Here is a 72089-nt window from a genome sequence, read left to right as displayed (position 1 = left end):
ATTTCTGAACTTTTTTTGTTTCTGTCTCCAGAAATGTAGATATTATGAAGATAATGCTTCCGAGGATTTCAATTCTGGTGAACAAGAACCAGTGCCTTATTGTCTGTTGATGCATCTTCAAGAAATTGAAATTAATGGATTTTGGGGACTGAGTGATGAGCTGAAGCTGATAGAGTTTTTCTTGAGAAGTTCTGAAGTATTGCGTAAGATGGAAATTAATACTTCTAACTTAAACGAAAAGCAAGAGAGAGAATTTCTCGAGAAACTGCTAATGTTTCCAAGGGGCTCAATAACCTCTCAAATTTTACTCTCACGGAAGAAAATTTTTGCTCCGGCCGGATTTTGCGCAGAGATAATTGAGAGAGCTATTGCCCACTCGGCATCTGTAGAGTTCTTGATAACTCTTCTGCCATGTAAAAACCTTGTGGTCTATGATCTTTTGCTGTATCTGTTTACTTTTTCTATAATGAAAGAAAATGTACTAGTTTTTGTTAAACTTATTTCTGATGAAGACAGTTTTTAGTTTTAGTTTTCATAAACCTGTTTTAAAACCCTTCACACTGAAAGAACAAATGTTCATTAAAATTGAACACCAACCAACAAAATGGTTTAGAGAGGATTAGTGTCAATTCATCACCAGGGAGTTCAAGAGACCCCCATTGTTTGTTTGTTACAAACTTGTTGCTTATGAGACATTAGACAATGGCACAATATTTACTTTTTTGGCTTGGGCTTGTCCTCTTAGTTGCTTGAATTTATTTTTATTTTTTAAATAAATAAATAAAGGAGGAGGAAGAACAAACTTTTATAGTGCAACTAAAAGGCATGGAAATTCCTACTGTTCAATGGGTTGAGTGCTGTATCAAATGAGGAATCTTTTTCTGATCTAGCCTTCAATATTTTCATTTGATTTTTGAATGAAAATGAATATTTTTCCCCCAATCTTTATAGCTAGTGATGATATATAAACTATCGGGTAATATTTTTAAGACGTCTCATTCATGAGAATAATTATGTATTCTCCTCATTTAATCATTATATTTTTTGAGATCAATTATTTAATACATCTAAGTTAAAAAAAAAAAAAATTCATTCCTCTTATCATAAGGACCATGTAGAAGTGTTACTCTAAAGTAAATAACTTATTCCGTATATTAGTAAATATAAATTAATTCTTATAAAAATAGAGTTTAGATTATTTAGTTAAATAAAAAAAGGGTATAGATAAAAGGATAGACAAATGATGACGTGTGATATATTTTTTTATTGAGGAAATATTTGGCCTCAAATTCAAAATTTTAAATTATAGAGTAACATCACATATTGATCTATCTATTTATACCTATTAAACTCATATTTTCAGGGTATTAAAGATGGTCTTTTAATTATTTTTTTAAAACAAAATAACATTACTTTCGGTACATATTAATTGTCAATTTAAAAAAAAAAAAAAAAATTGTGAGTCAAAGTAATATAAATAGATATCTAATATAAAATATAAATAATATATAAATATATAAAAGAAATATGTCTAAAAATGAACTCAAAAACAAAATCCGGAAGGAACTCAAAAGTTTTCGAGACGTACAAAATAAGATGGGTGTGCCTTTTCGTTTCTCCACCCCTTGGACAGATGAGAGAGAAAAAGTGACTGTTTTTTCATTTCGGCACAACACATTTCCAGAGAAAGAAAGGGGCGATTAGGGTTTTGGTCATCACTTCAACACACTTGGATCGTTTGAGAGAGGAGGTGGAGGACTAGGGTTTCAGAGCTCCATTTTCATTGCTCTTCAAAACAGCCTCAGAGAGAGAGAGAGAGAGAGAGAGAGACACCTTCTTTGTGACGTGAAATTGAAATGAATTGGTGGTAAGAAAGACTAAATCATCTACTTTGTTATGTTCTTCAGTGTCTACTAGGATCTTTGTTTGTTAGAAATAAATGTTATTGTGTTTCCTATTGTCTCTATTTAATCATATTTCAATTCATCTACCAAGAAATTAAATTCATATGTATTCACAAGTTCAGTGTATGTATGCTTTTACTCTGTATAAAGTAATTCTTCTAATTTTTCTATAGATTCCGAATATGTTTTGTCATTTGGATTATATATGATCCATTGTAGTATCAGTTTTCTAATTTACCAAGTGGTTCCACATTCAAAACTATGGAACACGTAATGTTTGTCAAAAGTCCTGTGTGGGGCTATTTTCATACAAAGGCCAGTCACATGTAACTTCTATCTTCAGATGAATTAGGGTAGAAGAAAGAGCCCAAGTGATGGAAGCTCTCTGTACTGTTAATTATTTTCTTGGTACAAAATTCTCAATAATCTCATGTACTTGTTATCATTTTTTGTGTGTGTGTGTGATCACGAATGACACATACTTATTTTTTTCTTGTGATCTCAAACACTTGACCTTACAGCACTGTAGAGTTAGGAGGTACAAAATTCCCAATAATCTTATTTCTTATCCATTTTTGCATTACAGATACATGGCTTCAATGTCAAACCATGAGGGATCTTCAAAGAAAATGAGAAAAATTCTCAAGAAGGTGGATAGGATCAGCAGCTTGCCAGACTCACTACTTGTTCACATTCTTTCTTTCCTACCAACAATAGACGCAGTCGGAACCAGCATACTGTCGTCAAGATGGAAGCACCTCTGGGCTTGTGTTCCCACTCTAGACTTCGATGTCAACTTGCCGTTTGGAGAACCTTATTCAGATATGAACTTTGTTGATCGAGTACTTTTCAATCATGAATTGTCTTGCATTCAGAAATTCCGGTTGAACTGTATAGAAGAAAATGATTTATCAAGAGTATATACATGGATAAGTGTAGCCATAAATCGTGGGGTTCAAGAACTTGAAATCGTTATTAACCAAGGCGAATGGGATTTTAGATGCCCTTTAAGCCTCTTCACTTGCCCAACATTGGTAGTCTTAAAACTGGGATTTCTTGTAAGTTTAAGTACTGTTCCTCGCTCGGTCCATTTTAAAAGTCTTAAGGTCCTCCATGTTTCATTTAATTTTCCGGACAATGGATTGATGCAAAATCTTTTCTGGAATTGCCCTGTTCTTGAAGATCTTTTAATTGAAGGACTTGTTCACAGTTATGATGAACTAAGTTTCGATCTCTCAACGCGGGCGCCTCTGAAGCGTTGTAAGTTAGATTTGGGAAGTAATCAAGTAGACGCAACTTCTAAATATATTTCGAATGAAATTGTGATCAATTCACCGGGTCTTGAGTGTCTTACCCTCCATGAAGATTACTTGCCTTGTTATGTGCTAGAGAACCTAACCTCGTTGGTTAAAGCAGATGTTGATGTTGGACACTGCTGTATAAAAACCAAGTCAACCGAACAACATGCTGATCGTGTACTTGTGCTACTCAGGAAACTTTGTAGTGTCAAATATCTATCTCTAGGTGCTCGTACCATGGGGGTAAGCTTGCAATTCTTTTCTTGATAAATTCAATTTCGAATTCCTTTTTAATTAAGTTTGTTATTGCTGTTATTTTTAAAATTTGATCTAGTATATTTATAGCAATTCCATAACTTATGCTCATGTCTTATTAAGGCTCTCGACTATGCTGTTGACAATAAACTGCTTTTATTCACTAATCTGATTCGTTTGGAGCTGGTTGTTCACAATTGCTATGGCTGGAAACGTCTACTACACTTGCTCAATAGCATGCCTAACCTAGTACGTCTTGTTTTGGACAAATTTAAGGTGACTAAATTAACATATAAGAAAATTTTGAAGTATGCATTTAGTTTTTGATTCACAGTTTCTAAACTTTTGATTTCTGTCTCTAGAACTGCGAAGACAATGCTTCTGAGGATTTCAATTTTGTTGAACAAGAAGTGGTGCCTTGTTGTCTCTTGATGCATCTCCAAGAAATTGGATTTAATTTTTTTCAGGGTCTGAGTGATGAGCTGAAGCTGACAGAGTACTTTTTGAGAAATGCCAAAGTATTGCATACGATGAAAATTTATACTTTTGATTTAGAAGAAAAGCAAGAGAGAGAGTTTCATGAGAAAGTGCTAATGTTTCCAAGGGGTTCAATAACCTGTCAAGTTTTATTCGACAAAATTTTGGAACAGCCGAGATAATTATCCGAGGATGCATTGTGGAGCTCACACACGCGGGAGAGATCTATTGCCCGCTCGGCATCTATAGAATTGTTCTCCTTGATAAAATTTCCTGTCATGGAACCAAGTTGGCTCTTATTTTTTGGGGTGTATGTATACTGTCTGTATTGAGTAACTAATAGTTACATGTGTTCAATGTCTCTTCAACTGATTCAATTTTGTAGGTTTTGTTGAATTCGGATTCTCAACCATAATCTGTCCTCGACTCTTTGCCATTGAATATAGTCCCTATATAATCAATCATTGTTCAGCCTAAACCCGAGGCTTGTCAACTGAAGCATATTGTATTGTAAATTCTTGAGCCTGACAAGATCCATTTGGTTTTAGTAGGGTTTCCAATTAACATATCTGACTGAAAAGAGTTATAGTTGTAGTTGCAAAACAATGAGTAACTTGTTGAATTGTTGATGGTGGTGAGCTCATGATCAGTCCATTCTGTAGTCCATACCTGCAAGTGTATGTTTGTGCCCGGTTTTTAACTCTAAAAACAAGTTGTTAAGAATTCAGAGAACAGAAGAACGATAAAAGACCATTCTTTGAAAGTAGATCATCTTTTTATAACCGAATCTTTAGGAAATAGTTTTTAAAAAACTAAACCAAGGAGAGTTGTTTTGTACAATTTTCTGTTTTCAGTTTTTATTTGTTCCGGGTTACAGGCCAAGCAAGCTGTTTGATTTTGTGTATAATGACATTTAGAACTTCAATTTTATTATATTTTTTTATTTATTTAATTTTTTTTTTATGTTATGATAACTTCATGATCTATTCAAAATCCCACATAACAGAATTATCAAATAAACAAATGCAAGCAAGAGTTTTTTATTTTTATTTTTCTTTAATTGATAGGTAAATCTACTCGAAGCATACTCAAAGCAACTTTTTGATGATCTATGTTAAAGTATACGTTTTAGTACTTTTATATCTCATCTGGGATTATTTAAGGCAAACAAGTGATGCTTCAAAACCCTATATTCTGTGAAAGATAGAGGACTTTAATCGGTCAAGAATCTCAAGATACGCAAAAGAATATTGTAATATAAGTTAGAAAATTTGAAATTGAAATATAGTGTTTTATTTATAATGTTGGTGTAAGTGCATAGACGATTCTAAGTCAAAACTATATGTAACGTTAGAGAAGTTAATGTGTTTATATGTACACTAACTAATACGGTAAATAATTTTGTAGAAAAATTCCTTTAATTTTTTTTAGAAGTTTATTCTTTTAAAAATTTCACTTTTCCTATCAATTTTACCCATAATATATAAAATCTAAATTTTTTAAAAATTATAAATTAATAGAACTATATGTAAAAAGTAAGATAAAGTATAATTAAAATTTATAATGATTGATTATTTAAATCGATTTACTTAAATATTTAAAAATTAATTTTATTTGTAAGGACAATTATAATACATTTCATAATATCTAACAAAACAATTTACTTAAGCCTTAAAACAATTTATAAAAAAAATCTTTACAAAATTGTCCCAAAATATTTGACACCACAAGGTTTTTCGTATTTATTTTTTCTTTGATTAATGTGTTGGGGGGGGCACCTAAGTTTCGCGCCAAAATCGTACTGCATCATTTTCTCACTCTCTCATCTACTCTCTCTCCAATTAGCTGAGACATTTCTCATTCTCATCTCCTTTCTCTCTCTCTTCCATAGAAGAGAACAACGTTCGATCCCAGCCGTTAGAGCCCCTGACAACCACCGACTTCTCACCGGAAAGCCACCAATGCTCACTTTCTCCATCACTAGTAAGAGCTCTCACATTTTATAGGGAGATTTGTCCGATTTACAATTACTGGATTTTGAGTTTTCAATTTAGTGCTTAGGGTTTCAAGAATGAGTTGGGTCTATTTAGAGTTCCGTATGTAAACTCGATTTGTATGCTTCATAGATTAAAAAATCGTTTTGTATGTTTAGGGTTTCAAGAAATCATTAGGTACAGAATTAAAAGATAGTTACAAATGACTCAACATGATGCCTATTTTGGGCCTCTCTTTAATTTTCGTTCCTCATATTAGTTTTTTAAGTCATATTAAATGCTTAAAATGGGATATCAGCCATATATATCTCCACTCCACAATTGAAACCCTAAAACCAAATCCCCCTTTTGTTAAACTTATGGCTCAAAATTTTGCCAACTCAGCATATGTATTTTTCATCACCCATTATATCATCAATGCTTGGCAGCCAAGGAGTGTGTTGATACCCCTCGAATCCGAGACACGGGTTGATCAAGCCCAAGCCTAAACCCAAGGGAATATCAAACAATTAATATACCAAAGTTAAATATTAAATAATCCAACTCTCTCCAAAACCTCCAAAGTACAACTCGGGAAACCATGTAGTGGACCCCTAAACGAAATCCCAATTGAAATAAACAACTGGAAATAAAATCCAAATCTAAAACATAGAATGAAGTCCTACATTGTCGGTAGAGTGAATGACCGTCTCTGCCCAACCCGAACAAGCCCTTAGATTGGAACCGTCCGATACCTGAAAAATAAAAGAGTGGGTCAGACCTGCGAACAAGTTCTAATCCAACTGCACTCCATACAGTGACCTGATATGCAGATACATCCTAGATATCTCACAATATCTATCGAGTCCGTAAATATGTATATATATCCACACTAAGGGACATTCACCGAACTACAAAGGGGGCCTCAACCTGAATAAAAGGCAACATGCAAAAACGTACCCAAAGGTGGGCATGAATACCTAGACCTAACAGGGTACACCTCAACTTATCATAGCCAACTACGCATCCACTGCATATACGCACCCTAATCTACGAGCCTGAGACTCAAGCTCATCTCGTGATACCATAATCATATATTTAAAGTCCGTCCAAAACCAGAGTATGTCATTCAATTATTCATTGATCTGACATACGATTTATAATCCAGTTAGTCACTCAACTTATTCAGTTGATATGACTTAACTACAAACAACAATTAATCCATGTAGTCACTCAACTTACTTAGTTGATCTGATCTAAATATAAGTAAGATTCAATTTTTACAATCCATTCCCTTATTCCCATAGGGTAGGTTTTAGCGTTCTGAGCTAAACCATCCCTAGTATGCCACCATCCCATACCGGTACATACGATCTACAACATCCATGTAAATTACAGAACATAAATAACAGTTCAGCAATTTAAAGTCCAAAATCATAATCCAGTTTAAAACTATAATCCAGGTAATTGCAGAATAGTGTATAATATTTTAGCAATTAAAGTTCGAAACCATAATCCAGTTAATTGCAGAATAGTGTATAATATTTCAACAATTAAAATCCAAAACCATAATCCAGTTAAAAACCATAATCCAGTTAATTGCAGAATAGTGTAAAATATCTCAGCAATTAAATCCAATCCTTTATTCATGTAATTGCAAAAAAACTAATATTTCAGCAATTTAAAATCCAGAGCATGCTTAGGTTAAATCTGATAATTAAATGACCCTACTGTGCATTTAAAATAAGATTTAAACTCATGCTATAATCCGTTAAATCGCCAAATTAAACTAAGTGATTAATTTCCCTCCAACCGTTAATCAGCATGCAAAGTGGTTTTATTTCATACTGTTAATTCAATTAATATAATGGATAACTTATTCAATTAGAGGTCTTAATAACATCTAAAGTTAAATATTTAAACCCTCTGTGAAGTCCCAAAACCAACCGGAAAAATCCAAACGCTCAAACAATACAAAAAAAATAAATTCCAGAACGCGCAACAAGAGAGAGCCTGCTCTCTGGACTTGGGAGCAGGCTCCCTAATGCATAAAGCTGGCTCCATGCCTCTTGGAGCCGGCTCTAAAGGGGTGGGAGCCAGCTCCCACTTCCATGGAGCTGACTCTCTCCCTCTCTGAGAGCCTTCGGTCCAATTCTGCTCCGTTTCTGACCGTTTGTTTTGTCTCCGGCCTCTTCCTACCATTTTGTTTATTTCTAAAACTGATCTTAAGAGTCCTAAGTGTGTCTAGTATCATTCCAGACCATTATTTAAACCAGTTTGCATTATTAAAAACCTTAGAACACTTACCGATTTAACATACTTAAGAAAACAAACACTGAAACCCAAACTTGCAAGACTGTAACAGAGTTAATTCAATGCATACAGATGATCAAATTAGCATATAATAAACAAGCAAGATTCAGTTAACGATCAATTAAAACCCTAGAGACTATCTAGGTATGCACATGTAATGTCTTGTGTTTTCTTTATATATATATATATATATATACATGTAATTATGGTATGTATAGTGGTGAGAATTTAAAATAATAAAAAATAAAAAATAAAAAATAAAAGGAAAAGGAAAAAAAAGGTGGGACCCACGCCCATTTTAAATGCTCGTAAGACCACATTTGGTCTTAGTTTTCCATCTGCTCCCTCTCTCCCGTCTCTGTTTTCTTCTCTGTTCTTTTTTTCTTTTCTTTTTTTTTTCAAGCTTCCATTGTTGATTCCTCTCTCAATACTTACCGAATTTAAGTGCCGTTTGAGACAAAACGAAGCCCACGATGAGCTCTACGTGCTAGTGTAAGCAATTTCAGATTTGGTGCTTCCTAGGGAGTTCGAAATTAAAGACCCCTTTCAAGGATTTTGTTCAATTTAGAGGTAGGGGCTTTTAATCAACAATTTTCTTGCTCCTATGTGAATTACATCTTCTAAATTGTTGCAAGACATGTTTATTTGTGCTAGTTATAGTTTAGAAGTAGTTAGAACATGTGTATGTGATTATGTGAGAGCTTGTATTAAATGTTTTATGTGGAAAACTTGCCTATGTGATGATTTATATATGTTCGTTAGGCTACATGTATTATTGTATAAGAGCATGTTGAAATTTCTTGAGAAATTCTTGTGAAATTATGCCTTGCTTACTTAAATTGAGTTGGTTGTGGAATGATGAGTATATTCGTGGTACTGATGTACTCATGCACTTACATTGGGCATGAAATGGGAGAAATTGTTTTGGAACAAAAAGGGAAATTTTGGGAAAAGAGTTTTTACGAAATGGTTTTATGAAAACCCGGTCGCCGCGGGGATACCAAAGGGCCGGAGTGTTAATATAGCCTAGAGAGGACTAGAGAGTTGCCCTAGCGTGGTTGAGCTATCTGGGCCCCTCGATGATGCTGCGGGGTTACCAAAGGTCTAGGGACAGTAGTCAATCCTCCTCTCGTGCCGCTGCGGGGTCACCAAAAGGCAGGTTGTATTAACAGTTTGAAAGTGATGGTTTGAAATGTGAAAATGGGGAGCGACATCGGCATGCATTTGCATTCCATGGCATTGTATTGTTTGCACTTGAGTTTGGTTGAAATGTTGTATTATCCCGACATTGTATGATCCCTATTCCTATTGATCTATTCTTTGTATGGATTCACAAGGACACAAGATGCGTGTCTTAAGTACTACCTACTGAGCTTTATGCTCACCCTATTATTTAATAATTTTTTTTCAGGAAACAGGAAAGAAGTGGCAAATGACTTTCCACCACAGGCCTAATTTGGATTAGAAGACTTCTTTTTGCTATTTTTGTATTAAGTCCCATATTTTTTGTAAAATCTTAATTTGTTATATTTGGTATAGAGATTTTGTGAACTCTTGTTATTGTACTATATTTTGGGACTGTAATTATGATAATTTGGATTAAATGGTATGTAGATGTTCCACCATGAGATGAGTCATGCTGAGGTATAATGAACGGATGGATGGGATGTTGGAGTATGTTAATTGTATTTGTGTTGGGACATGTTAAAAATACATTTAAACAGGTTGTTGTAGGACGAATTTTAGCGAAGGTCATGCCGATTTTTTTTAAAAATTTTGGCATCAGCTAGGGTCATTACAGCACAGAACACAGGCCAACGGGAGAGAAAAAGAAAAGAACTTGCCTGTGATTTTAGTTATGAAATCTTGGCGTCGTCTTTAAGTTCCCGACAATTACTAAATACCGTCAAGCCTCTTACTCCTCTGGCTCTAATCCACAATCAACCTCCTTGGTCCTCTCTGTTTTTCTCCTTGGTAGCCCATACGGTGCCTCTGTTCTCTCAACCCTCTCTCTGTTATGTCTCTGCCTTCAATGTGCCGTGAATAGGGTTCTAAAACCCTAGGTAGACGCATGGTATATATTTATAGACAAGTACAATACCTAAGTCCAATTAAAACCCTAAACTGAAACTTAATCGGCCCATTCGTGAACTCCAATTTAAACTATAACCATTATATTAATTTAATAAACCTAATTTTACATTATACTACTACACTAATTTAATCTAATTAAAACAAGTAATTTTCAATAAAACAAATAAAAATACAAATAATCAATTAATAACCAATTAAACACATAGATACAATTAAATAAAACAAATAAAACAAGTAATCAATTAATAACCAATTAAACAAATAAATACAATAAATAAAGCAAGTAATCAATTAATTACAACAAACAGGCACGTAACCAAATAAACAACTAAAAATGCAGTAAAAATAATTATAAAATTGCCGAAACTATCCTTTTAAAATTAGGAGTATAACAGAGTGTGATCAACAAACTTTTCCTAGGCATGGTCAGCAAGTATATGTTCTTGATCAGCAAGTTTTTGGTGGCTCACTGTGGCTATAAATAGCCATGAAATCCATTCATCCGAGAGCATCCAACAAATTGAGTGAGTTTGCTTAGTAAAAAAAAAAAAAGAAGCAAAGTGTGTGAGATTTTGGATGTAATTTGGGTTTTGGGTGTGAGCCACTTAGTCGTGTATCTCTTTATTTCCATAGTAAAATATTGTTCTGTCTTCTCCCCATGGAAGTAGGCATAACCAAACCACGTAAATCCTTGTCTCGTTTGTGTGTGTGCCATTTTTTTTTCTTGTCATTTATTTTTCTCTTGTTCTCATAAACTACTACTCGATCCTTATTTCGTAACAAACTGGTATCAGAACTCGATACGTGTATTGTGTACAGATACTATTATCACATACGGTACTGTTCACACATACTATTCGGGTACTGTTCACAAATACAGTACTATTCACCGAGAAATTTTTTTGGGGAGTTTTTTTTTTTTTTTTTTGAGATGTCGACTAGATACGAGATTAAAAAATTTGATGGCAAGATTAGCTTCAATCTTTGGCGCATCAAGATGCAGGCCCTGCTGACTCAATAAGGTCTGAAAAAGGTGTTGACCAGAAATTATGTGTAATACCCCTAATTTCAAAATGATAGTCCTGGTATTTAATTTATTCTTTTAATTGAATTTTAAATTATTTAATTGTTTATTTGACATACTTGTTACTTGTTTAAATTGGTGTTTAAGTTTCATGACGGGTTTAAATGTCTTATTACTTGAATTGCTCGTATTATTTGTAATTAGTAAATTTATTATGAATTGTTGTATTTAATTCTTTATTTTTGCTTAAGTGGTTTAATTTAGTTGTTTTATTTGAATTAATTTAATTGAATATAATAGTTTAATTATTTTAATTTAATTGTTAATTATTTTGATTTAATTATATTTAATTAGGGTTTTGTTTTTACAAGTCACGTTTGTAGCCGACGTAGATTTTTAATTATCTCTGGGCCGATTAGGATTCAGCTTGGAGCTTGGAATTAATTTAGGGTTTGGTACAACTCTATAAATATATAGGTTACCTCTGTTTAGGGTTTTAGGAAAAGAAAAATAAACCTATACACGTCTGTGGAGGCAGAGGAGGAACAAAGGAATTTTTCAGTAGGAATTGCCGAGAACCTTCAAAGACGGCGTAGAGATTTTGAATAAAAGTCTCAAAGGCAAGTTCTGTCTTAACTCTCTCCCTTAGGCTTCGTGTTCTTTGCATACTTAAATAGTTTCAGGTTGAGTTACATGTTTAAAACAAAAAGAAAATATATGTTTTCATGTTTAGAAATTGGAAGCGTATCAGTATGTGTTTATACTTGTTAAACTGAGTACACTTGAAACTTTCTTGTAAATTTCTTTGTTTAAATCCATGCTAGTAGTATACCAAGGACATAAACAAGGGTGGAAATTTACTGGAAGTAAGGCATAAATTCTGGAAACCAAAATACTGAAGTGCCGAAGGTGTAAACGATGCTAAAATGCGATAACAGAGAAAAGAGGAGGGAGAGAGCCGGCTCTCCCTTGGAGGGAGCCGACTCTCCTTGTAAAGGAGGCGGCTCCAAGGCATTAGGAGCCGGCTCCAAGGCCAATGGAGGTAGCTCCATGGTTTTTGGAGCCTGCTCCATTTTGGTTTTTCCCAGTTTTTACGTTCTATTGATTTTTCTTTTGGTTTTCAGTGAGACAGGTTCTTGGGTATGGAATTTCTAAGTTTTCTAACAGAAACTAAATACTGTAATGGATGGTTTAACAGTGGTCTGGTGCGGGAATAAAGTTTGAAGGGTGTTGAGTCTGCTCCATGTTGTCTTCTTCACAGTTTTTACATTCTGTTCTTATTTTTCAGTTCAGTAAGGAAGCCTCTTGGTTAGTGAATTTTTAGTATTGTTTGAGGAGATTAATTACTGTAATGAGTGTTTAGAGACTGTCCAGAGGAAGATTAGAGTCTAGAGGAACAGAGTAATATAAATTTAGGCACCGAGTGTTAATCGTTAAAACTGTATGGATTTTGTATGTGCCTTGCAGACCTGTTTAGTTTTGGATACTGTATTTCTAAATTTTATTAGAAATTTCTGTGATAGTTAGTTCACTGTTAATTACATATATTTGAAAAAAAATACATGTTTTAAATCTATATTTTTGCTAAGGATTAATTGATGGTTGCATTGTAAAACCTAGTGCATCAATTTGTTGGACAGAAAATTATATATATGATACATTACTTACATTTATTTTGCATGCCATGGAACAGATTGATTCAATGTCTATTTGGGCTGGGTTAATTATATGGAAACTGGGAATAGAGTTATATTTGCAGACACAATTCTGTGTGATCAAGCTGTGATTTCTATATTGGTTTACTTAAGCATGTTGCTTACTCTACTCTAATATGCTTAGTTTGGAATGGTTGATATTGTTATTTAATTGTCAATGCCTTATGAACTGTTGGACGGATGGAATTGTATGCACCGGTATGGGACGGTGTCATACTAGGTTTGGATTAGCTCAAGTAGCTAAGTCCTACCTATTTTGGAATAAGGGTACGGGTTATTAAATAAAGTCCTCCTTATATATATATATAAGTCGGTACGGTTGAATACGCCGAATGACTTACTGGATTTCGTGTGGATGGATAGGAACGGAATTTAAATATATCTTTATGATACCGTGACATGAGCTTGAGTCTCAGAGTCAACGGTTAGGGTGCGTATACGCAGTTGGATGTGTAGCCTGGCTGTGAGGGTTGAGGTATACCCTGTTTAGGTTTAGGTACTTATGCCCACTCAGGTGCGTTTTGTGTGATGCCTTCTATTCAGGTTGAGACCCTCTCTATGGTCTAGCGAGAGTCTAGTAGTGTGGATATATTTATATATGGATTATTAGTTATTGTTGAACTATTTAGTATGTACATGCGTATCGAGTCTCTGCTTGAATTGTAGTAGGATAGAACTTGTTCGTGGGCCTGACCCACTCCTCTTTTTCAGGTGTACGTTAGTTCCAGGCTTGAGCTTGTTCGTGCTGAGCAGAGATGATCTTCCACTCTATCGATTATGTAGGATTTCTTTCCAAATAATAGATTTGGATTTTATCTTCAGCTTTACTTTCATTTCAGTTTGGGATTTTTTTATTAGGGGTCCACTGGAGATGGATTCCCGAGTTGTTTAACTTATGGAGTTTTGGATTATTGAATTTTAAGTATTTAAATTATTAAGGATTATCTTTTAGTTTTCTTTCAGCTCTTAAATTTTAATTCTTATTTCATTAGTAATCTGTGTTCTTTATAACATATTAATTGTTCGATATCCCTCGGGTTTGGGCCTGGGCCTGATCAACTCGTGTCTCGGATCCGAGGGGTATCACACTATGTCCAATGAAAATAAGGATGAGGGCGATGAAAAGGCACGCGGTGTGATTCTCCTGAATCTAGCCGATGAGGTACTGCATGAAGTTATTAATGAAGACACGGTAGCAAAGTTGTGGCTGAAATTGGAGAGTTTGTATATGACGAAATCTTTCACCAATAGACTTTACCTGAAACAGAGACTCTACACCCTTCGTATGAAGGAAGGTATGCCTCTTAAGGAATATGTTGATAATTTCAATTCTATTATTATGGATTTGAAAAATACTGATATTAAAATTGATGAAGAAGATCAAGCCCTTATTTTGTTGTGTTCTTTGCATCTTTCCTATGAGCATTTTGTTACTACATTGCTCTATGGAAAAGACACCATTAGTATGGAGGATTTTAAATCCTCATTGAACTCTCAAGAGTTGAGGAAAAAGGTGTCTGGAAATAATGGAGATGAACAGGCTGAGGGTCTGGTTGTGAGGGGAAGAAATGAGAAAAAGGGTTCTGGTAGTAGGGGCAAATCGAGATCTAAATCTAGGTTTCATAAAGATACTGAATGTTATTATTGTCACCAAAAAGGGCACATTAAATGGAATTGTCTAAAATTGAAAAATAAAAGGAAAGATAAAAAGGATAAAAAGGAGTCTAAGGATAAATCCACTAGTAATTCTTCTGATATTGCTGGGGTTGCTGAGGAAAATTCCTAGGATGTCGAAAATGTTCTTTTAGTTTCTGTCAGTGATTGTCACTCCAGTAGTGAATGGGTTCTTGATTTTGGTTGTTCCTATCATATGTGCCCTAATAGGGACTGGTTTTCTACTTACCGTTCTGTTGATGGTGGTATTGTCTTAATGGGGAACGATAATCCCTATAAGACTGTTGGTATAGGCACAATCCAAATTAAGATGCATGATGGTATTGACTTTAACTGATGTTCAGCATGTTCCAGATTTGAAAAAGAATTTGATTTCTCTCGGTACTCTTGACTCTAATGGTTACAAGTTTTCAGCTTAAAGTGGAGTTTGAGAGTTTTTAAAGGTGCTCTTACTATGCTTAAGGGAAAACAGAGAAAATGTCTCTATTTTTTGCACGACAGTACTGTGACAGGTGCTGCTTCAGTAACTTCTTCAATTAATCAAGATTCAGAAACTACTCATTCTTCAATTAATCAAAATTCAGAAACTACTCATCTATGGCATATGCATTTAGGGCATATGAGTGAGAGGGGTTTGACAGAATTGAGCAAACGAGGTTTGCTAGGTGGACAGAAGACAGGAAAGCTGGATTTTTGCTAGCTTTGTGTCTTTGGTAAGCAGAAAAGACTCAAGTTTAGTACAGCTATTCACAGGACCAAAGACACTGTTGATTACATTCATTCAAATCTTTGGGGTCCTTCCAGAGTTCCCTCTCTTGGTGGTTCTCGATATATGTTGACTTTCATTGATGACTTCTCTAGGAAAGTCTAGATCTATATCTTGAAGCAAAAATATGAAGTGTTTCTTAAATTTAAACAATGGAAGGCCATGATTGAAAAGCAGACCGGAAAGAAGATCAAGCATCTCAGAACAGATAACGATTTAGAATTTTGCTCAGGAGAGTTTGACGAGTTCTGTAGTAATGAAGGCATTGACAGACACCATATAGTTCGAAAAACTCCACAACAAAATGGTGTAGCAGAATGCATGAATAGAACACTTTTGGAAAGAGCTCGTTGTATGTTTTTCAATGCTGGGTTGTCTAAGGGATTTTGGGCTGAAGCAGTCAACACAGTTTGCTATTTGGTGAACAGGTCACCATCAACTACTATTGAGTGCAAAACACCTGAAGAGGTATGGTTTGGTACTCCTGCTGATTATTCTAATTTAAGAGTTTTTGGATGTCCTGCTTATGCTCATGTTAATGAAGGAAAACTTGAGCCTAGAGCCAAGAAATGTATTTTTATTGGCTATGCATCCGGTGTGAAGGGATACAGGTTGTGGTGTCCTGATCCTAAGTCACCTAAGTTTATTACCAGCAGAGATGTTACTTTTGATGAGTTTGCTTTACTTCACCCGAGAAAAGAGCCTTTTGTTACAGGTGAATCTCAGGGTGTTAAGCAGCAGGTGGAGCATGACTTTGAAGCTCTAGATAAACAAGTCAACACTCCAATTCAGCCCGATGTTGAAAAGGTGCAGGATGATCAAATACCAGATGAGCAATAGTGCAGTATTGCTACATGGAGACAGAAAAGGAAGATTAAACCTCTTAAGAGGTATGTTTATGTAATTTAGTTTCTTATGCTTTGTCTGTTGCAGAAAATATTGAAGATAAAGAGCCTTCCACCTACTCAGAAGCTGTTACAGGAAATGAATCTGCTAAGTGGATTGTTGCTATGACTGAGGAGATTGAATCTCTTCACAAGAATCAAATGATAGGGAAAAATAAACCTAGCCTACCTTGACCTAATGATAGAGGCAACTAAGTGTTGACCAGCCGCCAGACCTCTTTGACTTTCGAATGATGATATTTCCATTGGATAAGAATGATAATATTTCATTATCAAGGATAATGAAGTATGACGTGGTTCAACTGGGTAAGGATAACCTTGGCACAATTTGAGAAAGTCAAAGGAGTAAATTATATCCCCGACAAATCTAGTAATAAACAGATCTCCTCTGATCTCGCACAAGTGGATGATAAGGAAGACCTCAACCATCGATATTGGCTGAACCAATTGGATTACGATCGACAGCCATAAATAGGGCACCAAGCCATTAAAGAAGGTACGGGAAAAAACCCCTAAACATAAATTACATAATTATTATGTGATACGATTATAAGTACTAACTTGATCGTCGGAGGGTCCTCGGCTGGCACCCCACCAGTGCCATTCGAGGTGACGTCCCTTTGTTTTGTAGGTAAACGTCGTCCTTCCGAGTCGTGAGAATTTTCGCATCAACAGCTAGCGCCGTATGTGTGAAACGATTAGTTCTCTGAAGAAATACTAATCCTAACGCGACTTGGCTCGGACAGCAAGACGAAAGTTTTCAATTATGGAAACCATCCTAAAGTCATCAATTGACAACAAGTTTCCATGTTCTTATATATGGACGGATCTCTACATTATGATTACCCGTCCATCATATTGGGGGCAAAATGGTGGGTTGAGTGATGCTACCGAGTGTACGATGACAATAATCAAAATTTGGCACGTCGACCCAAGTAGTCCAATGTGGTGTTTTCCATCTAGCGATACTTGGTCCCCTCACTACTGAGGTTTGGTCATCTAAGACCAAACTCTATCTCACATCTGGCAGCAACCAACTACCAAGGCCTGATCATTGAAGACTAAGGCCTGGTCCTTTTACACCTACATAAATGAGTAGGTCTCTACCCATTAAGAAGATCACTTCCAACAATTGGGTCTCTACCTACTAGTAAAGCCTCCACTTACCAGATGACAGTCGTCACCTCTTTTCCCTTGCAGGAATTACCTATCAACTTCAGATTATGCAGAATTTTGAATTGATAATCCATTGCAGGTTAATTTTCAGTAATCATTTTTAACAAAATCCAATATTTTTAGACAACTGTAAATTGTTGCAGCACCAGGCACCCCGTCCTCTGTATAAATGTCTATAGAATGGATCATCACCAAAGATCCCACCATCGGGGGCAGAATAGTGGATCACACGATATCAATCGTTGATCTACATATGATGACAAGGTTTAGAAGATTGACGTACCAACCTTAGTACATTGAGCTAGTCGGGTTTCTAGCCTCTCTCCTTTAGTGACCCCTCGGGGGCACTAGTCGTCCAAGATTGGTGCCCAATCCTCCAAAACCAGAACCTGGTAAGTCTCTACACACCGGAAAGGACTCTAAGTCCAATGAAGTTTCTACAATCAATGAGTTCATCGTGTCCAAGGTGGTTGTTATACCCCTCGATTCTAAAGCCACGGGTAATCAAGTCCGAGCACAGATCCGAGGGATACCAAACAATTAATATGTAAACAAGTGAGAGTACAAAAGAATTAAAAATAAAATAATACGCTGAAAAGAATTCTAAATATAAAAATTCTCCAAAATAATAGATTAATATAATTTAAGCCTTCCAATCCGTACAACTCGGGAATCCATCTAGTGGACCCCTAATAATCCCAACCAAAAGTAAAAATACAGAGTAAAAACCCAACACTAAAATATGCAAGGAAATCCTATGTAGTCGAAAGAGTGAGTGACTGTATCTGCTCAGCAAGATCAAGCTCTAAGCCTGAAACTGACGATCACCCGAAAAATAAGAGTAGGTTAGACCCACTAGCAAGTTCCATCCTAGTACAATCCATACAGAAACCTGATATGCAGATACATCCTATATAGCTCAACAATAACTAGAGTAGTCCATATATGAATAAATACACACCATAAGACGCTCACTAGCCCATAGTTCTGTCTCAACCTGAGTAGAAGGTAACATGCAAAATGCATGTAACATAGTCATGTATGCCTAAACCTACCAAGGAAACATCTTTAGGTCCAGCTATCCATCTTAGGTGATATATTCACCCTAACCATGATCCTGAGACTCAAGCTCATATCACGGCACCATAAATATATATATAATATCCTTCCTAATGCAGAATAAAAACAATCATCCGGTATGTCAATCAACTGTTTTAGTTAACAGTACATGAAAATGTAGGATTTAACTGTTTTAGTTAATCCATTCCGTATGTATGAATAGGTAGGAATTAGCGTTTTGATCTAATTCATTCCTAATATGCCACCGTTCCATACCGGTGCATATAATGCATATGATCCATAAATAATGCACACTCATTTGAACATCAAATACATCCAGAGACAAACATAATAGAAGTCAGATATATGCAAAATTCCATTATGCATCCAGTATATGATTGCGATCGTATAACCTCCATTTAAATTGTTAGAGTAAAGTAAACAATTTAAATCATCCACATCCATATAATTGACAAAATAGAAATTATAATAATTTGTCAACTAACATCCATAATATGATATAATGATAATCAGAATTATAAACTGAGCATGTTATACTGGTATTACAAAAATACATTCCTATTAGTCCATTTAATTTGCCTTAACAACCATTAGCAATAAAACTTCCATATTTCGTGATAACATGCAAATTAGTATTTAAAATTTCATGAAGTCCATTACCATAGTATAAACCAATATTCCTAGGTCTTAAATATGTTATATATATCATTTCAAAACCCCTCCATTTAATTTGCTAACTTTACATCAAGCAACTTAAATTCTTCCAAGCCGTTAACAGCATGCAAATTTAATTTCAAATCTCATGATGTTTAAGTTCCTAGCATGAATTAATCATTCTTGGATATTATCATACTTAATTAAATCATTTAAAACCATCCAACCAAGTTTAAAACTACACTGGAGCCCTGAAATCTCAAAAACCGTCCAAGTTTAAAACTACACTGGAGCCCTGAAATCTCAAAAACCGTCAAAAGAATACACTTACTGTGTATTTACAAAAGGGGAGCTGGCTCCAATTTAAGGTGAAGCCGGCTCCACTCCCCTTGGAGCCACCTCTACAACAAGTGGAGCCGGCTCCACTTCAATGGAGCCACCTCCATTGAAGGGTGGAGCTGCCTCCACTTTTCTCAGCCTCCGTCTTCTCCGACGCCGATTGTTTCTGACTTTCTGATTGTCCTTATTAAGGTTCCTAACCCTCTGTTCTAGGTTACAGATAGTCCTAAAAATTTTTAAGAAGTACTTATGCATCAATTACATGAATCCAAACAAGTATACATTCAACGAAAATCAAGAATTAAACCGAACAGTTTAGGCAAGAAAACAAGAACACAATTTCCGTTAATCAAAACATAAAATAGTTAACAGTCTGATTTAACATGCATAAAACTTCCATTTTAAAGTTTAAATTAATTCCTAGAGATTATATAGCATGCACAGAACCCAGGTTTAAGGGAAGGAGTTAGAACAAAACTTGCCTTCGGTTTCAGTTTTGAAACCTTAAACCACCGTCTCTAAATTCCGGCGAATCCCAAGATTGTTCTCCACCTCTATTCACTGTTCTCCTCCTCTGTTGCCTCTTAGTTCCACCTACGAGCAACTCCCTTTCTTTAGTCCTTGAGCCTCTCTGCTTTCTCTCAAGTTTCTCTCTCTTTTCCTCCCACATCCCTCTCTGTTTCTCGCTGCCTCACCGTACGTGAATAAGGTTCTAAAACCCTTGGCAGACACACAACTTATGTATATATAGGCTTCTATAAAACCTAACCCTTATTTTAACCTAACTATAAGTCGGCTACTTCATCCGTAAAACCAAAATTAAAGACCTATTATTCCATTTAAACAAATAAAGAAAATAACCCACATAATTACACACTGCCATACAAGCATAATATTAATGAAAACCAAGAATTAAAACAAATAATCTCAATTAAATAAAACAAGTAATTAAAACAAATAACTTATTAAATAAAACAATTAACAAAGAATTTAATTAAATAAAAAAAATTAACAAATAGGCAACTAAGCACATAATTGAAGAAAAATGAATTTAAATTCCAACTATATTATTTAAATTCCAATTATATCATTTTGAGAATTAGGGGTATTACAGTGGTCCCATGAGGTTTTTAACCATCAAGCACCAATGATGGTCTTTTCAACCTGGAACCAAGCTTAGTCACATGCACTTTAAATTTGACGGGTCACTACCACCATAGCCACAAAACAAGGCAAGCATAAAGGATAAGTTCACGAAAGTGAAAAACTTTGACTCCCTTATTAAAGGGTAAGCATATAAAGTTTGGGCAAAACATCCATTTATTAAAGGGGCGAGTTGGGTGAAGCTCGTAAAATATAACCCTTTATTAAAAGGGCGGGCTGAGTGAATGCTGATTGAAGCTTGAACATATTACAAACCCCTTACCAAAGGAGTAAGAATGACTACTTCCCTTATTAAAGGGTTGAGACATCAATGGTCAAATAGATCTAAATACTACTCTAGAAAGAGAAAATAGTTCCAATACCAAAAGTTAGATCATAAGGGTACAACCCTTGATTATCATAAATCAAGACTTGGTTATCTGAAACCAAGGCATAGTCAACCAAGAGTAAGAATTGATTGCCCAAAGTCTACAAAGGCTCGGTCATCCAAGATCAGCGCCTGGTCACCCCAAGTCTGGTCATCAGAGACCAAGACCAGGGCTTAACTGACAAAAGTATGGTCATCAGAGATCAGGACTTAACCGGCAAAGGTCAGGTCAAAAAACGATTCTCCTCATAAGTTCCTTAGAAGTTCATCTTTAAAGGGACGTAGTTTATTAATCGAAAATTTATTTTAAATGGAAGGTAACTCCCTAACGTGTTATACCTATGTGGTAATTAATGCTTTACAAAAAAGCTAACTTAAAACCTAATTCCCTTACTAAAGGAACGAGCTGAGTGAAGCTCGTAAAACCTACTTCCCTTACTAAAGGAACGAGCTGAGTGAAACTCGTAAAATTTAATTCCCTTATTAAAGGAGTGACGAGTTGAGTGAAACTCGTACAATTTATTCCCTTACCAAAGCGAACATTACCCAAGGGAAGATGTAATACCCCTAATTTTAAAAAGGATAAAATTGAAATTTCAATTATTTTTATTTCATTTTTATGTGACTAGTTGCTTAGGTGTTTAATTGTTTTCTTTCATTATTTGATTTAATTGTGTAATTTAATTGGTTATTTGATTTAATTGTATTGGTTTATTTGGTAAGTTGATTTAAATGATGTAGTTTTAAGTCTTTGAATTACTATTTTAATTTAATTATTTGTTTTTATTTATTTATTTAAGATTAGGGTTTTATTGGGACGTCATATAGGTATCTGTTATATATGTATATAATTAGGGATTTTATCGGCCGACTCTAGTTTGATTAGGGTTTCTGTCTTAGCTTTAGTTTAATTAGGGTTTTCTAAGTGCCTATATATATACGTGTATGAGTTTTTACTGAGGGTTGGGAGAACCTTATTCACGGCACAGTAGAAATAAAACATAACAAAGAGAGAGTTGAGAGAACAGAGAAAATCATAAGAGCTACCAAGGAGAAGAATAGAGAGGATCAAGGGAGGGTTGTGATGGATTAAGTCAAACCCACAGGAGGCTTGAAAGAAGTTAACAGTTGCCAGAAACTTAGAGACGACGCCGAGATTTCATTACTGAAATCACAGGCAAGTTCTTCTCTTCCTCCTTCCCTCTGGCTTGTGTTCTGTGCACCTAGATAATCTCTAGGGTTTAATTAATTATTAAATTGGAACATACATGCTTACTCTATGCTATATTAATGATCTTTGCGTGTTAAAATCAATTCTGTTTAATGCTTGCAAGTCTTGTTTCAGTTTTCTGTTTTAAGCATGTTATGTTGTTAGCAATTTTAGTTTCTGTAATTATTTTTAACCTCTGTAAATAAATCATGGGGGTGATTATGGGGTGTTATAGGACTCTTAAGATCAGTAGTGAAGAGGAACAGAGGGGTTGGACTAGAACTGTTATTGTAAAATAGTTTCAGATTTGTTCCTAACGCATGTTAGTTCGGTAGCAAATTTAATCTCTGTAATTGATTCTAATGGTTGTTATCAAACCTTTGGGATGCTCCTGGGTGTTAATAAGATGCTTAAGATCTATTTTAAAAACCAACAGAGTGGTAGGAATTGATCAGAAAGGGCGCAGACGGACTGAAACAATGCAGAACGGGGACAGAGGCTCTCAAAGAAGGCGAGAGCCAGCTCCATGGATGTGGGAGCCGGCTCCCACACAAGTAGAGCCGGCTCCAAGGACTCCTAGAGCCAGCTCTAGGCTGAAAGAGCCTACTCCCAAAATTTGGAGCAGGCTCCATCTTTAATTGTGCATTCTGATATTTTTTTTTTAGTTTTCCACGTACTATGTGATACTGTTGGAGCATGGAGACTGTTCTGGTCATTCTGGAACTGTACAGAGTGATTAGAAATATGGTTTTAGGTATCATTAAGACTTAAAATTAATTAGAATTTAGTTCTAATCCCTTGGAACAAACAGTATAAAATTAATGAAATTATGTATACTGTTAATAGATGAAAGAGGGATTAATTGCTGAATAAATTTTCAGCAATATAATGGGATGTGGAATGTTTATAAAACCTATTTTAAATACATGGTAGGGTTCTCTGTATATTTATTTTGACCTATACATTCATTGGGATGCTAAGTGTCGAATTATTAAACTTTTTCTGCAATTACTTGGATTATCGTTGGATTTTAATTGCTAAAATATTAATAAGCAAATCTGAAATTATTTGGATGATAGTTCGAACTGTAAATTATCTTCTATATATTTATTTTGCTCTATACATACTTTGGGATGCTAATTTTTGAAATGGTAAATTCTTTCTACAAATATATGGATTAGTGTTGGATTTAAATTGCTAAAACAACAAAACCTTTTATGCAATTATTTGGATATTAGTTTGGACTGTAAATTATTCAGTTATGAATTAAATGTTGTAATTTACATGAATATGGAGGATTGTATGCACCGGTATAGAACGGTGACATACTGGGGATGGTTTAACTCAAAACGCATAAACTAAACCTAATGGATTAATGGAATGGATTGAAAGATATTGAATCCTAATTGTGACTAAGTCAGATCAACTGCAACTAAGTTGGATGACTTCCTGGATTAATGGATGGTAGTTAAGTCATATCAACTGAATAAGTTGAGTGACTAACTAGTTGGTTTATTGTATGTCAGTTTAATAAATATTTGAACTACATACCCTGGTTTTGGACGGACTTTATATATATGTTTATGGTACCACAAGATGAGCTTGAGTCTCAAACTCGTTGGTTAGGGTGCGTATATGTAGTGGATGCGTAGCTGGCTATAGTAGGTTGAGGTGTACCCTGTTAGGTCTAGGTACTCATGTCCACCTTTGGGTGCGTTTTCGCATGTTACCTTCTATTCAGGTTGAAACCCCTACTGTAGTCCAGTGAATGTCCCTTAGTGTGGATATATATATATATATATATATATATATATATATATATATATATATATATGGACTAAATAGCTATTGTTGAGATATCTAGGGTGTATCTGCGTATCGGGTCACTGTTTGGATTGTAGTTAGAGAAGAATTTGCATGTGGGCCTGACCCACTCTTATTTTTACAGGTGTTCGTTAGTTCCAGTCTTAGAGCTGGATCGTGCTGACCAGATACAATCATTTCACTCCACCGATGCTGTAGGACTTTGTTTCATGTTCTAGGCTTTGGTTTTATTTTCAGTCATTTGAGTTCAGTGGGATATTTTAGGGGTCCACTAGATGGATTCTCGAGTTGTATAATTTGGAGAACGATTTGTATTCGTGGAGGATCTATTGTAACAGAATAGTTTATTGATCAATGGAGTTATTTATTTTGAGGTTTCAATTATTGGATTATCATTTTTAGTTTTCATTTCAGCAAATTTTATTTATCTCATTTGTTTTAATTGTATTCTGTATTCAATTATTGCTAATTGGTTTGATATCCTCGGATAATCGGGCGTGGGCCTGGCCAACCCGCATCCAGAGATCCGGGGGTATCACAGAAGATTATCCAAGGGTATCAAAAATAGTACCCAATGGAAGATATATCAAGGGAAGAGTACCCAAGGGTACCAAAAATAGTACCCAAGGGAAGATTACTCAAGGGTACCAAAAATAATACCCAAGGGAAGATTATCCAATGGTACCAAAAATAGTACCTAAGGAAATATTATCCAAGGGAAAATTACCCAAGGGTACCAAAAATAGTACCCAAGGGAAGAGTACCCAAGGGTACCAAAAATAGTACCCAATGAAAGATTACCCAAGGGTACCACAAATAGTACCCAAGGGAAGATTACCCAATGGTACCAAAAATAGTACCTAAGGGAAGAGAATCCAAGGAAAAAGTATCAAAGGATACCAAAAATAGTACCCAAGGGAAGATTACCCAATAGAAGAGTACCTAGGGGTACCAAAAATAGTACCCAAGGGTATTAAAAATAGTACCAAAGGGAAGATTACCCAAGGGTACCAAAAATAGTACCCAAGGGTACCAAAAAGATAACCCAAAGGTAAAAAAAAAAAAAATACTATTCAAATGAACAGTACCCATGGGCATTATTCTCGAGGGAACCGTGCCCAGGGCAAAAAAAAAAAAAAATCGCATTTCCAAAGCTAGACGATCAAGCTTGGGAATAGGGGGCAACTGATAGGGAAAAATAAACCTAGCCTGCCTTGACCTAACGATAGAGGCAACTAAGTGTTGACCAGCCGCCAGACCTCTTCGATTTTCGAACGATGATATTTTCATTGGATAAGAATGATAATATTTCATTATAAAGGATAATGAAATATGACGTGGTTCAATAGGGTTAGGATAACCTTGGCACAATTTAAGGAAGTCAAAGGAGTAAATTATATCCCCAACAAATCTGGCAATAAACGGATCTCCTCTGATCTCGTACAAGCGGATGATAAGGGAGACCTCAACCATCGACATCAGCTGAACCAATTGGATTACGATCGACAGCCATAAATGGGGCATCAACCCATTAAAGAAGGTACGGGAAAAAAACCCCTAAATAAAAATTACACAATTATTATGTGATACGATTACAAGTACTAACTTGATCGTCGGAGGGTCCTCGACTGGCACCCTACCGGTGCCTTTCGAGGTGATGTCCATTTGTTTTGCAGGTAAACGCCGTCATTCCAAGTTGCGAGGATATTCGCATCAACATCAGACATGGGAGTTGGTGAAACCTCCTAAAGGCCAGAAGATTGTTGGTTGCAAATGTGTCTTCAAGAAAAAGAAAGGAACTCCAGGTATTAAAGATGCAAGATACAAAACACGTTTAGTGGTCAAGGGTTATAGTCAGCGAGAAGGTATGGATTTCAATGAAGTTTTCTCACCAGTTGTGAAACATACCTCTATCCGCGTGTTGCTTGCCATGGTTGCTCAATTTGACTTGGAGCTTGAGCAACTTGATGTCAAAATAGCTTTTCTATATGGTGAGCTTGAAAAAGAAATTTATATGCATCAGCCAGAGGGGTTCATTGTCCAGGGAAGGGAAGACCACGTTTATTTGTTGAAGAAATCCTTGTATGGGTTGAAACAATCTCCAAGGCAGTGGTACAAGAGGTTCGACACTTTTATGGTTGGATATGGCTATTCGAGAAGTAGCTATGACAGTTGTGTCTACTATTGGAAGCTCTCAGATGGTTCTTTTGTATACTTCTTGTTATATGTTGACGACATGCTTATTGCTGCAAAAGACATGTCAGAAATCAACTAGTTAAAATCTCATTGAATACTGAATTTGAGATGAAAGATCTAGGTGTAGCAAAGAAGATTTTGGGCATGGAATTCAGAGGGATCGTCAAGCTGGTAGATTGAGTTTGTCATAGAAGAGTTATATTGAGAAAGTGCTTGAGCGGTTCAACATGCAGAGTTCCAAGCCTGTGAGCACACCACTTGTTGCTCATTTTCGTCTTTCTGTAACTTTATCACCACAGTCGGAAGAGGAGAAGGAGCACATGTCATGTGTTCCTTATGCTAGTGCAGTTGGTAGCTTGATGTATGCAATGGTTTGCACTCGCCCTGATATTTCATATGCAGTCAGTGTAGTTAGCAGATATATAGATAATCAGGAAAAGGGCATTGGCTAGCCATGAAGTGGATTCTTCGGTATCTGAAAGGTACTGCAGATATTGGCTTAGTTTATCAGAAGAGCAGTGATGATTTTGGCAATGTTGTTGGTTTTGTGGACTCCGACTACGCCGGTGATCTAGACAGAAAAAGATCTCTGATAGGATATGTCTTTACTCTCTCAAGTTGTGCAGTTAGTTGGAAAGCAACTTTGCAATCTACAGTTGCTCTCTCTACTACAGAAGCAGAATATATGGCGGCCACTGAAGCAGTGAAAGAAGCCATTCGGTTGAAAAGTTGGTTAGTGTTTTGGGATTACAACAGAGCTCAACTGTTATTTATAGTGACAGTCAGAGTGCGATATATTTGACAAAAAATCAAATGTATCACAAGAAAACCAAACACATTGATGTCAGATATCATTTTATTCAGGATATCATATCAGAAGGAATTACTACATTGAAGAAAATTGGCACAGTTGAAAATCCGGCGGATATGATGACAAAGTCCATTCCGGCTCTCAAGTTCAAGCATTGCTTGGACTTGGTTGGTATTCTCAAATGTTGAAATTGCCCTTAGGGGTTTAGTGGAGAAGACAATTTGTTTTGCAGAGATACAGTGGCTCATTTGAATTTTCGCTAAGATGGAGATTTGTTAAACTTATGGCTCAAAATTCTGCCAACTCAGCAAGTGTATTTTTCATCACCCATTACATCATCAATGCTTAGCAGCCAAGGAGTGTGATCAACAAGCTTTTCCTAGGCGTGGTCAGCAAGTATATGTTCTTGATCAGCAAGTTTTTGGTGGCTCATTGTGGCTATAATTAGCCATGAAATCCATTCATTTGAGAGCATCCAACAAATTGAGTGAGTTTACTTAGTAAATAAAAGCAAAGTGTGTGAGATTTAGGGTGTAATTTGGGTTTTGGGTGAGAGCCACTTAGTCTCGTATCTCTTTATTTTCATAGTGAAATATTATTCTGTCTTCTTCCCGTGGACGTAGGCATAGCTGAACTACGTAAATCCTTGTCTCGTTTGTGTGTGTGCCATTTTATTTTCTTTTCATTTATTTCTCTCTTGTTCTCATAAACTCCTACTTGATCCTTATTTCGTAACACCTTTTGTATACCAGCCTTACATAAGCCTGCAATCGGAGAACCCTGGTTGGTCATTTCTATTGTTCTTCAGGAATGAAAACCCTAATTTTACCTAAGTGATTATTGTTTACTGCTAGTTTAATCTCTATCTCGAAAGTGGCTTAATCTTATATACCTAATTTTGTCCTCATGGAACTATACCTTTGATTGATTCAAATGCTAAAGTCTATGTCATGGTTGTGATGGAAGGAAATTTAGTAACTGATTTGAAATTAAGATGAATTAGCAAAAGAAAAAGCCCAAGTGTTGGAATTAACCAGGAAGGCCAACCATCTCCATGTAAGCCTTTTCCTTCTTTGAACTCTGTGTGTGTGTCTGTGTGCCTGTGTGTTTTTTACTTCAAACTTCCCATTTCCAAAGAATGTTTTAGTACTTTATATTGTTTTCTCTACTTGACTAGTACTAAATTCTCAATTTATAATTTCATATACTTGCTATTATTATTATTAATATTATTATTATTTTTTGGTGCTCACAAATAACTCCCACTCATATTGTCCAAGACTCATTCTTTTACTTTGAAAAGTTGAGGAGATACACTGACTACACCTTTTCGTATACTTAGCGTAATATAAATTTTAAACTATATCTAATTTTGCATTGCAGGACCATGGCTTCAATCTCAAACAATGAGGGATTTTCAAAGAAAGTACAACAAGCTCTCAACAAGGGAGATATAATCAGCAGCTTGCCAGATTCCCTTCTTGTTCACATTCTCTCTTTCCTTCCAACAAAATACGCAGTCGGAACCAGCATACTCTCATCAAGATGGAAGCACCTCTGGGCTTCTGTTCCCAATCTAGACTTCAATGACAACTTGAGATTTAAACCTAAATCTTATTCTGATATGAGTCCTTACAACTTCCTAAACTTTGTTGATCGAGTACTTCTCAATCATGATTTGTCATGTACTCAGAAGTTCCGTTTGAACTGTGATGAAGAAAATAAAGATTTATCCAAATTATCTACATTGATAAGCATAGCCATAGAACGTGGTGTTCAAGAACTTGATATCGTTATTCACCCATCTGTAGTCACTTATCTTGATTATAGTTTCCCTTTAAGCCTCTTTACTTGCCCAACATTGGTAGTCTTAAAACTAGGATATCTATTGTGTAACTTATGTTTCAGTGTTCCTTGCTTGGTCCATTTTAAAAGTCTCAAGGTCCTCCATGTTTCAATTAGTTTTCCGGACAATGACTTAATGCAATTCCTTTTCTGTAATTGCCCTGTTCTTGAGGACCAATTCTCGAGTATCTTACTCTCCAAGATGATTACTTGCCTTGCTATGTGCTAAAGAACCTAACCTCGTTGGTTAAAGCAGATGTTAATGTTGGAAACTGCTGTCCAAAAACTATGGAAGTCAAACAGCGTGCTAATCGGATATTTGTAATTCTCAGAGAAATTTGTAGTGTCAAATATCCATCTCTAGGCCCTTTTTAATTTGATAATAGTTATGACTTTTGAATTTCTTCTTCCTTGTAAGTTTGTTGGAACTGTAATTTTTTTAATTTAATTTAGTCCAATATATATTTGATTATTATGTTCATGTCATATTAAGGCTCTCGACTATGCTGATGACGGTAAATCGCTTAAAAGAAAAGAAACTGCTAATGTTCCCAAGGGGCTCAATAACCTGTCAAATTTTACTATCAGGGAAGAAAATTTTTGCTCCAGCCGGGATTTTGCGCAGACATAATTGAGAGAGCTATTGCCCACTCCGCATCTGTAGAGTTATTCTTGATAACTTTTCTGCCATGTAAAACATTGCGGGCTCTGATATTTTGCTGTATCTACTTTCTATGATGAAAGAAAATGCACTTGTTTTTGTTAAACTTATTTCTGATGAGACAGTTTTTAGTTTTAGTTTTCACAAACCTCCTTCACACAACAAGTGTTCATTAAAATTGAACACCAACTAACAAATGCTTTAGAGAGGATTAGTGTCAATTCATCACCAGGGACTTCAAGAGACCCCATTGTTTGTTACAAACTTGTTGCTTATGACAGTAGACAATGGCACAATATTTACTTTATTGGCTTGGGCTTGTCCTCTTAATTGCTTGAATTTATTTTTATTTAAGGAAGAAAAAAAAACACTTTAATACTGCAACTAGAAGGTATGGAAATTCCTACTGTTCAATGGGTTGAGTGCTGTATCAAATGAAGTATCTTTTTCCTTAATTGCTGATCTAGCCTTCACTATTTTCATTTGATTTTTTTTTTCCCCAATCTTTATAGCTAGTAATGATATATAAACTAACGAGTAATATTTTTAAGAGGTCTCTTTTGTGAGAATAATCATGAATTTTCCTTATTTAATCATTGAATTAAATAATTTTTTGAGATCAATTATTTAATGCATCTAAGTTTAAAAAAAAACTCATATTAAAAGGACTATTTAGAAGCATTACTCTAAACTAAATAACTTGTTCTGTATATTAGTAATTATAAATTAATTTTTATAAAAATAGAGTTTAGATTATTTCGTGAAATTAAAAAAGGAATGGATAAAAGGATAGTTAGACAAATGAAGATGGGTGATATATTTTTTTATCACTCAATGAAATTGAGGTAATATTTGGCCTCAAATTCAAAATTTTTAATTATTTAAAATTTTTATAATTAGGGTTGAGTTTGGGTTGAAGTACTAGCAACCCGAGCCAACCCGAACCTGAATTTTAATATTATTTTCATATATATTTTTATTTTTAAATACTTTATATATAATAGTTAAACTATGATTACTTTTTTCTTTTCAATTTTTTTTTGTTAAATCTTAACTTATTATATGTTAACATTTAGGAGAATTAAGTCCTTACTTGATTTGAATGAAAATAGAAAATTGTACAAAAAAACCCTGCTTAGTTCAGTTTTTTATTCTCTGAATTCTTAATAACTGTTTTCAGAATTATAAACCAAGCAAGTCAATTTTTAAAAATTTTGTTTGCAATTTATTAAAAATCTACAAAAAGTCTTTAAACTTTTTCTTGTTTAAGTGTAATTTAATTTAAATCTAATTCAAGATCATATTAAAAAATTTATGTAAGGATTAGCCATACGAATAACCTGAATTAACCTGAAATTTTTACTATAAATTTAAACCCAAGTTGCAAGCCCGAATTTAAAAGTAAAATGATGGGTTGGGCTTGGGTTGAGTAGTTAAGGTTGAAAATAGAGTTAAGATTAGACTTAAGTTTAACATTTTATATGATGAGTTGGGCTCAAATTATACCTCAAATCTGTCCGAACTGTAACCCAGTATATAAGTACGTAGAAAGAATATAACTAAAAATAAATTCAAAAACAAAATGTGAGAGGGGGTCAAAGTTTTCGAGACGTGGAACTAATATGAGAGGCGGTTGGGTGTGCCTTTTCGTTTCTCCACACTTGGGCAGATACAGAGAGGGAAAAAGTGATAGGTTTTTTCATTTCTGTACCACACATTTCCAGAGAAAGAAAGGGGCGATTAGGGTTTTGGTCATCTCTTCAACGCACTTGGATCGTTTGAGAGAGGAAGTGGATGACTAGGGATTCAGAGCTCCATTTTCATTGCTCTTCAAAACAGCTCAGAGAGAGAGAGAAAGAGACACCTTCTTTGTGACGTGAAATTGAAATTAATTGGTGGTAAGAAAGACTAAAACATCTCCTTTGTTATGTTCTTCAGTGCCTACTAGGAGCCTTGTTTGTTAGAAATAAATGTTATTGTGTTTCCTATTTTCTCTATCTAATCATATTTCAATTCATCTACCAAGAAATTAAATTTTTATGTATTCACAATTTCAGTGTAGGTAAGCTTTTACGTCTGTATAAAGTAATTTTTCTTCTAATTTTTCTATAGATTCCGAATATGTTTTGTCATTTGGATTATATATGATCCATTGTAGTATCAATTTCATAATTTACCAAGTGGTTCCACATTCAAAACTCTGGAACAAGTAGTGTTTGTCAAAAGTCCTGTGTGGGGCTATTTTCGTACAAAGGCCAGTCACATGTAACTTCTATCTTCAGATGAATTAGGGTAGAAGAAAGAGCCCAAGTGATTGAAGCTCTTTGTACTGTAAATTATTTTCTTGGTACAAAATTCTCAATAATCTCATGTACTTGTCATCATATTTTTTTTGTTTTTTTTTTTTTTTTTTTTTGGTGCTCGCGAATGACACATACTAATTTTTTTCTTGTGATCCCAAATACTTGACCTTACAGCACTGTAGAGTTAGGAGGTACAAAATTCCCAATAATCTCATTTCTTATCTATTTTTGCATTACAGATTCATGGCTTCAATGTCAAACCATGAGGGATCTTAAAAGAAAGTGAGAAAAATTCTCAAGAAGGTGGATAGGATCAGCAGCTTGCCAGACTCACTACTTGTTCACATTCTTTCTTTCCTACCAACAATAGACGCAGTCGGAACCAGCATACTGTCGTCAAGATGGAAGCACCTCTGGGCTTATGTTCCCACTCTAGACTTCGATGTCTACTTGCCGTTTGGAGAATGTTATTCAGATATGAACTTTGTTGATCGTGTACTTTTCAATCATGAATTGCCTTGCATTCAGAAGTTTCGTGTGAACTGTGTGGAAGAAAATGATTTATCAAGAATATATACATGGATTAGTGTAGCCATAAAACGTGGTGTTCAAGAACTTGAAATCTTTATTAAACAAGGCGAATGGGATTTTAGGTGCCCTTTAAGCCTCTTCACTTGCCCAACATTGGTAGTCTTGAAACTGGGATTTCATGTAAGTTTAAGTACTGTTCCTCGCTCGGTCCATTTTAAAAGTCTTAAGGTCCTCCATGTTTCATTTAATTTTCCGGACAATGGATTGACCCAAAATCTTTTCTGGAATTGCCCTGTTCTTGAAGATTTGTTTATTGAAGGATATGTTTACAATTATGATGAACTAACTTTCAATCTCTCAACGCGGGCACCTCTTTAGAGTTTTATGTTAGATTTGGAAGGTTATCATGCAGACGCAACTTCTAAATATAGTTCGAAAGAAATTGTGATCAATTCACCGGGTCTTGAGTGTCTTACTCTCCATGAAGATTACTTGCCTTGTTATGTGCTAGAGAACCTAACCTCGTTGGTTAAAGCAGATGTTGATGTTGGACACTGCTGTATAAAGACCAAGTCAACTGAACAACATGCTGATCGTGTACTTGTGCTACTCAGGAAAATTTGTAATATCAAATATCTATCTCTAGGTGCTCGCACCATGGGGGTAAGCTTGCAATTCTTTTCTTGATAATATTTAGTGTTCAATTTGTAATTCCTTTTTAATTAAGTTTGTTATTGCTGTTATTTTTAAAATTTGATCTAGTATATTTATAGCAATTCCATAACTTATGCTCATGTCTTATTAAGGCTATCGACCATGCTGTTGACAATAAACTGCTTTTATTCACTAATATGATTCGTTTGGAGCTGGTTGTTCACAATTGCTATGGCTGGAAACGTCTACTACACTTGCTCAATAGCATGCCTAACCTAGTACATCTTGTTTTGTACAAATTTAAGGTGACTAAATTAACATATAAGAAGATTTTGAAGTATGTATTTAGTTTTTGATTCACAGTTTCTAAACTTTTGATTTCTGTCTCTAGAACTGCGAAGACAATGTTTCTGAGGGTTTCAATTTTGTTGAACAAGAAGTGGTGCCTTGTTGTCTCTTGATGTATCTCCAAGAAATTGGATTTCATTCATTTCGGGGGCTGAGTGATGAGCTGAAGCTGATAGAGTACTTTTTGAAAAATGCCAAAGTATTGCATAGAATGAAAATTTCTACTGATGAGTTAGAAGAAAAGCAAGAGAGCGAGTTTCGCGAGAAAGTGCTAATGTTTCCAAGGAGTTCAATACTCTGTCAAATTTTACACCACAATATTATGCTGAAGCCGAGATAATTATCCCAGAATGCATTGTGGAGCTCACACGCGGGAGAGATCTATTGCCCACTCGGCATCTATAGAATTGTTCTCCTTGATAAAATTTTCTGTCATGTAACCAAGTTGGCTCTTATTTTTGGGTACCTGTATATTGAGTCAGTAATAGTTACATGTGTTCGATGTCTCTTCGACTGTTTCAATTTTGTAGGTTTTGTTCAATTCTAATTCTCAACCATAATCTGTCCTCGACTCTTTGCTATTGAATATATAGTCCTTGTATAATCATTGTTCAGCTTAAACCTGAGGCTTGTCAACTGAAGCATATTGTATTGTAAACTCTTGAGCCTGACAAGATCCATTTGGTTTTAGTAGGGTTTGCTTTAGATAATGTAATAATGTTTCCAATTAACATATCTGACCGAAAAAAGTTATGGTTGTAGTTCCAAAACATTGGAGGAACTTATTGAACTGTTGATGGTGGTGAGCTCGTGATTTCCATGATCAGTCCAGTTTATAGCGGCAAAATTAACTAAACGGGTTAATCGTGTCGACCCGTTTATGATGCGAACCCGTTTAAGGTCAACACAAATCCATTTAACTCGTGTTGGCAAGTTGTGTCAAACTTTGTCACCCCTAGCGGTAATGCGAAAACGGTAAAATTAAATCACAAATAGTAAAAATTTGAGTGAAAGCACGCGCGGAGCGAGAGTGCTCTCAAAGCGTGAGATCGATCGGCTAAGTCTGTAGTCTATACCTTCAAGTGCATGTATGTTCTTGCTTTTCTTGCTTTGAAATTGAAATATAGTGTTTTTTTATTTACAATGTTGCTGTAAGTGCAGAGAAGACTCAAGTAAAAACCAAACCTACCACAATAGAAAAGAACATTAAGAAAAGTTAATGTGTTTAAATATACACTAATTAATAGTGTAAATAAATTTGTACAAGAATTCCTTTTCTTTTTTTTTATAGAAGTTTGTTCTTTTAAAAATTTCACATTTCCTATCAATTTAACCCATAATATATAAAATCCAAATTTTTTTAAAATTATAAATTAATAGAACTATATATTAAAAGTAAGATAAAAGTATAATTAAAATTTATAATGATTGATTATTTAAATTGATTTACTGAAATATTTAAAAATTAATTTTATTTGTAAGGACAATTATAATACATGTCATAATACTAGTATCTAACAAAACAATTTACTTAAGCATTAAAACAACTTATAAAAAAAATCTTTAAAAAAATTGTCCTAAAAATATTGCCACCACAAGGTTTTTCTTATTTATTTTTTCTTTGTTAAATGTGTCCAGAGGGCGCCAAAGTTTCGGGGCTACAATCGTACGACATCGTTTTCTCACTGTCTCTCTTCAATTAGCAGAGACGTTTCTCACCCTCCTTTACTCTCTCCCTCTCTTCAATAGCAGAGAACAACGTTCGATCCCAGCCATTAGAGCCGCCGACAACCACCGACTTCTCGCCGGAAAGCCACCGTCGCTCACTCTCCATCACTGGTAAGAGCACTCACATTTTATATGGGAATTTGTCCGATTTACAGTTACTGGATTTTGAGGTTTCAATTTGGTGCTCAGGGTTTCAAGAATGAGTTGGGTTTATTTAGAGTTCCTATGTAAACTCGATTTGAATGCTTCATAGATTAAAAAATCTTTTTTTATGTTTAGGGTTTCAAGAAATCATTAGGTAGATAATTAAAAGATAGTTACAAATGACTCAACATGATGCCTATTTTGGGCCTCTCTTTAATTTTCATTCCTCAGATCAGTTTTTTTAGTCATATTAAATGGTTAAAAAGGGATATCAGCCATATATATCTCCACTCCACGATTGAAACCCTAAAACCCAAATCCCCCTTTTGTATACCAGCCTTACATAAGCCTGCAATCGGAGAACCCTAATTTTACATAAGTGATTATTGTTCACTGCTTGTTTAATCTCTATTACGGAAGTGGCTTAGTCTTATACCTAATTTTGTTCTCATGGGACTATACGTACGAATATTTGATTGATTCAAATGATATTTAGTCCATATCATAATTATGATGGAAGGAAATTCATTAACTGATTTGAAATGAACAGGTGAATTAGACAAAGAACGGCCCAAGTGTTAGAATCAAGCAGGAAGACCAACCATCTCCATGTAAGACTTTTCCTTCTTTGAGCTCTGTCTCTGTGTGCATTTTCAGTACTAAACACTCTATATAATTTCATATACTTGCAATTATTTTAATTTTTTGGTGCTCACAAATAACGCCCACTCATTTTTGTTTGGGACTCAATCTTTCACGATGAAAATTTGAGCAGTTACATTGACTACAATCACTTTGAATTATCTTGTGGAACAATCAAAAAATTGTTTTCACCTTCAATCGTAATTAACTTGCATAGAAAATTTTATGAAAACAATTTGGACAAATTAGATTTAGGGTTTTTACTTATATGGATTAATTGGGTTTGAGGTAACTAGATGAATTCAAAGCTTTTGATTTTGTGAGATTTTACGATTATTTTTAAGTACAAAACCCAAATATATATGTGTTAAAGAGTTTTTAGGGTAAATTGTGATTAGATGGTATGATAGCAATAATATGTTGATTGATTTTTTTATACCTTGACAAACAAACATGCACCTAATTTTGTCCTCATAGAAACTTGAAGTTCAGTGACTTTGAAAGGTAGATAAATAATTATCAGACAATAGCTTTGATTGATTCAAATGCTATTTTAGCCATATCATAATTATGATTGAAGTTTCCCTTTTTTTTTTTTTTTTTGCCCGGGAATACAAAGGAAGCTAAGCAGAAAAGGGAAAATTGGCCTTTAAGGCTTTAAGAAGCTAAGCCAGGCGGAGAATAAGTCCTAGATTAGTTCTGAAGACATGTCTTGCAGGTTTTGCAACCCATTGAGAGAGAAGATGGGTTGGTCTATTAGCAAACCTTGGAGCCCAAACAAGTTAGATATTGGGACAGGCCTTCAAAAGGAGTTTTACATCTTCAACAATTACATGGGAGAGTTTGCTTGTCGCCCATAAAAAAACAACGTTGAGGAGAAATTATTAAATGGTTCGGGACCATGTGATCCCGGTCTTTCACAAGCTGTCACACAATCAAATAATTTTCAACGTTGAGACAATCTAAAAATTTCTCAATGTTGAGACAATCTGTTTCAGCAGCAACATAATTATACCCCCACAGGACAAGTGATTCAGAGTGCTTGACCTTGTAAAAGGAAGGAGGTGACCCGAACGGCATAATCCTTATGATCTTAGAGAAATTTGAACCTTCCACTTTTATTTAAAATATGAGAAAAATACCACTAAACTAGTCTTTAGTATTCTGATTTTTCAACCCTAATTGTTTTGACATAAAGTATTTTTCAGAAAACATTTTTATAATTTTTTATACGTAGTTGTAATTTAAAATTGTCAAATTATTTTACCTGTAAAATAAATCCCTCTAAAACAACGAAAATGACTTGCATTTCAAAGTAGTGATTTCATTTATAATTATATCGATGTAGTGAGTTAAAATTATTATTATTATTATTATTATTATTATTATTATATATATATATAATGGTATATTATATTATTCTTTTATTTCATTTTTTGATATATCAATGTTATATCTTTGTTTTATTTTTTTGAGATTTTATTGTATCTAGCGGAAGAGCTACCTAGCACAGTCATGTCAATAGACAAATTTTCTTGGGCAGCCTTTCAAATTTTGTATCAACTTTGTACAATTATTTATTTTCAGTTATTTAAAAAATTAAACCAAGCAACATATTACCTTCTGTAGTTTTTAAGTTTTTTTTAATATGTCCCTTTTTTTTCTTATTTTCTTTTAAAGGAATGTTAAGACTTTTCTGTCTAATGATTTAGTGTGGTTTTACTATTGAGTATAAAGTATAAAATCAAAATAAATAGATATTAGAGGATATGAATATTAAAATAACAAAAAATAATTATTAGAAAAAAAAAAAAAAAAAAAAAAAAAAAAAAAAAAACCCCAACTTTGTTGGTGTCATTGATAAAAATATAAAGTATTTTCTTTTAAAAAGAAATTGGGTTTACACTAAAATCCTCTAATTGCTCGTTTTGTTTTTAAAAATTATTTTGAGCTCTTCAAACGGTGTTAATAAAAAGTATGAAATTATTAATTTACCCACATTAATATTTTAATATAAATTTGTATAAAACTGAAATTAAGAAAAGAAAAGCAAAAAAATTCCTTGCATCAATTGGACAGAGGGAGAAACTGGAGGATCGTTTTTTCATTTTGTTCAAACACATTTCAATTCAGAGGAGGAAGAAAGGGACGATTAGGGTTTTGGTTATCTGTTCAACACACTTGGATAGTTGGAGAGAGGAAGTGGAGGACTAGGGTTTCACTCTTCCATTTTCATCGCTCTTCAACACAGTGGCAGAGAGACGAGGAAATTATTTGATGGTAAGAAAGACTAACAAAACACCTTCTTTGTTATGTTCTTCGGTGCCTATTAGGAGCTTTGTTTGTTAGGAATTCATGTTATTGTGCATCCTTTCTTATGTAACTGTCATATGGCTATGCTATAGCATATACTTTATTCCATGTTGAGCCATCATGATTGATAGTTATTGTTACTCTGCTTTTCTTAGCTAAAATGCTCAATAGTTATATGTGTTCATTGTCTGTTCAACAGTTCCAGTTTTTTAGGTTCCCTCAGCTTCAGATTCTCAGCTATATTCTGTTCTTGACTACTAGTTATTGAATACAATCCCTCTAATGAATGAACATGGTCTAGGATTGATCAGCTTAAACCTATTAAAGTTTATAAGGCGTGTCAACTGAAGCATATTTTATTGTAAATTCATGGGCCTGTCAAGATCCATCTAGTTTTGTTGTTTCCAATCAACATATGACTCGATAAATGACCCCAACCCAGTCCAACCTAACCTATTGCCACTCCTTAGAGTTACATATTTGGTGTATTTTAGTCTTTTAATCCTCTTATAATACAGTACTTTTGTTAAATTTGTGTAGGCTGTATATATGTTTTTATACGTAATTAATATTGTCTGGGTGAATTTCTTGTAAAGAACGTAGGTGGAATGAGTGGTAAGAGACATGTAATTACATAATCACTTGATTTATTTATCATTAAGTACTGGTTTGAGTAATCAAGTAAGATTGATATTATCTGTTGCTTCAGTTCCAATCACGAGCATACTTTTTTAGTTTTAGTTCCAAAATATGGGGTAACTTTCTGAGTTGATGATGGTGGTGACTGGTGAGCTCGAGGCATTAAATGTTCAGTCCAATTTGTTGTCCACACATGCTAGTGTTTGTCTGTGCCCACTGCACAAGCCTTCCATAGCCTCTAAAGATTGTTAAGAGTGCTGTAACATTCTTGCTATGATGACAGCTTGCAAAAAGGTATGTTAGCAAAAGGTTGAAGACAATTGTTTCACAGGTTGAATGAGGATTGCCCACATCGAATGAGATAAGCCTCAGAGCATCCAATGATAAACAATCTTCACAAGACACGAACGACAATCAATTGTCATTTGGCATGCCAAATTTTGCTCAGAATGAGAGGGCGGATATTGACAAGGTTCAACTCCCACTCCGTGTACAGAATGATGGCGACGACAGAGAATAATGCCGGTACTGGTGTTGGGGACTCGCCGAGCAATCAGGGAAAGATTAAAATCATTCTTGATTGGGATTTTTAGGGACCATCCTTCTAAAGGGCTGGCAATGCATGCCAAATAGATTGGGTTTTTTAGGGACCATCGTCCTAGAGCTGGCAGTGCATGCCAAAACTGCAGCTAGAAAGGGACCTAACCAACCCTACAACATAACTCACTTTCCTACCATTTTTTGTTTGTTTTCCTCTCACAATCTGTTGCCATTTTCTTTCATTCTAATGTTTTCTATTCCATTTTGTTATCAGTCCAGCCAATCAAATTGATGGTTGTGGGCTTGCTGTAGAGGGAGGGACCAATAGAAGGTGGTCCAATTCCATAATTTTTTCATATACAACACATCCAACAGCAAATACTGACTAGTCATTCTCTGGGGTCTAGGTCTATTGGTACCCTCTTGTGCCTTGGACAATGATTTGTATGAGATGATTGAGAAAGCTATAATTGTACATTAAGTACCAGATGATGGCGGTGATATTGGACTTATGGTTTGTGAATATATATTTCTTCTAGGCTGACTTTTATGCTAGGGAAATAACAAAATCGATGACATGAGTCGGTCACAGGTGTCACAAAGACACGCTATGGGTTGTGAATATATATTTTCTTTTAGACCGACTTTTATGCTATGAAAATAACAAAATTGACGACATGACTAGTAAGGTCACGAGCGTCACACAAGCGTGGGGGCGTCATGCCTATGCGTGATCGAGTGTCGGTTACAATAGCAGTACTCTTTATGCTAAGATAATTCTGACCTCTCTCAGCAGAGATCTATGTTGTCCATGCCCTACCAAGTACCATACCAACCAGCAGGTAATTCCCAAACTTATTATATTTCAAGAAAACATGCAAATGCTAGGAAGGTTTTGCATGCTAAATGTTTACTAATGGAGAGCACGCCTGACGTGCATTAATAGAACATAGTTAGGAAGAGAGACCTTATAAGGGGAGTCCTTTTCCTCCGTCACACAACCAAATGTGTCATATGAGAAAAGCTTAAAAATGACAACATTATATTGAAGGTCGGGCATTTAAAGAGCTGATTAGTTTGTTACTCAGAAAACAGTTCTCTAATAATTAAAAAAATTAAAAACATGCCTTCTTTAACTGAGTTTTCAAAAAACAGAATTAAGCAGAAATTTTGTATAATTTTTTGGATTTTCAATTCTTTGGAAACAAAAAAATTGTTTACGAGTAACGAACTAAGTAGACCCTAATTGTTCTGAGTTTGGGAATATGAATCTTATAATTTATATATGTGACATGTTATTGATTTTAAATAATAAAAATTTTTCCCCTTTCTTGGCAATATGGTAATCTATGGGCATGTCAGTCTTCATGCCATGGTTCCATCAAGTCCCAAAACCAAATCTAAAATTTGATCCTCACAAAGCTGATGAATGGATCAGAAAGATTGGGACTTGGAAGACCTCTTTCTGTGGCATGTGGCTCTGCTTTTCGCCCTTTTTCACACTTTTTGCTTCGGTCTCATGATGCATGGGGCCCAAAGTTTTGTGATAACATTATGGACCACACAAGCACATAGTAAAAAGAAAGATTTGGATCATGTACCATATGAATTCACAAATAAATACCCCATTGTGAATTTAATTTTCCTAGTTCTTATATCTATTCTACAACCATAATTGTACCATGACATTTGTACTTGTGAACCATTTTCTGCCTATTTAATTTGTATTATGATATGCTTTATTGGTGGCTTATGTTTGATCAAGTCATTTAATGAAAGAATTTGTGTTCTCACTTTTCATTTTTATTATAAGCTTTGAATCTCTGATAGGCTTGCTAAAAGGTGCGCGCAATAACACCGTTCGAATTTAATACTAACCAAACACATTATAATAAAATATATGTGATGGCCTGTGATTCTCTCACTTAATTAAATAAATAGTAAAATCATTTTCCCTTTATTATAACAAACCAAATGGCAAATCCTTCCTTATGCATTATAACTAAAGGTAAATGTGTTACTTTTAAAAGTCTAAGTACATGATAAATGACCCCTCAAGTTAACATTGGCTAGTCAATGTTGTCCCATTAAACTTTTTGGATCATACAATAATTGAGCTTTTACATCTGATTTTCATAATTATGTGACATTTGATTGAGGCAGTTCCACTGCTAATTGAAAGTACTAGTTAACTAAATTGTTAAAAATAATCGTGATGCTTTAGTTTTAGAGAGTGCAAAAAAAAATAAAAATAAAAAAAATAAAAAAGAAAAGAAAAGAATGCATGTGGATCGGGATTGACTTAGTTGAAAAAAAATTGGATTATGTATCTCATAAAATATCAGGTCTTTTTTTTTTATAAAAATAAAAATAAAAATAAAAAAAAAACTTATCGAACAACAACTAAGTATGGAGGAGGAGAGAATGATTGCAGTGGCATGACGCATGACTCGTACTTCATTATCACGGCTCATACTGTAAAAGAGGACAGAAAGAGTGAGGTCTTCCTCATATGCATAAATCTTTTGAGAACTAAAAAAACTAGACTGACATGGTTCCACCACTTTAAGTTTAAGCATCATATATATATACATATATATATATAGCAATCATGTTCCAAGAGTAGGTAGAAGTAGCAAGTGTGTGTATGGGATGCACTCACGTGGTTGCTAATAATATATATATTTTTTTTTTTTTTTAACATACTAATAATATAATATGAGTATTATTACTAATTCCATGCGCCTAATCTTGTTCCTAAAATAAAAATGATGTTGATGCATTGGGAACATCTCAATGTCTACTTTAAGCTTTGAGCTACCTTTTCCTCTTTAAATTATTCATCATCTCATATAATTTCCTTATACAACTATCACCATCACCATCACCTTTTTCTCTCCCAAATATTATATTGTATAATATTAAAAAAAGAAAAGAAAAGAAAAGAAGAGAAAGCCATTAAATATATGGCTAAAAAATTTCTTTAATGAAAGTTGTTAGATGAGGTGGGAGAGATTGTTATTTTCAAATTTTAAAATCACTTGAAAAAAGAAAAGAAAAAAAAAAAAAAAATTATTCTGAGATCCAAGAATTAATAATAGCTGAGTTTACTCTATTAAATTTGAAGTACAGATCACGCATTCTAGGAGGTTACCAATTTAAATATAAACAAGAAGCAATTTATTGATTAAGTTTGAATAGTTTCATTTGAGTACGCTTTCACTGTCGCAATAATTTCTTAATTTTTAAAAGCCTTTTTGTGAACTTACCAGTGGTATGGATCTTTTTAGGATAATATTTAAGTTGTTAGTGAGAATTTATAGTGCCAAAAAGAGAGAATCAGTGATGCTAAACATGAAATTACTTCATTTCACCTTAGTTTTGATTTCTTGACATTGTTCCTTCACCTTTTTCTCTCTTTATGTTGAAGATTAATTAAAAAAGTTATCACTTTCCAAATAAATAAAAGAACTAAATAACAAAAATAAATATAGTATGGTACCTAATATTAGATTTGCTACCTTCTCAATTTTTATTTTTCAGAGTTTTGGAAATTTAAAAAAAAAAGAAAAAGTCAATCTCATACTTGGTATGAGGAAAGAGTAGAGGAAGATAAAATTTCCAAAAATTTCCCCTCTTATCATTTTTTTTTTTCCTTCCAACCAAACAGGGGATGAAAAAAAACAAAAAAATTCAAAATCAACTTTCTTTTCCGTTTTTATTCCTCTATTTTGTCTGTCTTCATTTTTTCAATTTCTCTCTTTTATAGTAGTTCTTTTATTCCCTTCCCTTCCCTTCTCCTCCTCCTTATCTACCATCCTTTCCCTTCTCTCTCTCCTCTCTCTTTCTCTCTCTAGAAGAATCACTGTAAGAGTGAAGACTATACAGAGTCGCACATTGGTCTGCAACTTTTATGCTCTGTTTCTTGTTACTATTAGTATTACTTATTTTTATATTCATATTCAGCATTATTTATTATTTTCTCTTTCTATGAATCTTTCTTTCATACTAAACGACAGCTTCTTCTTCTTCTCCATCTGTTACGCTTCGCGTTCTGTGACATTGAAGCTCGAAACCTCGTCGTTTTCTTCTGATTGCTCTGCTCTTTGTTGTTTTTAGTCTCTCATGCCCATCGATATTAGTAAACCCACATCACCATCTTCACCATTATCGAAAATATATATGCAGAGAAACCCATTAATGCCTCTGGGTCTCATTTGCTTTCCACTTTCCCGCCTTTTCTCTCTCCCTCTCTAGAATCGAATGAAATTTTCTCTACAGTGTGTGGTCTGTTCTCTTACTCTATATTTTTTAAATATATATAGATATATATATGTTTTATCTCTTCTTCTTTTTTTTTGTCAATTACTGTGAATTAATATGTTTTTCAACATTTTCTCTGTTTTTTTTTTTCAGGAAAATAAGAGATGGGTACCAGAGTTCGTAATTTGAATCCTAAGGAAGTGAGTTTATTTTTATTTTTATTTTTGGGTTGTTGAGTTTGATTTAATTTGTAAAAATTTCGAATTACAATAAAAATTGTTGAGTTTGGAGACTAAATCTGAAAGGTACCTGAGAGTTGAATTGTTTTGCTTTTGATACTAATTTGATTTGGGTTTTTTTCAAATATCTAATGAAAACTATATCATTGAAGGTCCCTCATTTTTGTTTTTTTCTTTTCAAAATTTAAATGTTGTCTATTTTCAATTATTTAATGTGTTAATTTGTGAAGTGGACTTGTTGAGTTGGAAAAGTTAGGCACTTTTTGATCCAAATCTGAATTGGGTTCTGTAAAATTCTCAAGAAACGAATAATTTCTTTTTAGTTTCTTTACTTCACAATTCACATGCTCATTTTGTTTATTTTTAAATTTTTATGACTTGAATTTTTCATAGCAGAAGATGAACAGAAATTTACCAGGTGCTGAGAAATCCATAGCGTATCGATCCAGAAGAGAAAGAAAATTGGCTTTACTACAAGATGTAAATCACATTGTCTATACAAATATTTGGTTTCATTCCATTTTTAGTTTCATTTTTAGCTTTTGTTCTTATTAATTTATTTATTAAATATTATTATTTTTACCAATTTGCAGGTTGATAAGCTGAAGAAGAAGCTAAGACATGAAGAGAATGTTCACAAAGCATTGGAGAGGGCTTTTAAGAGACCTTTAGGAGCTCTGCCTCGCCTTCCTCCGTATCTCCCACCATATGTTAGTATCAATGTTATTCAATTTCACCCCTCACTATGTTAGATCTGTCATTTACTCGTTTTCGTAGAAGAAAAATTTTCAATTTAGCTATAATGTCCTTAATTTTTTAAAATTTCGATAAATATAGACTCACATTCAACCTAGTTTTGGTGTTACCAAAGGGTTAATGACACAATGTGGAAGTCTGTGATGAGAAATATGACATATCCAAATGAAATCGACACTCAAGTCAATCCATATTGTCTTTAATTTGGGAAATTTCAATGTATATATATATATACACACATACAGATTAATTTGGAGTGTATTAGTTTAATTTAGAATGTGGAATTTAATACTGTAGACACTGGAGCTTCTTGCTGAAGTAGCTGTTTTGGAGGAGGAGGTTGTTCGGCTCGAAGTGGAGGTTGTTAATTTTAGGCAAGGACTATATCAGCAAGCTGTATGCGTATCATCCATGAGGAATGCGGATACTTCTATTGATTTCTATGACCTCGTTTCAAATAGAAGTTCCAAACAGGAGGAATCAAAATGTCTGTCCCAAAATGAAGCCAATTCAGTGTCATCCACGGCCAGGGTTTTACCTTCTCTTTCCAGAAGTGCTTCAAGAAGAAAGCTATCGTTCTCTGATGCTGCATCTGATTTAATGAGGCATTGTTCTGATAGGCCAACGAGTGTGAAACAAGCTGTGAAGAAGCTCAATTCCTTGTCGGAAGATGCACGTGGGAAAGAGAATTGGTCGTGTTCCAATTCTGCCAAGGACAAGCAATCCCCAGAAAAGAAGATCCCCACAATCAAAACCCCAGTTAAGAGACTACCAATAATGCCCGAATCAGTTGAAAAAAGTATTGATCCTCCGAAACTGCAGGTATATGATGATTGGTAGTTTTATCTAAGAATTATTCTCGATCTCTTAGTATTCGAATTAATCTTGGTTCTGATGGTACAGCTAGAGTGCAGATTAGTGGACCAGGGAAGTGCACAGGACAGCTCTTCTGGCTCCTCGGATTGCACAATGCTTGAAGCAGAAAGCACGGCAAACAAAATATCTGAGGATGTCTTGAAGTGCTTGTCTAGCATCATTTTAAGGTTGAGCACATTGAAGAACAAGACAGTCCAACCGAGGATTTCTCCATCTTTAGTGGCTTTGGCTTCTAATGGAAAAGGTCTTGAAACTGAGTTTCCTTATGGTATCTGTTCAGAATTCAGAAGAGATATTGGTCCATATAAGCATCTATGTGCAATTGAAACTGGCTCAATTGATCTGAACCGAAAAACAAATGCTTCATTTCTGATCCAAAGGCTCAAGTAAGTTTTCAGGTTGTTTTCTCCTTGGGTATATATATTCTTGGTGCGCTTATTTATTGTGCTGACTAAATATTCAGGCTACTCCTTGGCAAGCTAGCATCTGTCGATTTAGAGGGCCTTACCCATAAGCAGAAGCTCGCGTTTTGGATAAACACTTATAATTCCTGCATGATGAATGTAAGAGATCTCCCTATTACTAATAGCTTCGTTAATTTTGAAACAAGAGACGAAGAAGAACGTATTCAAATAAAATTGTATAACTTTTGAACATCATATGGCTTAACGAACTTCTTTGCCTTCGACCAAATTACAATACTAAGGCAAGAGTGATCTTTGTTTTCTGTTGACCTTTCAGGCATTTTTAGAGCATGGAATACCTGACAGTCCTGAAAAAGTTGTACAAGTGATGCAGAAGGTAAGATTTTCCATCATTCTTGACATTTACGATAAACTAATAACTATTTATGTTCTATTTCCTTTCACCCGTTACTTTATAGGCAAAATGGATACATGACAATATCAAATGTTATAAATCAACTCGACTGTCAATTTGATGTACTTACAATAAACTTAATTAGACCTGGTTTAGTATTTCATACTAAGCACAATGAGGTGGCATATATCAATATGCCAAGGATTTCATTATGGATGCGACTTGCGTCTGTCCATTCCCTCCAAAAATTTCTACCCCAATCTATATTGATAAATGCCACAATGAAGTGGCATATATCAATATGCCAAGGATTTCACTTCTTAAAAACTATAGTGAAAACACTAGATCATCAAGTGCATCTACCCCAATCTTGAATGCAAGGCTTCTAAATTTAAGCTCGTAATACTTTTCAATATAGCATATCGAGTCCACAACTGAATTTCAGCTATGTTTCTTCAGGCAACGATAAACATAGGGGGACATTTGCTAAATGCAATTATAATTGAGCATTTTATCCTGAGGCTGCCTTCTCATTTGAAATATGTAAGTTTCATGCCTCTTTAATGAATTTTTTGGTTTCCTCTTTTGTTGCAGAAGATAAAGCATGCTATGTAGCCTTTTTTTTTTTTTTTTTGAACAAACTTACTTTGAACAAACCCCCTTTTCCTGTTATCAATAGACTTGTCCAAAAGCTGCAAAGAACATCGAAACGAAGGCACGGAGTATATTTGGATTGGAGTGGTCTGAACCCTTGGTCTCATTTGCACTCTCCTGTGGAAGTTGGTCCTCTCCTGCTGTAAGTTTGCTGCACATTAAGATTGGTGTGTTAAAACTACAATGCAATATAACATAATTTTTTCTTAGGTACTTTTCACCAAAAAAAAAAAAAAAAAAAAAAAAAACAATTGATAAGATTATGAACCCCGCCAATGTCTTACCTAGTATTGTTGTTCGATGACATATTCTTCATAATTCATTTTGCTCGAATGTATAACTATCACTAAAGGAAATTTACATTCTTGAACTACTGGTCTGAGGTTTAGTATTAGGATCATGAGAAAGCCTTGGTAAAATTTCATTGTTGGTTATGATGAGACCAAATTTTGAAGATAAAAAGATTAGTCTGACCATTAATACCGCTCATTGAGAAAAATGCCTATGTTCTTATGATTACTTTTTCTTTCCCCTCATCACCATATTCGAGTCAATTAAATAACCAGTCATGCTTCATTCTAGGGGAAAAAAAAAAAAAATTGTCCTTTTGTAACTTTTCATCTGCACCTTATTGTTGTAATATGTAATCAGATTCAAATAAATAACCAGTCAGACTCTATAGAGTCTTACCCTACAATAATGTTGTTATAATAATATTGCCCTAATGAATTTCGATAAATATAATACATGTTTGTGTTAGTTTTGAGACAAAAATTTGTCAAATGAAGGTGAGGGTGTACACTGCATCCAAAGTTGAGAACGAGTTGGAAGCCGCAAAGAGAGACTACTTACAGGCAGCAGTTGGCATTTCAGCAACAAACAAACTAATAATTCCCAAGCTGTTGGATTGGTATCTGCTCGACTTCGCGAAAGATTTGGAAGCACTGCTTGATTGGGTCTGCTTGCAGCTACCAAGCGAACTCCGGAATGAAACATTTAGGTGCCTTAATAGGAAGAAGGGAGGAGAGCCTCTTTCACAGTTAGTAGAAATAATGCCATATAATTTCAGTTTCAGGTACCTTATAAAGCAATAAGAAGATTACATTTCCATTCATGAACCTTGATTATGAAAAGAAAATCCTCTCCTGCCATCAAGTTCGGGATGCACTTTACAAAAAAAGGTTGGGATATACTTTACAAAAAAGGTTGGGATATTTGAATATCCCAACCTTTTTGTAAAGTGCATCCCCAACTGGACGGGACAAGAACTACTGTTCCATTGGAGAGGATATTTGTCCCTTGATTATGCATATTTTGAAGAAGTTTGGAGTGGCAAGGTCTTTATACTTGATATAGTGATATGTAAGAAGAGTTGAAGGACACAATAGAATCTAGCCTCAGAGAGACGGTAGGAGAAATAATTTCTCCTTCAAATGGTGAATCTGGTGATTGGTTTTTCGAAAGATTGGTTTTGGGGAAGGGTGTAATAATGATGACTTAATTAAATTAATTCATTGTACTTTCAAATTTGTGAATTTTGGAGTGTGTAGAAGCTTTTTTCCTTTTCTCTTCATTTCGTTTTTGGTTGAGAGGGTAGTCCAACGCACAGATTGCATATTATAAATTATTGAATATTGCAAATCCAGAAAACTTCCCATATAACAGATGTACTGTATTGCATCCAGAACCTACATTGCAGATTATAGGTTTTTTTAAAATACAGGTTTTTTGAATAGGTAAGTAAAAAAAAAAAAAAGAGTTAGCCAGTGCACGAGATTATGAAGATATAGGCATGCCAATTATGTTATTCTTTCAAGGATCCAAGCCTGATATTATTCATGAATCAATTGGAAGGTCTAGGATTCTATGGAGAGTAGAGGTGGCTGGTTGATTGGGGTAGCAATTGGCTAATGGTTCATGTTCATGTTGTGTTGAGAGGATATTCAGGTTATCCTTTAGTATTGAGAATGATTATTTAAGAATGATTGTTTAAAATTAGTAATAATAAAATTATTTTTGAGAGTGAGAAAATGAAAATAATATTTTTGCTAAGTTTATATAGTTTCGAATTAAATTATGATATAAAAGGGTGTTAGTGTAATTTTAATACATAAACGGGATTGGTACAAAAAGTCTTTTTCGAACCTCAGTGTTTCTTTTTCTCCTTTTCCTGAAAGGAAGTAATAAGTATGGACTCGGACACATTCACGATATGACATGAATACACTGACTTATCAAATTCTTAAAAAATAGGATATGAACCCAAAGCCAGCATGAACATAGCTGATATAATGATGTAAATTTTCAGTTATATATCTAATGATTATGACAATTATAAAATTTTAGTTAATTTATAATTTCTATACTAAAGTTATATAAGTTAGATGAGGATGTGATTTGAATATAAAAAAGAATATATTATATTATATATAATATTACTTTCAGATTTTGTTGTTATAGTTGAATTTTTGTTCATCACATTCACATATGTTTAAATGTCAAAATTTTCATATATATATATAAGGTTCAGACACTTTGATATATGTTCATAATGTTATTTTTAGAAGTGTCATATTTTTATTTTACATAAGGTTGTAGTCTAATGGTATTTACTTTACCTCTGAGGGTTCGATTATTTGTGCAGACAAATGGGACAAAAGGGTGCTTGAGTTTTTTACCAATGAACAAAAGAAGCCAAAGGGTGTAGAATGTGAGGGTTAAGTGTCCATAATGTGTTGATTAAGTGTTCAAAATGTGTTGAACAAGTATTCGAGATGTGTCACAAGTGTCCAAAAGAATAAAATTTATTTTTAAATGTTGGACACAGTCATGGAGTGTTGAACACGTGTTTAGGAGTGTCCATTAAATGTTGGTATCCGACATGAACACGACACCTTGCATCATGACTCTGTCCTAATAAACTAAAAGTGAAATGGATACTCGTTGGAGCACGTTAAATTGCCACCCTAGTCAACTAATTTATCAAAATGAAACAATTAAAATCATTGTAAAAAAATAAAATAAAATAAGGTCATTGATATCCTAACTAAGTAGTCCTGAATATGATTTTTTTTTTTAAAAAAAAAAAAAAATCATATATAGGTACGTCTTTGTTATTTCTAAACTTTATTATGGAACCACTGTCCAAGGACAAAATTATTTATTGGGCCCAGATCTATCCAACATCTCTTCGAGATGTGTCAAGTTTGAGTCAATGAAAAGACAGACATGGGCCTCCTTCTGGCCTTGACCTGTGGATATCCGTCACTCGGGAGTTGGATTGAACAAACTTTAGACCACTGAAATAGCTGGGCCGACTGGGCCTGTGGGGTTTTCATGTTCCAATGTCCAAAGTAGGCCATATAGCAACGAGTTTGGGACACTGAAATTAACATGACAGGCACCTAACAGATAAATGGAAAACAACATTGAGGACAACTGTTGTACTATATATAGATATATATATATATATATATATATATATATATATATATATATATATATTTTATGTAAATCCAACAACGAAAATATTTCACTAAAGTGAATTGTACATGAAACAAATTTTAATTGATAAATAATTACTTATTTCTGAATATTTAAAATTTTAAAACTCTAATTGGTTGCAAAAGAGAGAAAATCGGCCACATTAAAATTACATTTTGGGGAGGTCCATTTGATATCTAAAAACTGCTCAGCAATAGACTAATAGTCTGATAAGTGGAAAATGTTGGGGGTGAATCAGAAAGGTTTGAATAGAGTCGAATCTAAACGTTAACAGGGTAAGCGTTCACTAGTAAGAGGAGTAGCTATACACCATGTAGACCATCCCTACGGAGATGGTGAAGGGAGGGCCCTAATTGGTAGAAGAAAAAGACACTATACCCTTTTAAGGATTTTGAATAGGTAAGTAACCAAGAAAAAAATAAATAAATAAAAATAGCCCAGTGCACGAGTTTCTTGTCAATTATGAAGATATAAACATGCCAATTATGTTATTCTTTCGATCCTTTTAAGGATTCAAGCCTGATTTAACCATATTCATGAACCAATTGGAAGGTCTAGGACCAAGGACGGAGCCAAGATTTAGCTTTAGGGGGGGCCACAAAGTAGTAATTTATAAATTATATACCTATATGTGTGAAAAAATTTCATTTCCAAGGGTATTTTTGAAAAAAATAAATAAATTTTAGGGGGGCACAAAGAGATAGTGAGGGTTCGAATTCCTGTGCGGACAACTGGGTGCGTGAGTTGTAATCTAGAAAACTTCCTGTACATATAGCAAATGTATTGTGTTGCATCAAAACTTACATTGCAGAGTATAGTTATTTATTAATATTTTTTTAATATATATTTTTTGAATAGGTAAGTATAAAAAAAAAAAAAAAAAAAAAAAAAAGGTTAACCCAGTGCACGAGGTTTTGTTAAGTTTTCATACTTTCTAATTAAATTAAAACTTAAAAGGTGGTAGTATAAATTCAATACATAAACGAGATGGGTACAAAAAGCCTTTCTGAACCTCATAATTTCTTTTTCTCCTATTCCCGAAACATAAGAAGTATAGATACAGACACGATATGATACGGATACACTGACTTGTCAAATTTTAAAAAGTAGGATATGAACTTGGACCCGGCATGAACATAGCTGATATAATATAAATTTTCATTTATATATCTATTGATTATGACAATTATAAAATTTAAATTAATTTATAATTTCTATACTAAAGTGATATTGCTATGCTATGTCCCAGATTTTTCTGAATTTTTTATTTATTTATTTTTCTTGCCTCGTTTTGCATGCTACGCGGGTTCTGAGGGTTACTTTGGTCATTTTCTTGAGTTGAGGGTTTTAGAAATGTATTTTTGATTATTTTAATTCAACTAGAGTTGACGGGATCATTTTTAGAATTTTTCAAAAGTCGAAACGATTTATGAGCTCGGGAACCTCTCCCGGTTTTTGCCGTTTGTATAGAAGGGCGCAATGGACATTTCACATGCATATATGTATATGTCTATCGATAGGTTAGAGGGAGATATTTTAGGGAGCTTGTTGATATTGAAGTGGAAGAAGGAGGGCTAAAAGGTAACTTATCATAAAGTTGTATCCACAAAAAAATGTGACACTTGGCCAAAAGAGAGCCATGCACGCATTTTGAACTTGGCTAACCCTCATCTTCTTTCCCATTTTCGGTTAGTCTCTCTCTCTCTCTCTGACTTTCTCCCTCTCTCTCTATATCTATATACACACACACACATACATTTCATATTTTTAAAGGCCTCAAGGTAAGATTTGACAGGAGAGCAAGGAGAAGAAGTTGAAGTGCACATTGAGAACTTCCATTTGACACCATTGATGCTAAGGCTTGGTGGATTTCGAGATTAAGGCTTGACTAAGGGATTGTTTGGCTAAAAGGAATTGAGGTAGAGGTGTCTAAATTATTAAGTTTTGCCTTTATTTGAGTTCTCTTGCTTTAATTTCTTGCTAAGCATGTCTAGAAGGATAAATCTTATGATAGAAATGTTGCCTATGTGTTTATGTGAATCAAGCATATTCAATGATGATGATGGTTTTATGCATATGTATACTTGATTGTACGATTGTCTAAAGCATGATTATGTGTACGACTTGATATCATGAAAGTGTATAGATGAGTATAATGATGTGATGTTGATGATGAGCATACTTGACTAATTGAGTAGAATTGTAAAGTGTAAAAAGATTGATTTCATTCATACATGATTTCATTTATGGCATAGGCATGGTATAATACCCTTAATTTTAAAAAGGATAGTCTCGGTATTTTTCTTTTATGGTTTTATTGAAATTTTAAATTCTTTATTTGTTTATTTAGCTATTTGTTAATTGGTTAATTGTTTTATTAATTTATTTGGTTTAATTGAATTGTATGCTTATGTGGCATTGCATTAATTATTTAAATTGATTAATTTGTTTAAGTGTTATTGTAGGTTTAAATTGATTTATTTGTTTTGTTGAAATCATGTACTTATGTGGACTTAAATTGAATGTAAATTAAATATATTATTTTTATTTTTAAACGGAGTTGGGCTTGGATAAGAGCAACAAACTATTTGAATATGGTAAATGGGTACAGTTATTACCCATGGATGGATATACATGTATATATGTGTATATATGTATATAGAGTTTGTTTAATTATTAGTATTTATTAATAATTAAATTAGTATTATTATTCATTATATAATGTATAATATAATTCGAGGGTTTTATATATTTTCACGGATTAGCCGACTTAGTTGTAATTTTATTGTATTTTCTTTTCTTTTCACTCTCTAAATATAATTAAAATTAAGGTTGTGTACGCCTATGTATATATATAACATAAGATATCTGCTTAGGGTTTAAAAATCAACAAAACCCTATTCACGAACAGATAGAGATTTAAGAGAAAAATAGAGAGAACCAGTTAGGGTTTCGGCCATAAATTAAAGGTCGGACCAAGGAGGAAGGAAGGGATTGCTTGTGGGTTTGAACCAGAGTAGTGGGAGGTTTGATTATAGTCGGCAGTCGTCGGAAAACTTAGAGACGACGGTGCAAGGTTTCAAACTAAAACCTAAAGACAAGTTTTATATCTAACTCTCTCCCTTTGATTCGTGTTCTTTACATGCCTAAATAATTCTAGGGTAAATAATTATTAAACTGAACTTTTGTGCATGTTGAATTCAATTAAAACAGTAGGTTTATTACTGAAATTATTGTTGCTTGATCTTGAATTTTCTTGCACGACTAATTGTTTTAATTGATGGTAACCATGCATAATGGATTTAAATAATTTCTGGAATACTCTGGAACCTACTTCAGACACCTAGGAACCTTAGCAATGGAGGACAGAGGAATTGGAAGTCACCGAAGAAAACGCAGAGAAGGACAAAAGGAAGAGAGCCGACTCCCTTTTGAAGGGAGGAGGCTCCCCTCTCAAAGAGGCGGCTCCCCACAAGGGGGAGCCTGCTCTACCATGCAAGGAGGCGGCTCCCCTAAGGGGGGAGCCGGATCCACTCAAGGGGGAGGCGGCTCCCGTAGTGGGGGAGGCGGCTCTTCCCCCTTTTGTTGATTTTTAGCAAGGTTTTGGCCACTGGGTTTGTTCTTTTGACATTCCAGGTTAAATTAGGAGTTGTAACAGGGGTTTAAATGATGTCTAAGGTTATACTAAAACTCCAGAGACATTATAGTGCATAATAAACCACATAAAATTAGTGTCCTGAACAATATGAAATTTTGACTAAAATTGTATATTGGTGTTGGATGTGGATGATTCAATTTGCTATCCGTATATTAGCAATTTATTTATGTATGATATAGTTTTATCACGTATCTGGGATATAAAATAAGCATGTTAATTTACATAATTCTACTACACTTATTATGGATTAATTAATGTCTACATATATTATTAGTATTATCAATTATTGGATTTTGTGAAGTGGTATAAAATAAGCATGTCGATTTACATATTTTGATTATGCTTATTATGGATTAATTAATGTTCACATTTTGTAACTGTATTATCAATTGTTGGATTTGTGGACTGTACGCACCGGAATGGGATGGTGGCATACCGGGATGGATTAGCTCAAAACGCTAAGTTCTACCTACTCTAGAATAAGGGAACGGATTAACTTTAAAAGTTAAATCCTACTTATATTTATGTCAGGTCAACAAATAGTTGGATGACATCACTTTGGTTTGGATGGATTTTAAATATATAATTATGGTACCTCGATATGAGCTTGAGTCTCAGGATCGACGGTTAGGGAGCGTATATGCATTGGGATGCATAGCTGGCTATGATGGTTGGACGTGTACCCTGTTAGATCTAGGTACTCATGCTCACTTCAGGTGAGTTTTGCGTGGTGCCTACTAGTCAGGTTGAGACCGGCCTGTAGTTTAGTGAGAGTCCCTTAGTGTGCATATATATATATATGTACGGACTATATAGCTATTGTTGAGTTGTTTAGGATGTACATGCGTATCGGGTCTCTGTTTGGATTGTAGTAGAGTAGAACTTGCTCGTGGGCCTGACCCACTCTTATTTTTTAGGTGTTCGTCAGTTCAAAGCTTAGAGCTTGTTCGTACTGAGCAGAAACCGTCACTCACTTTTCTAACGACGTAAGATTTCTCTTCATGGTTTAGCTTTGAATTTTATTTCAGTTGTTTTCTTTCAGTTGGGTTTTTATTAAGGGTCCACTAGGTGGATTCCCGAGTTATTCTATTATTGGAGGATTTTATGGATTCTATTGGAGGTTTTGGCTATATTGAATTTTATAACTTTTAAGGATTTTTATTTTAGAATTCTTTCAGCTTATTTAATTATTTCTTATTATTTTTTTGTATTCTGTGTTCATTTATATACTTAATTGTTTGGTATCACTCGGATCTGCGCTCGGACATGATCACCCGTGGCTCTAGAATCGAGGAGTATCACAGTTGGTATCAGAGCACTCCAGGTTCAAGTGTCTCTAGGGTTATTTCGTATTAAGACTTCCGCGTAGCGTATTCTCTTATTTGGAGCTTAAGTTTAGGATTCGTTGTATTCATTTACCGTTCGGTTTAAATCGTACTAATATCTGTCTTTCTGTACTGACAGAATGGTTAATGCTAGAAGAGGACAAAACGTGCAAGGAAATAGGCAACAAAGGAGAGCGGCACGTAGGCAGCAATATCTCCTACGGCGTCAGTAAATGGAGGAGGAGCAACAATTGCCTGGGTTTCAGGAAAATGATGGTCAGTTGTATGTAGAACAAGAGATAGTTCAGCAGACTCAAGATCAGGGCAGAAATCCAGAGTATCCTCCTCATCTCAATGACCGCATTGTTCGGGCTATAGAAACTGGTGCAACAGCTGCACTTCAGAATCAGCCACAGGTACAGTAAGCACCTATACCAGCACCAGTGGTTCAAACTAATCCTTGGGAAAAGGTTAGGAGTTCTTTCACAAATGGAAGCCCACTTGAGTTCTCAGGCTCCACCGATGCGAAAGTAGCTCATCAGTGGAAGAAGGATATCGAGTGACGTCTTCGAATGGTTCAGTGCACGGAGGTTCAAAAGCAGATGTTTGCTACCTTCAACCTGGTCGGAGATGCACTACAGTGGTAGGAATCAGTTACCACCGCAGAGGAGAGGACTTTATTGACTTATGATCAGTTCAGTACTTGCTTCAGTGAGAAGTACTTTCCATATACAGTCAGGACAGCTATGAAGACAGAGTTCCTTAATCTACAGCAGGGGAACATGACAGTGGCAGAGTATGAGCAGCAGTTCTTGCGCCTATCTATTTTTGCACCAGAAGAGGTGGATACAGAGGAGAAGAAACGTAATAGTTTTGTTAAGGGACTGTTAAGGGACTGATGTGGTCTATTAAGCGAATTATTACAGGTAGTCCAGCCTACACTACTTATGCTCAGGTGGTAGATGCCACTCTACAGTAGTATCAGTTAACCGTGGACTTCAGAAAGACTAGGGGTGAGAAGCGGGGTGCAAAGACTCTGCTAATCAGTCAGCTGAGAAAGGGAATGGCAATGGCCACTGACAAAATGGTAAGGGCAAATTCTAGGGACAGCAGTATTGGAAGAAGCACAAGGGTGGTTCAGATGTTCACAGAGATGGGGCACCTATTCAAAGGCAGCAGAATAGGGGACCACAGGTAGGATAGGGTCAGCCACAGGCTAACCGACAGAGGAGGCCATTTGGCACTTTCCAGGGTAGTTGCTACACTGTGGAGAGTTTGGTCATACTTCCAGGCAGTATCCAAAAGCAAGGCAGGGACAAGGACAGCATGTGCAACAGGGACAGAGGGCACTGGTACCTTTACCCGCTCCACAGATTCCACGGATTCAGAGACAGATATATCCTACATTACTAGCACCGCCACAACCTCAGGGATAGGCACCGCAACAGTTGCATTATGGTAGGGTTTTCAACCCTATGCCACAGAATGTTTAGGCACCTTAGGCTGTTGAGAGTATGTTTCCTATTCATGGTTCACAGGGTTGTGTTTTATTTGATACAGGTGCTACAAACTCATTTGTATCTAGGTCTTTTGTTACATTAGCTGGGATGACGACACGAGTTTGCGATAGACCTCATGGTATTTCTACACCTTTAGGCGATACTGCCATTCTACATGAGAGTGATAGGCCTGTGACACTAGATATTTGCAGACTCAGATTTTTAGCTAATCTATTGGTTTTGGACATGCACACTTATGATGTGATACTCGGGATGGATTGGTTATCTCACTACTATGCCCAAGTTAACTGTTTTGATGGGTCTATTGTATTCACCATACCTGGTTAGGATATATATGTTTTTGATATGCCACGTTATAATGGGGTTACTAGCACATATTTGTTTTATGTGGAGGAGGAGACTACGGAGGAGATTACTGTGTCACTGGATAGCATACCAATTGCTAGAGATAGACTTTTCGGATGTTTTTCAGGAGATCCAAGGGTTGCTACTAAGTCGAGATAGACTTTGTGATTCATTTAGCTCCAGGCACTACGCCTATTGCTAGAGCACCATACTGGATGGCACCAGTGGAGATGAGAGAGCTGAGGGATCAGATTCAACAACTACTCAGCCAGGGTTTCATTCGTATAAGTACTTCACCTTGGGGAGCACCAGTTATGTTTGTGAAGAAGAAAGATGGTTCACTTCGCCTGTGTATAGATTACAGGGAGTTGAACAAGGTTACTATACGTAATAAGTACCCTTTGCCTAAGATTGATTATCTTTTTTATCAATTAAAGGGAGTTACATATTTCTCTAAAATTGATCTCCGTTCCGGATATCATCAACTTTGGGTTAGGGAGCAAGATGTTCCTAGGACAATATTTCTCACTAGATATGGTTCTTATGAGTTTCGTGTCATGCCTTTTGAATTGACTAACGCACCAGCAGTTTTCATGGATTTAATGAACAGAGTCTTCAGGGCTTACTTAGATTAGTTTGTCATTATATTCATAAATGATATTTTGATTTATTCTAAGTAGGAGGACGATCATGCTAGACATCTTCACATAGTATTGCGGACGCTTCATGAACACTAGTTATATGCCAAGTTCAAGAAATGTGAATTTTGACGTGGGAAGTGAAGTTTCTGGGTCACGTAGTGTCATAAAGGGGAATAGTGATAGATCCAGCCAAGGTTTCAACAGTAGTAGAGTGGGGATAGCCTACTTCACCTACCGAGATTCGGAGTTTCCTCAGATTGACAGGATATTATCGTAGGTTCATTCAGGGGTTCTCAAAAATAGCAGGACCATTCACTCACTTAACTAAGAAGGGTGTACGGTTCGTATGGGATGAACACTGTCAGAAAGTTTTTGATGAGCTAAAGAGCAAGTTGACTTTTGTAGTGGTTCTGTCTACTCCACAGAGCGGGATAGAGTATCTTGTCTACACAGATATTTCTTTGCACGGTCTTGGGTGTGTTTTGATGTAGGAGGAACTACCAATTTCGTATGGGTCTGGTAAACTTAAGCCTCATGAGCTTAATTATCCAACACATGATTTGGAATTGGCAGCTGTAGTCTTTGCTTTACATATTTAGAGGCATTATCTATTAGGAGAGTCCTTCAGATTATTTAATGATCACAAGAGTTTGCAGTATTTGTTCACTCAGCGGGAGCTGAATATGAAACAGCGTCGATGGTTAGAGTTTGTGAAAGACTATCATTTCTCTATACAATACCATACAGGGAAAGCGAATGTGGTGGCAGATGCACTCAGTCGTCGACCATATGCGAGTCTTTCTGCTTTATTCTCCACTGAGTGGAATGCTTTGAAAACAGTTGACGAGTTATCTGATACTTTTATGGCTTGCATGGTAGTTACACCTTCTATCATTCACAAGGTCTTAAAGGCACAACTCACGGATCAACAGTGCATTGACAAGGTTACAGAGATAGCTTCTGGGGAGGTTCCATTTTACTATGTTGGGACTGATAGAGGTTTGAGGTACAAAGGGCGTTTAGTAGTACCTTCTGTTGACGATTTGAGGAAGGATGTGATGACTGAGACTCATCACTCTAAGTTTTTTGTTCATCCAGGAGGAGACAAAATGTATCAGGATATGAAGCATCAATTTTGGTGGGCGGGTACGAAAAAGGACATTGCTATTTTTGTCTCTCAGTGTAGTACTTGTCAGATGGTCAAGATTAATCATCAAAGGCCGCCAGGAGCTCTGCAGCCACTACTTATACCAGAGTGAAAGTGGGAGAGCATTTCTATGGATTTTGTGGAGGGATTGCCTAATTCATTTAAGGATCACAATTCCATTTGGGTCATTGTTGATAGGTTAACTAAATCAGCTCATTTCTTGCCTATTCGCACTGATTTTTCTTCGGAATAGTTGGCGAGACTTTACATTACAGAGATTGTGAAGTTACATGGTATTCCGTTATCTATTATATCGGACAGGGATTTGAGCTTTGTGTCAGGATTTTGGAAGAGTTTTCAGCAAGTTTTGAGTACAGAGTTGCATTTTAGTACTGCTTATCATCCTCAGACTGATGGACAGATACAGAGGGTTAATCAGATCATAGAGGATATGCTTCATTCTTGTGTTATTGACTTCAAGGGCCATTGGGAGGATTATTTGCCACTTGTGGAGTTTGCGTATAATAATAGCTTCCAGAAGACTATTGGTATGGCATTGTTTGAGGCATTGTACAACCGACCATGTCGATCTCCTGTTTATTGGATGGAGGTTGGAGAGAGCAGATTTTTGGGTCTTAAGTTCATTAAAGATACCTCCGAAAAGATCGCTCTTATTCGTAATCGCATGCGTACTGCTCAGAGTAGGCAGAAGAGTTATACAAATCACCGTACTCATACTTTGGAATTTCAGGTTGGGGGATCAGGTTCTACTCAAAGTGTCTCCTATGAAAGGAGTAATGCATTTTGGGAAGAAAGGGAAGTTGTCACCACGGTTTGTCGGTTCATTCATGATTACGGATCGAGTTGGCGCTGTAGCTTATCGGTTGGCATTTCTAGATCATTTGGATCGTGTGCACAATGTGTTCTATGTTTCCATATTGCAAAAATTTCTGTGAGATGAGGATTGGTATCAATATATCGATGTTGGGGATTGAGTTACAGCCAGATGCAACATATTTGGAGCCACTGTGTTGTAATGTCGACCGTCGGGATCAGATTCTTCGTAATAAGGTAATCCCTTTAGTGTGTGTTCAGCGAGGTCACCACAATGAGGCTGAGTCTACTTGGGAACGGGAAGATGTCATTCGCTCGCAGTTTCCTGAAATACTGGAAGAAGGTCAAAGCGAATTCTGAGGACGGAATTCCTTTTGTTAGGGGAGAAAAATGTAATACCCCTAATTTTAAAAGGGATAGTCTCGGTATTTTTCTTTTATGGTTTTATTATAATTTTAAATTCTTTAATTGTTTATTTGGCTATTTGTTAATTGGTTAATTGTCTTATTAATTTATTTGGTTTAATTGAATTGTATGCTTATGTGACATTGCATTAATTGTTTAAATTGATTAATTTGTTTAAGTGTTATTGTAGGTTTAAATTGATTTATTTGTTTTGTTGAAATCATGTACTTAGGTCGACTTAAATTGAATGTAAATTAAATGTATTATTTTTATTTTTAAACGGAGTTGGGCTTGGATAAGAGCAATGGACTATTTGGATAGGGTAAATGGGTACACTTATTACTCATGGATGGATATACATGTATATATGTGTATATATGTATATAGGGTTTGTTTAATTATTAGTATTTATTAATAATTAAATTAGTATTATTATTCATTATATAATGTATAATATAATTCGAGAGTTTTATATATTTTCACGGGTTAGCTGACTTAGTTGTAGTTTTATTGTATTTTTTTTTTTTTTCTTTTCATTCTCTAAGTATAATTAGAATTAGGGTTGTGTACGCCTATGTATATATATAACATAAGACGTCTGCTTAGGGTTTAAAAATCAACAAAACCCTATTCACGAACAGAGAGAGATTTGAGAGAAAAACAGAGAAAACCAGTTAGGGTTTTGGGCCATAAATTAAAGGTCAGACCAAAGAGGAATGAAAGGATTGCTTGTGGGTTTGAACCATAGCAGTAGGAGGTTTGATGGTAGTCGGTAGTCATCGGAAAACTCAGAGACGACGGTGCAAGGTTTCAAACTGAAACATAAAGGCAAGTTTTATATCTAACTCTCTCCCTTTGATTCGTGTTCTTTACATGCCTAAACAATTCTAGGGTAAATAATTATTAAACTGAACTTTTGTGCATGTTGAATTCAATTAAAACAGTAGGTTTGTTAATGAAATTATTGTTGTTTGATCTTGAATTTTCTTGTACGACTAATTGTTTTAATTGATGGTAACCATGCATAATGGATTTAAATAATTTCTGTAATACTTTGGGACCTAGTTCAGACATCTAGGAACCTTAGCAATGGAGGACAAAAGAATTAGAAGTCGTTGGAGAAGATGCAGAGAAGGAAAACAAGAGGAGAGCCAGCTCCCTTTTGAAGGGAGGCGGCTACCCTCTCAAAGAGGCAGCTCCCCACAAAGGGGAGCCGGCTTTACCATGCAAGGAGGCGGCTCCCTTAAGGGGGGAACTAGCTCCACTTAAGGAGGAGGCGGCTTCCCTAATAGGGGAGGCGGCTTTTCCCCCTTTTGTTGGTTTTTTGCGAGGTTTTGGCTACTGGGTTTGTTCTTTTGACATTCCAGGTTAAATTGGGAGCTGTAACAAGGGTTTAAATGATGTTTAAGGTCATACTAAAACTCCAGAGACATTATAGTGTATAATAAACCACATAGAATTAGTGTCCTGAATAATATGAAATTTTGATTAAAATTGTATATTGGTGTTGGATATGGATGGTTCAATTTGTTACCTGTATATCAGCAATTTGTTTATGTATAATATAGTTTTATCACGTATCTGGAATATAAAATAAGCATGTTAATTTACATAATTCTACTATGCTTATTATGGATTAATTGATGTCTACATATATTATCGGTATTATCAATTATTGGATTTTGTGAAGTGGTATAAAATAAGCATGTCAATTTACATATTTTGATTATACTTATTATAGATTAATTGATGTTTACATTTCTTAACTTTATTGTCAATTGTTGGATTTGTGGATTGTATCCACCGGAATGGGACGGTGGCATATTAGGGATGGATTAGCTCAAAACGTTAAGTTCTACCTACTCTGGAATAAGGGAACGGATTAACTTTAAAAGTTAAGTCCTACTTATATTTATGTCAGGTCAACAAATAGTTAAATGACATCACTTTGGTTTGGATGGATTTTAAATATATAATTATGGTACCTTGTTATGAGCTTGAGTCTTAGGATCAACGGTTAAGGAGCGTATATGCATTGGGATGCATAGCTAGATATGATGGTTAGAGGTGTACCCTGTTAGGTTTAGGTACTCATACCCACTTCAGGTGCATTTTGCATGTTACTTACTAGTCAGGTTAAGACCGGCCTGTAGTTGTAGTTCAGTCAGAGTCCCTTAGTATGGATATATATATGTTCGGATTATATAACTATTGTTGAGTTGTTTAAGATGTAAATGCGTATCGGGTCTTTGTTTAGATTGTAGTAGAGTAGAATTTGCTCGTGGGCCTGACCCACTCTTATTTTTCAGGTGTTCGTCAGTTCCAAGCTTAGAGCTTGTTCGTGCTAAGCAAAGATTGTCACTCACTCTTCCGATGGCGTAGGATTTCTCTTCATGGTGTAACTTTGGATTTTATTTCAGTTGTTTTCTTTCAGTTGGGTTTTTATTAAGGGTCCACTAGGTGGATTCCCGAGTTGTTTTATTATTGGAGGATTTTATGGATTCTATTGGAGGTTTTGGCTATATTGAATTTTATAACTTTTAAGGATTTTTATTCTAGAATTCTTTCAACTTATTTACTTATTTCTTATTATTCTTTTGTATTCTGTGTTCATTTATATACTTAATTATTTGGTATCACTCGGATCTGTACTCAGACTTGATCACCCTTGGCTCTAGAATCGAGGGGTATCACATTTGGCAAGGGAATTGGGGTGAAATTATTTTATAAAATGGTGTTGGGAAATCTTGTGGAAAGAAAAGAGGTTTTGATTTCAAAAGGGAAAAATTTGTGGAAATGATTTTGTGAAAGAAATCGGATTTCGTGAGCCCGGGACTAACTCAACCTAGAAGGAGCGCGTGTCGGATTTGGACAAGTAACATTGATTACTAGGCCCCAAATGACTACCAAATTTTAAGTAAAGGATAACTAATCAATCTCGCCTCAATAAAGTCAATTAGCGATTTTTGGTATGAGTTAGGTTGGATTGGTATTAGTGCCGGGGTGGTATCACATTCATGTCATGGTTGCCTTCGTATGCATGGTTTAGCTTGTGAAGAATGATGTTACAATTGCTTATGTGGATTTTGGTTATTGATATCCCCATGTATGATCTCGACTTCTCTTTTCTCCATTCATTGTGTGTTCGACTCAAGGGAGTCTAAAGCCAATGTTTTAGGAATTCTCTACTGAGTTGTGAGCTCACCCTATTATTATTAACATTTTTAGGATTTTCAAAGATGATCTGGTGAAAGGCGTGCGACCATGGATATTGATATAGTTAGGATATTCGTTTTTATTAAAGCCTTTATAATCATGGTCATGAAGGCCTTATTATTTTGTAAGCTTATTCCTTTGGATATAATTCATCTTTTTTGGGATATGTATGTAATGTATTATGGAGATTTCTGGCTTTTAAATGATAAATCAAATATTCGTTCTGGTGTTTAAATGCGTTTATTGTTGGATTAGATGACGTTTATGGATTTACATTTCATGTTTATATACTTTGGATTGCATCTGTATGGATTAGAGAAGTGATCTACTTGATTATTTCACTTCTGGGCATCATCTAACCGGTTAGATAAGGGTATCTACCCGGTTAGATGAATGGGCAATGCCTGGACTTGATGGGCTTCTCCCATCTAACCGGTTAGATAGAGTCTTCTAACTAGTTAGATTAGATTTGGGTGTTCACCTACCCGGTTAGATGCTCTTATTTACCTGGTTAGATGAATGGGGCAGAGAGGGGGTTAGATAGATTTCTTCATCTAACCGGTTATATAGAGTTATCTACCCGGTTAGATGGCCTTCTAATCGGTTAGAAGCTTTAATCTACCCGGTTAGATGAGATCTGCAGTTTTACATGCTTTCTGGACCATTCATCTACCTGGTTAAAAGAAATCTTCTACCCGGTTAGATGAATTGATTTTTGCACCCTGACCTTATATTTCAGTATAATTAATTAACTACCCCCAGACTTTAATCAAAGCATAGAATGACCTTGACAATTGACTTTTTGACCCTTTTTTGGGTCTCCAACTAGGATTGACCATGCTAAATGACTGAAATACCCTCACGGATCCTAGAACCTATATGATTGCACTGAATGACCAGCTTGCCCCTGTTGGGGCCTTGGTGTACCCAATTAATTTGAAAATAACATTTTTACCCCTAATGGTTTATGAAGCCATAATAAATGTGCCAAATGACTATTTTACCCTTATGGGCCATAAACCTACGATAAATGACTATTATACCCTTATGGATTCTAAAACTATTATAATAACGTGAAATGACCATAGTACCCTTGTGTGACCTCAGGTTCGGGTAAGGACCCGGTTAGCGATCAGGATCCCCGAGTTTGGGTCGTTACATAGTATAAGTTAAAGGACGATGCTATTCGAATATAAAAATGAATATATTATATTTTATATAATATTATTTTCATATCTTGTTCTTATTGTTATGTTTTTGTTCATTGCATTATGTAAATGTGTTTAATGTTAATTTTTTTATAAAAAAAGAAGTTAAGACACTTTGATATATGTTAATAATGTTATTTCTATGAGTGTCACGTTTTTATTTTACATAAGATTGTAGTCTAGTGGTATTTACTTTACCTCCCAAAAAAGATAGTGAGAATTCGAGTCCCCATGCAGACAAATGGGTGCTTGAGTTTCTTGTTTATGAAAAAAAAAAAAAAAAATACCTCGAATAGTGTAGAATGTGATGGTTAAGTGTCCATAATGTGTTGATCAAGTGTTCAAAATGTGTCGTGTAAGTGTCTGAGATGTGTCACAAGTGGCCAAAAGAATATAAATTATTTTTAAATGTTGGACACAATCATGGTGTGTTGGACACATGTTTAGGAGTGTCCATTAAATGTTGGATTCTAGCATGGACACAACACCTTGCACCACTAATCTGTCCTAATAGACTAAAAGTGGAATGGATGCTCGTTGGAGCACGTTAAATTGCCACCCTAGTCAAATAATTTGTCAAAGTGAAACAATTAAGGTTAAAAAAATAAAATAAGGTCATTTTTTTATTTTTATTTTTATTTTTATTTTTATTTTATTTTATTTTTTTTGTCCTGGCAATGGTTAGTGGAGTTAGAAATTAGTGGTTAGAGGGGAAAGAGGAGGATGGATGGCTCTCTCATACCAAATCGCGAGGCGCGCCCACCACCTGGGCTACAAGACACATCCAAAGGTCATTGATAACCTAACTAGTGGTCCTAAATATTATTTTAAAAAAAAAAAAAAAAAAAATCATATATAGGGTAGGTCTTTGTTATTTCTAACCTTTATTATGGTACCACTGTCCAAGGACAAAATTATTTATTGGGCCCAGATCTGTCCAACATCTCTTCAAGATGTGTTTGGTTTGAGTCCATGAAAAGACAGATATGAACCTCCTTCTGGACTTGACCTGTGGATGTCAGTCACTCGGGAGTTGGATTGAACAAACTTTAGACCACTGAAATAGCTGGCCCACTGGGCCTGTGAGGTTTCGTGTTCCAATGTCCAAATTAGGGCATATAGCAACGAGTTTGGGACAGTGAAATTAACATGACAGGCAGCTAACATATAAATGGAAAACAACATTGAGGACAACTGTTTTACTATATAATATATATATATATATATATATATATATATATATATATATTTAACAACAATATATATATCCAAGAACGAAAATATTTCACTAAAGTGAATTGCACATGAAACAAATTTTAATTGACAAATATATTACTTATTTCTGAATATTTTAAATTTTAAAACTCACTTAGCGAAACTTGTTGCAAAAGAGAGAAAATGGGCCACATTAAAATTACATTTTGGGGAGGTCCATTTGATATCTAAAAACTGCTCACCAATAGACTAATAGTCAGATAAGTGGAAAATGTTGGGATGAATCAGAAAGGTTTGAATAGAGTCGGTTTTAAACGTTAATTAGGTAAACATCCACTAATAAGAGGACTAGCCATGAACAGCGGAGATGGTGAAGGGAAGGCCCCAATTGGTAGAAGAAAAAGACACTAAACCCCTTGAGATTATACTGCACTAGAAAAAAAAAAAAAAAATATATATATATATATATATATATATAGTGATAATTTGATTCCTCTAGTAAAAAAGAGTTAAAATTGATTTTTTTTTTTTTTTTCAATTTCTACAAAAGAAAAAAAATAAGAGTAAGTTCTGACATCATGTTAATACGTTTTAAAATTTTAATATTAAAAATTAAGCTCGTAAAAATTTTAGTATTTAATTTTAAATTTTATATATCATAACAATATTAGAATTGTCCTCTAATAGACGAATAGTAGTAACTCTTTGACTAATACCTCAACTTTTGTCCAACAGTGACCATGGAGCTTCTAGTTCAATCAGAGAAGAAAAGTCAGCGGATACATATCTCACCTATGAGTCAAAAAAAAAAAAAAAAAAAAAAAAAACCTAACATTAACAACTACTATTTTAATGTAAATTGCCTCTCGAAGTATTCAGCAATCATTTGTATTGAAATTGACACTCATACCCAATCATAATAATCACAATCTCTCATTTATTCCTCAACGAATCACCACTTTTACAAAAAGTTTGCAATGGCAGACAACCAAAACATCAGTGACAGCGACGGCGTCAAATATAAAATTAAGTATATATTTTTAATAATATTACTTGGACTTGATTTTTTTTGTTTTTTTATTTTTTTTTTAAGTTATAATTGGAATGAATTGGATAAGATAGATTCGTATTATTAGGTCGGAAAATCTTATCCTTTTTTCTTACCTATTATTCTTGGTAACTCTAAAGAAATGTTACTCTTAACTGTGACTCGCGGCCAATTATGACTAATGCGAATGTGACTTGCTCGATTAGACAAATTTAAAATCCTATCATAGGAATCACTTCATCCAATACGGAGGAGACACAATTGTGATCGGATTAGCAATTTTTGTCATTGTATCATTATTAAGAAATGCTAGTTGATAGGCGTTAGCGTTGCTGTCATCGCCACGACCACCACCACAAGAGTTGCCGTAGCCGTAAGCTAGTTCCATGAGTCTATTATGACTTCTTATCCACTCAACGAGATAAATCCCATCATATGAACCACCTCATCCAACAATGAGAGCTACATTTGTTATTCGATTAACAATTCTTATTACTCTATCGTTACCGAGAAATGCTAGTTGGCAAGCACTATTGTTATTGTCGTTGCCGCAACCACCACCACTAGAGTTGTCATAAGCTCCTTGAGCATTATTGTGACTTTTTAACCACTCAACGAGACAAATCTCATCCATTATATGAACCACCTCATCCAACAATGAGAGCCCCAATTGTTATCCAATTAACAATTCTTGTTACTTTATCGTTACCGAGAAATACTTATTGACAATTGCTAGTTATGGTCGTCGCTACCATCACCACCACTAAGGTTGCCTTCAACGCAACCATAATTGACGTTAATTAAGTTTCAAAAAAAAAAAAAAAAGAGTTAAAAAAAAAAAAAAAAATGTAAAGAAGCCATATGGCTACATGTGAACTCATTTATGGCAACAGCCCCCTTCCATCTAAACATTATTCCAAGTCGTCCACTAAGTTTGCTTTTAGAGGCCATACATGTGCAACTTGAAAAACAGCTAAGCAATTAGAGATAAGTTTCTCCTTTTTTTAATTCTCAGTCACAGATGATCACTTTTGCGATTGATTCTAGGGAATTTGATGGACATCTTTTTATAAGAGGAATGCAGATAGAATATGTATTGAAAATGACAATACACCATTGTTACTATACTAATTTATCTTCCATTTTTCATTAATACTATATTTTTTCTCCTCCTATATATATATATAAACACACACAGTAGCAATGGCCATGAAAAGGACTTGCTTTCGTTTTCTAGGTGTTTTTGTCCAGGAGGGTTCATGGTTGGGTGGCTGAGCTACTTACTAGAAAGTTGAATCCTGTTTAGTTTATTAAATTGTACACCAATAAATAAATAAAATAAATAAAATTAAATTAAAGCCTGAGTACAAGTCATGATCATGGATCACAGCTGTGTCAATATGATCTATCTTTGCAGCTAGCAAAGAGATGATCATGGATCACAGCTGTGTTAATATGATCTATCTTTGTAACTAGCAAAGACAATATACTAATATATATCTATATATATATATATAGAGAGAGAGAAAGAGTAATCCTGGTAAGAGAGATTTCTCTTGATAACCGTCACGAACTCTTCACATCTAACTATCGAATTAAAACAGTTATTTGACATATATAAAAAGTCAAATGAATTATTTAATACGTCTTTCATTTCTGCAGTTAAATGTGAAATAATGAGATGAATCTCTCGATAGCGTTACTCTTAACTTATTGGGTTTTGTGGCTCGAACTATTGCTCTTGATGAAGACTTGCCAAATCATGTAAACCTCCTCCGATTTTTTTGTTCTTACTCCGAGGACGTAGGTAAATTTGTCAAACTACATAAATCTCCTCCTGTTTATTTGTCAACAGTGTGTGTGATCCAAACAACTCTAATTCATATATCCTAACGTTGGTATGAGAATTTTCAAATGTGAAAGATAATAGTACCATGAAATCAACAAAATATTCTAAAGAGCGAATGCAATAAATTCTAGACCGTCCATTAGAGAAGAGGATACTGATCCTGAGGGACCATACAGGAGGAAAATGGGATATGAGTATGACTAGTGGACAAGTAGAGTGTATGAGAAGTGTGAGGCTTTGTTTTTGCTTGGCCAAGTTTGGAAAATGTGCCTGACCTTTATTTGGAAAGTCACAGAAGGTGTGGTGGAGAAGACAATCAACTTGATATGTGTGACCCAAAAGGTCTGTTTATTAGCTCTGGGATCTTAGCAAGTTGCTCTATCGATCTTACGCTTATTAGTCGTCCGCTAGTGCCCTTTGAAGCTCTGAAGGATTGAAGCTTTATCTTGCACTCAGTCTAGGGGTGGCAATTTCATCCCCAGGTGCGTCTTAGTTTAGAAGGGCAGATATGATATTAAAAATTACAACTTGAATCAAGTTCAAAATTGACTATAAAACGTAGATAAACTTATCATGCCCTTGATCCTGGTTTGCTGTATCGTTCGATATACGATTTTTTTTTAAGTATGATCATATTAGCCAGTTTACATCGACTTTGTCCGAGCCCGTGACTCATATTAGCTAGTTTACATCGACTTTGTCCGAGCCCGTTACACCGCAATCGTGATCGATATTGCGAACCATATCCAGAGCCAACAATATATAAATGTAAATTATGCCGCTACCCTTGATTTCATAAATTATTCCCTTACTGTCCTTTTATATATATATATATATATATATATATATATAATTTACATGCACTTTAGAGTTTTTGACTTTCATTCTTTAGTTCTTATCTTTCTGCTACTTCCCCCTCACTGGAAGCGTAAATGTTGAAATAAATGAATGAGTAAATAAAAAACAAAAAGTGAATAAAAAATAATATATATAAATATATATATAAAGGATTTTTGGCTTTCAATCTTTAGTTCTAGTCTTCTTCTCATAGATAATACTGGAGCAGCCGCCACTCCCCCCCTCATTTGCAACTCATCAGCGGGATAAAAAATGTAAATTATGCATGTTCCCTTAATTTTAATATTTTATTCCTTTACTGCCTCTTTATATATATATATATATATATATATATATTAGTTCTCATCTTCCTCTTCTAAAAATATCAGAGCAGCCGCCGCTCCTCTCAACTCGTCATAATTAAGCCTACGACGAAGATCAACTTCTTGGCTATAGTTCAGTGAAGGTACTAGCTCGTTCTTTGATCTCTTTATCTTCTTCTGACCATGGATTAGAGTTTATAATGTGAGAACTCTCTCTGTCTCGTTTCCGGGTGGGGCAAGACCGGATCCGAATACCTTTCCGGGATGAGATGGTAGTATTACTATAAAAAATTCGTCTCGAAATCGGGTTAGAAATAAGATAAATAGTCATGAACCAACCAATCTACCAACATTATTTACGAGTGATCAAGAGACTTTACACGTCATTCATGAAAATTATTCACAAGTTCATATATGAATTGATTATTGAATCAATTTCACTCACTTTCTGCACCCATTTGGTAAGGAGACATGACTTATGATAGAAAAGACTGAAAAAGAGAGTCTTCGAAATTATTACACAACACCTCAAAATTACGTACTCACATATATATCTATATATATATACACACACACACATACTAAACAGGGGTCAGCGGGATCAATGATGGGTTTTGGGTTGTGGATTAGAGGTGGCGGTGGCCGGGCAAGAGTGAAAGAGACCCATGGAGGAATGGGTCTCTGATCTGGGATTGAAGGGGTGGGATGAGGATTGTGGTGGCCGTATCTTCGCCGTCGTTGAGCCACAGATTGGACTCTGGCGACCAGAAGTGGTGGAATCGAGGGCGAGAATCGAAGGTTGGAGGACGAAATCGGTGTCAGAGGAAGAGAGACCGCACAGAGGAGAAGATGAGGTTGGATTGGAGGAGTCAGAAGACTCATGGTCGAAGAAGTCGGAGAGATCGGACCCATAACAGAAGATCCGATTCTCATTTTGGTTGTTGTTGGCGACAGTGAAGGACGGCGAGCTCGGGACGGCTGAGAGCAAGGACTAAAAAACGAGGTTGGTGACCAGAGATTGGCTTAGCGATGCTATTTGGTGGTGTCGAGGATCTGCATGGTGGTGGGACAGGTGTTGTGACCGGAGTCGAGCCAGAATAGTGTTCCATTCGTGAGGAAGAACAGATGAGCGATCACCGGCGGCATATGGTGAGCACCAGAACTTCGTTGCTGAAGAAGGAGCGCATAGTCGCGTTAGAATTGTAAAGGGGCTTTTATGTCCTTTAGGATTAAAGATATTTTGTATTAAAATTTTGAAAGTAAAATGATCAATTTGCATGTTTGAGACCAAAAAGTAAATTATTGTATAAGTAAAAGTTAAAACTAAAATTTTCATCCAACTGAAAATGACATAACTCAGGAGATCTCTATGTAATTTGCCCTATAAATAAAGTACTCATCCCCCAATTTTTACTTTGATTGCATACAAATTTTAAGCTATAAATAAAGTACTCATCCCCGAATTTTTACTTTGATTGCATACAAATTTTAAGGAATAAATTGTTAATGACTATTTACTTCAAAATTTTAAGCAGTGTAACTTAAATATATAAATCATTCAATATACCTCTTTACATGTAACTTTTTTTTTATTGATCTAACACGTAAATGATGTTTGAACACAAGACTTTTAACAATTAACTATTTACTCCAAAAATTTAAACTATTAAAAATTGTATAATTTAAATATATAAATTCTTCACCACAAATTAAATTGATCGAAAGGGAATAGTTTTTGAAGATTAAAACGTCAAAATTTTGTTGCAGTTCACAAACTTTAGCCAAATTTTTATATTCACTTATTTTTTTATTTTTTTCTTTTTGGTAAGGTTATTGATGG

General features: G+C 34.9%; 5 protein-coding genes and 1 long non-coding RNA gene across 10 annotated transcripts in view; all 6 read left to right on the top strand.

Moving 5' to 3' along the window:
- LOC132266861 (F-box/FBD/LRR-repeat protein At1g13780-like) overlaps nucleotides 1-644 on the top strand; it is a 1511-nt gene extending 867 nt beyond the window's left edge. The window contains exon 2 of one of the 2 annotated variants that reach the window (XM_059767864.1): nucleotides 32-644. In XM_059767864.1, coding sequence (XP_059623847.1) covers nucleotides 32-523 — 492 coding nt within the window. In that variant the 3' untranslated portion in view covers nucleotides 524-644. The remainder of the gene's footprint in view (nucleotides 1-31) is intronic. The other variant, XM_059767862.1, reaches the window with a different exon arrangement.
- Nucleotides 645-1555: 911 nt separating this feature from the next.
- On the top strand, nucleotides 1556-4427 carry LOC132266860 (F-box/LRR-repeat protein At4g14103-like). Of its 2 annotated transcripts, none has more exons than XM_059767861.1 (4): nucleotides 1556-1867; nucleotides 2491-3445; nucleotides 3581-3706; nucleotides 3820-4427. In XM_059767861.1, exons 2-4 carry the CDS (start codon nucleotides 2495-2497, stop codon nucleotides 4114-4116), a joined length of 1374 nt encoding a protein of 457 aa, XP_059623844.1. In that variant the 5' UTR covers nucleotides 1556-1867; nucleotides 2491-2494; the 3' UTR covers nucleotides 4117-4427. The 2 variants fall into 2 exon arrangements, with proteins under 2 accessions (XP_059623844.1, XP_059623843.1); XM_059767860.1 differs by having other exon boundaries at nucleotides 1560-1867; nucleotides 3581-3733.
- A 27877-nt stretch (nucleotides 4428-32304) lies between these two features.
- On the top strand, nucleotides 32305-32937 carry LOC132266858 (putative FBD-associated F-box protein At5g56440; the record flags this gene model as incomplete). The annotated part of the gene is made up of 1 exon (XM_059767859.1): nucleotides 32305-32937. A coding segment is annotated over one exon (633 nt), but the record flags the coding sequence as incomplete, so codon positions are not given.
- Nucleotides 32938-32943: 6 nt separating this feature from the next.
- Nucleotides 32944-34294, top strand: LOC132266857 (putative F-box/FBD/LRR-repeat protein At5g22670). The gene is made up of 3 exons (XM_059767858.1): nucleotides 32944-33222; nucleotides 33366-33518; nucleotides 33605-34294. The coding sequence occupies exons 1-3, from the start codon at nucleotides 32944-32946 to the stop codon at nucleotides 33899-33901; spliced, it is 729 nt and encodes a 242-aa protein (XP_059623841.1). The 3' UTR covers nucleotides 33902-34294.
- A 917-nt stretch (nucleotides 34295-35211) lies between these two features.
- Nucleotides 35212-41886, top strand: LOC132266856 (uncharacterized). Of its 2 annotated transcripts, XR_009468728.1 has the most exons (4): nucleotides 35212-35400; nucleotides 35984-36044; nucleotides 36695-38355; nucleotides 39311-41886. It is a non-coding gene; the product is annotated as an uncharacterized LOC132266856 (long non-coding RNA). The 2 variants fall into 2 exon arrangements; XR_009468727.1 differs by having other exon boundaries at nucleotides 36695-41885.
- Nucleotides 41887-43337: 1451 nt separating this feature from the next.
- On the top strand, nucleotides 43338-48747 carry LOC132266855 (uncharacterized). 2 transcript variants are annotated; one of them, XM_059767857.1, is made up of 11 exons: nucleotides 43338-43467; nucleotides 43984-44030; nucleotides 44466-44549; nucleotides 44663-44779; nucleotides 45123-45647; nucleotides 45729-46087; nucleotides 46165-46264; nucleotides 46443-46502; nucleotides 46980-47063; nucleotides 47200-47316; nucleotides 47963-48747. In XM_059767857.1, exons 2-11 carry the CDS (start codon nucleotides 43995-43997, stop codon nucleotides 48266-48268), a joined length of 1788 nt encoding a protein of 595 aa, XP_059623840.1. In that variant the 5' UTR covers nucleotides 43338-43467; nucleotides 43984-43994; the 3' UTR covers nucleotides 48269-48747. The 2 variants fall into 2 exon arrangements, with proteins under 2 accessions (XP_059623840.1, XP_059623839.1); XM_059767856.1 differs by having other exon boundaries at nucleotides 43339-43854.
- Nucleotides 48748-72089: the final 23342 nt, after the last annotated feature.

Source organism: Cornus florida, unplaced genomic scaffold, assembly GCF_030987335.1.
Source record: "Cornus florida cultivar Cherokee Brave unplaced genomic scaffold, ASM3098733v1 CherokeeBrave_3.0.0_Hap2_Chr07, whole genome shotgun sequence".
Taxonomy (NCBI): domain Eukaryota; kingdom Viridiplantae; phylum Streptophyta; class Magnoliopsida; order Cornales; family Cornaceae; genus Cornus; species Cornus florida.
The sequence above is the reverse complement of the archived record's forward strand: the minus strand, read 5'-3'. Positions and strand labels throughout refer to the sequence as shown.

What these genes read in the sequence shown, in the direction of transcription:
- LOC132266860 (XM_059767860.1), top strand. Translation starts at nt 2,495, where the DNA reads ATGGCTTCAATGTCAAACCATGAGGGATCTTCAAAGAAAATGAGAAAA. An exon ending in TAGGTGCTCGTACCATGGGG is followed by an intron (nt 3,446 to 3,580) that starts GTAAGCTTGCAA and finishes TGTCTTATTAAG; the next exon opens with GCTCTCGACTATGCTGTTGA. An exon ending in TTGTTTTGGACAAATTTAAG is followed by an intron (nt 3,734 to 3,819) that starts GTGACTAAATTA and finishes TTCTGTCTCTAG; the next exon opens with AACTGCGAAGACAATGCTTC.
- LOC132266857 (XM_059767858.1), top strand. Translation starts at nt 32,944, where the DNA reads ATGTTAGATTTGGAAGGTTATCATGCAGACGCAACTTCTAAATATAGT. An exon ending in TAGGTGCTCGCACCATGGGG is followed by an intron (nt 33,223 to 33,365) that starts GTAAGCTTGCAA and finishes TGTCTTATTAAG; the next exon opens with GCTATCGACCATGCTGTTGA. An exon ending in TTGTTTTGTACAAATTTAAG is followed by an intron (nt 33,519 to 33,604) that starts GTGACTAAATTA and finishes TTCTGTCTCTAG; the next exon opens with AACTGCGAAGACAATGTTTC.
- LOC132266855 (XM_059767857.1), top strand. Translation starts at nt 43,995, where the DNA reads ATGGGTACCAGAGTTCGTAATTTGAATCCTAAGGAA. An exon ending in CTCCGTATCTCCCACCATAT is followed by an intron (nt 44,780 to 45,122) that starts GTTAGTATCAAT and finishes TTAATACTGTAG; the next exon opens with ACACTGGAGCTTCTTGCTGA. An exon ending in TTGATCCTCCGAAACTGCAG is followed by an intron (nt 45,648 to 45,728) that starts GTATATGATGAT and finishes CTGATGGTACAG; the next exon opens with CTAGAGTGCAGATTAGTGGA.